At 38.8% G+C, this 72,089-nt stretch overlaps 1 protein-coding gene across 1 annotated transcript; it reads left to right on the top strand.

Moving 5' to 3' along the window:
* Positions 1-29,731: 29,731 nt before the first annotated feature.
* TOPAZ1 (testis and ovary specific TOPAZ 1) lies at positions 29,732-69,395 on the top strand. Its single transcript, XM_074849635.1, has 20 exons — positions 29,732-30,908; positions 32,298-34,770; positions 39,836-39,903; positions 42,285-42,415; positions 44,395-44,456; positions 46,804-46,916; positions 49,175-49,260; positions 49,907-50,044; positions 54,426-54,489; positions 55,516-55,667; positions 55,878-55,970; positions 56,254-56,369; positions 57,827-57,893; positions 58,905-59,076; positions 60,602-60,702; positions 64,092-64,257; positions 65,088-65,252; positions 66,359-66,562; positions 67,638-67,821; positions 69,093-69,395. Exons 1-20 carry the CDS (start codon positions 29,732-29,734, stop codon positions 69,304-69,306), a joined length of 5,946 nt encoding a protein of 1,981 aa, XP_074705736.1. The 3' UTR covers positions 69,307-69,395.
* Positions 69,396-72,089: the final 2,694 nt, after the last annotated feature.

Below are 72,089 nucleotides of genomic sequence, written 5' to 3'. Positions count from 1 at the left end.
CTGATGCTCTACAGCCCAAAACTGAGTCTCAGCCACCTGCACCACCGTTTTGGCTCAGTTTTGATCTTGATGGCTGTGCCTCTTCAAAGACTTCCAGATTAGAGAAGTTAACAAATTCAGTTTGATGCCACATCAGCCCAAAAACTTTGTAGCAAGGAAACAGACCTTGGACCTAATGTTCTTAGCAAGACCGGATGAAGCCCTCCACCATGTGTGGAGGCTCACTGGGCCCATGTTTCTATACACAGACCAACATCAGTCATCTGCAGTATGAATATAGTAATGCAAATATACTGGTGAAGTGATTCAGGAATTAAGGAATAAAAAACCTTGTACCTTCCTCCTGTCTAAAACTGTAGGTTAGGAGAGGAGAAGATAGCTGAGAAGGGTCTCAATGCCTTTGGGAAGCAAAAAAAGTTGTGTTCATTTAAATTACCCTGTGAGGGAGCACAGCAGCCTGGGTGAGTCTCCTGCTACCCCATGGCAGGGTGTTGTTTCAGCATAGAAAAATACCAGCCCAGATGGGAATTTCTGAAACTCTCCATCAAGTCTTTCCTCTTCCCCAGATAACCTGAGCTCTCTTATATGGCCACAACACAGTAATTTCACCTTCATTTAGAACAGAAGATACTGAAATGGAAACTCAGGGCGGGGAGGAAACCCTTCCAGATTGAAATCAAAACAAATCACTTTTTTGCATATTAATAAGGCTCCTGATTGAAAGTGTTCTAGCTGTTCACGGAGGAATATCAACAGTAGATGCTGCTAATTTAAGCCTGGCTAATTAAAAGCAAAAAGAAAAAAATCACTCCCCTAGAAACAGACGCACGCAAGACACACTCACCCAGCGCATTTCATCAAGCTCTGCTTATTATATCTGGGTTTAGGGAAACAACCCCATGGCTTTTTTTCTCTTTTACTGGGTGGGGTTTTCTCACTGCACGTTGACTCCAGCACCCTGCCCTTCTGCAGAGCCAGCAGCAGTGACCAGCAGGACCCACGGGGACTTCTGTGGCTGTGACCTGTTTGGGGCTTCAGCAAGGCATCACCAATGGCACGGGACGTTAGAGGTGGCTGAGCTGGGACTGTCCCTGCAGCAGAGCCTGGAAGGACTGACAACTGCCAGAGTGCCATCGGGAACTTGTCACAGGTGTGCTCTGACCCTTGTCCAGCTCAATGGTAAAAATATTAAACTGTGCCAGCCCCAGAATTGACCCCCTAAGAACAAAACCACATCTCACCAGTTTGGCTACAAGGATATTATGGGATATTGTGGCAAAAACCCTGATAAAATAGGGCAAACAGCATCCACCACCATCCCCCCCTGGCCTCCAAGGCAGTCATCGCACTGCAGCAAGCAACCTGGTCAGGCGTGATCCTGCTTCACCCCCTCCTTACTGATTACAGATCAGTAATTTCATTTGACAATGGCAGACACGAATGATGCAAAAATTCAGGAAAAAAATTAATGCAGGCAAAGTGTAGGAGGAAAGAAGGCCATATCCTTGACTGCAGAGCGCTGGCAGTGTCCAGCGGAAGTCGGGAGAGTGGGTGGCAGCAAGATGCCACTTTCCCCAAGCAGCAGTTTTGAAGCAGAACTACTGTAGGAAAAGCTGCTGATGGGCTCTCAAAACGCCACTGAGAGCTTTGCGTTAACAGCTTGGGGCATACGGCTTGGGCAGGACGGCTGCTTATGTTCACCAGTTCAAAAGGGATGAGGGGAAGAGTTGGATCTGTGACCACCAGTTCTGTGCAGACTGAGGGTACCTGCTGTCAGACAGTGCCCATCCACAGCTGCTCTGCAAGGCAGCAGCCAGCCAGACCCATTTTCTCACTACCCCTTCAGCAAGCATCTCTCTTCTCCCTGCACTGGGTCTGCGCTCTGCAGCCTGAGCAGGAAGGAGAAATGTCTCTGCAAGCCTGCTGTCAATCAGCAAATTCTCACTGAAATGGGAAACAGGGTTTTGTTCTCCTTCTTTTTCTTTTTTTATTTATTTTTTTATTTTATGGCTATTTATTTTGCCTCTTTGAATTTGCATCCCAAGGGCTTCTGTATGACAGAATGTAATAGCATTAGTCACCGTTTTACACATTAGGGAACATAATATTTAGCACTCATAACAATTTCTAGCTTCAAAGTGCCATACAAACATTAAAAATACACTGTATTTTTCTCTGTTTTTTCAGGGATAGCTTGTTCTTGCCTGAAGCTGTACAACTTCTCTTTGTATTATCCCTCATGAGAAATAGGGCTTTTCTGTCACCACCTCTGTCACACCAAAGGATGCCAGTTTTCTGGCCTCTCAGAGCAGCTCTGAACAAAAGGGACTTCCCTGTCTCCCCCTTTTCCCCATTCATCTGCAGCTCCCACACACCTACCATATTCCTGGCTACTGAAGTCCAAGCCCAGCATTAGACAGCACCAGCAGTGGTCAATCAATTCTTCCTTCGGCAGCTTGTCCCATTACCTGTAGGATAAAAACAACAAGATGTTAAATTCCTTTGTTCTTTTCCACTGATGCTTTGCTCATGCTGCCAATAAGGTCGTTCTCTGTGCAGAACTAGAGACATGTGTTGTAACCCAACTCATGGCCCCATGGTTTGAGTTGTGACAATGATCCAGGTGACTTGCAACAGACACGTTTGAACAGTGGAGGTTTACAGAGCTCATGGAGGTAATGGTGAGGCAGCTCTGTGTTGTTCTGGGGATCAAAAGGACCTTGTCTTGTAAATCTGTACCCTGAGAGGAATGCTGAATATGTTTAACAGAGAAGTAACATCTATCATGTGGGAATATCCAACTTGCAATGTATTCTTATAACTTTCACTTGTATATTTGTTAGACCAGAAGAAATACAATTTCTATAATTGGTAACATAACGTTTTACATGCTATGACATATTAGGACTTCTTGGTCACATACAGCAGCATATGAAAAGTGGTTAAGAGTTTAAAATCTGTTCTCTCAACACTAATAATTTTTCCACCTGCAAGAGCTTCAGACTTCAGAGCTTGAAGTGTCCTGCAAAAGAGGACTAAGATAAAAAAGCTTGTCTGTTATTCAATACATTCCTGCATATATTACATTTCCAAAGGGCTCTGCACCTCTGCTGGAAAACATCTGGGATCCCCAAATCAAAAAACACCTCTTAATGTTATGTTTCAAGAAACATTTTTTGATCCTTTGCATAACAGGTCTTAATCCTGCCTTCAATTTTACTGCATTTAGACAACTGAGAAAGAAGGATTAAAAATACTGTCTCAGTTGGAGACATCACACAGGATTTGTATTCATTCCCCAACTGTGATTTGTAGCTCTATGAATTCTCAAGAAATATCTTAGCTTGGCAAGTGTATTCCTGGAAAAGAATGATTCAGGCCGGATGGGATCTCTCTTGGGTCATCTAGCCTATTGCCCAGTAGTCATGGCTATGCTATGACATCAGTTGCATTGAAAGGTCTTCAGTAAAAGAAAAACGAAGAAAAGTCTGTCATGGTATGTATGTCACATGCGCTAGATTTGACAAACAGAAAATCCCAAATCTAAGAACAATGAAGCATATAAATATGCCAATTCAGGAGTCATAACAATCCACAGTTTCCACAAATTGCACACATTTTTCTTCCACCAGCCCCAGCCTTACACGCCTCATGCATTTTAATGCACACTTGCAATGCAAATGAGTTTCGAATAACTCCTGTTTGTCAGCTGAACAAAACCCAAAAGTCTCAACCACAAAAAGTTTCTCCAGACTCAACAGATGATCAGCTGTGCTTCCAACCTCAGCCTCTGCAGAAGAGCCGGTGCCTGAGCTTTGGGGAGGAGAGGGCCGGGACACTGTTCCTCAAGCATGCTGCTTTGGGAGGGGGGAAGAACTCATGACCAGGAGTTAGTTCTCTCAAATTAAATTCCCTGCCTACATGCAATTGCCAGGTAAAAAAAATTCCATGGCCCACTTTAAAAGAGGAATAAAGTGTGCTGCCTCTCAAACCACCACAGAAGCATCCATAGTTTCTCCTACATGTTCAGCTGCAAGCCTGTAGACATCTTAGCTGAACCAGAACCGGGGACCAGTGCTCATATAAACCCACTCGGCCCTGGGCCCTCACCTCATTCCTTAGTGCAGGCAGCCAGCAGCCAGGTCCTTCCCACAGTATTTCAGCTGGTATCTTCTGCCACTCCCTTAATCTTATTTCACAATGTGTGGGAAAAAAAGTCAGGGCTTATGTTTCACCGAGTGCTTCGTACAATCACTCATTTGCAACAGATGTAAGCACGTATGGATTCAGTACAACTTCTTAGCCACACACCAAAAACTCCCCAACCTGATCATGGAGGCACCGAGTTTCATATGTCCATGTGCACATCCCTCCTCTTTTCCTGGTCATCTGCAGGGACAGTGTGTCATTATAACCCTCCTGCATGTCCAGGGCTCAGCTACTGAGCAAAAGCTGCCTGTAACTTGTCACGGTAAGGCTGGTGCCTGCTCTCAAACTCTCTTTTCTCCTGTCACATTTAAGCAGTGTCTTGTCAAATAAATATGTGTATTTGATCACCTGCAAGGAGAGAATAAGGGTATAGGAAGGAAAAGACACCTCTAGGTTAGTTTTCATAGACTACCATAAGTGTGTGTCCGTGTGCACTGGCATAACACACAGCGGCACCAGTCCAGGGTGCAAACCAGATGTATTCTGGGCCTTCACGGGGCTCTGCTTCTGAACCTGCAAAGTTGGAAGCTCTGTTTTGCAGGATGATTGAGCTTACCATCATATTAGATAAAAATGGTTTGGTGCAAATTATGTCCTGTGCTCTCCCTGTTTAAACTGGTTTTTAGCACAACTCCTACTACAGAGCTGCCCTCTAGCCTACTTAGCCAGTGATCTTTGTTCCCGGGCTGGAGGAGATGTGGCAAAGTAAAGTCTCTGTGTGATCTTTAACGTATTTTTTTATTTGCAAGAGGTCAGAAGTGAAATAGGGCAGATAGATACTAAAACAAAAATCTGAGACTTCTCCACTTTGGGGACAAACATTTGCTAAAGACTTATCTGGATGCCTGCACCCACTTGGTACCCAGCATTCTCCATCATTTGCAAATGACGCTTTGAAACATTCCAGTTCTTTTAGGGCAGAGAGATTTCTCTGAAAGGAAAACCAAGTCAGCTGTGATACATTGGTCTGCCTCCTCCCTTACCAGCTCTCTGCAGAAGCTGGATGTTGCACTGATAGGCAGCTTGTGAACTGCAGGCAGAAGTAACAGCCAGTTTTTAAGTAGCATAGGTTGCCAATTTTTGTACGGAAAAAGTGGGTGCATGGAGGCATCTAGAATCTAGTATGAGGTTAAATTGGGGTCCTAACCTTGCCCAGGCTTACAGCAGAATCAGGTAATTCAAGGGTCATTGTCAAGAGGCTTTGCTCCAGGGAGGGGGTGAATCTTCCCCGGTGCTGGCTCCTCTGCATAACACAGCATCAGGTTTGTCCAGATTTACACTGCACCTCTTAAAGAGATGGTAGAAACAGCTCACTTTCTGTTTCTCTGCCCAACCCACAAATCTAAAATAGACTCTGGATAAAGCCATGGCCTCGTGACCCCCTCTTGTGCAGACTGAATTAAAGCTATTGCTGAAGATGTCCTATTAGCTATACGTACTGCGTTTGGACAATGCAAAGAACTGATAAAAAGCACTGAACAGCTTTAGAACTATTAGAAGATGTCACCTCCTTCTCCACCTGAAGAAGTAGGTACTCAACCAGAGCTTGTTCATTCCCTATGACCCAAAAACCAGACGCAGGGCCACTAACTGAGCAAACCAAGCAGGAGAAGTAGGCAGCAAAGAGAATCTGGAGTGACTGAAGATCAGAATCGGGAGAGAGGTCATAAAATAAATAACAAGATAAGGAGCCAGACGTGAAGCAGAGACGTCACGCAGAGCATCAAAATGAGCAATTGCCAGTGGGCAGCACATCCATCACAAAGACATAGTACCTTGGAGGAATCTCACAGGTGACCAGGGAAAGTGGAAAAAAAGCTCTGTGCTGCTACACGACCTGCTCCAGGCAGGGGGTTGTCGCTCCTCCAGCAGAATCCAGGAGTATAGGTGAGCACGAGCAGTCTCAGCCTTTTTCTGGGAGTCAGTTAATTTAATGCTGCTCACAGCATAACTGCAGCAAGAATGCAGAATTTCAAGTGTCAAGCAAGTAAATTTGTATTAAAGTAACTGCAATTATACACAGCCTGCACTCACTCCCACGGGAGGCTGTGGCAGGTTTGTGATGGACTTCACTGGAAGCAGAATTAGGATGATAATCGATACAAGCACAGCCATCATTTTGCATTTTCTTGTAGCTGCCAAAACCTACGATAGTAAAAAGCAAAGGGCTTTTTAGATTACAGAGCAAAGGCCTGCAGAGATTTCAGCTACTCTCTGAATAATGGCATGTGATCAAGTCCTTTTGTGAACAAAAAAAAGAGAATTTCCCCCTACGTGCATGTAATTCCAATGCTGTGATAAGTTATTTGTTTCAGTGCTAGTTAGATCACTGAACAGTATTCAGTGGCACAGAAGGTTTTGGTCAATCAATGCATTTTTCATCTCTCATATAAATACTGGTTTGTGCCTTAACTGTGTTAGCAGCAAATGGATCTCTGGTCTAACAAAGGCAAAACTAATTTTAGCACTGTGAATAACCCACTGTGCTCAAAGATTAACCACTTCCTTCAATTACACACACAACCAGGTAGCTGAAAAAGTCATTCAATATATTATGAGTTTGATTGCTTTTTTTGAAAAAAAACCCCACGTAATAACAGAAAGAACAGCAGTTTGCCCATCCAAATGGTGGGGGGGCCAGAGGGGATTAATGGGAGGCAACCAGTGCTGCGGGTGGGTGCTGAAGGTTGCTCCCTCAGTGCATCTGGAGTTGGTTGGGAAGAGAAAGGCTTGCTGAGCACCACTACCACAGAAAAGGTGAGGGCTGCGAGACTGAAGGTGTGATTACACCGATGAGCAGCCAGTGCAAAATATGATCGTCCCTTCCCCGATAACTGCAGCTTTTTCCACACTTCTGCTCTGAAGATTATGAGGAAAATCCTCATTTGGCTACTGTGCCCGGCTAACCTAAAGAAATAACAAGTTCTCTAAACAGAGTTTATTTTCCAGGCAGATACCCTGACCCACTTCAGGATGAGCCCAGACAATTCCCACAGACTGGGCGCAAGGTGGACTCAGTCACCATCTCCTCCAAGAGCCCACCTGCCCTGGAGCAACCCAATATCCGCAAAAGAAACAGACAGGAGAAAGAGAAGTGCTAAGCACCCACTGTTCTTCCTGGGACACTAACTTTCTATTAACAAGACCTCTAGGTTTCAGAGGGTACCTACAGAAGTGTAGTGCAAATGATTTGCAAGGAGCCAGAAGCTCCCTGTTGCATCCTAAAGCAGAAACTTACAGTTTGCTTTGCTCTCATTTGGGGCCAGTGATGTGACTCTCCAGAAAACTTCAGTGGTTATCACAGAAACACCCAGACAAAAGAGAGACAAGAAAAAGAGGCAGTTCCTGCAGAACAGCCAGACCAAAACGATGCAACTGTCACACGAGTCACTGCTCGAGGAGCTGGGGCCAAGCTTCCCCGCCCTGGCCCTCGGGGTGTGCACTGCCAGGCCACCACTACCTCCTTGAACTCCCTTCTGAGCAGGCTCAGGTAGTGCTGGTGTTTGTGGGGGGAGCAATACACAGGGAATGCTTTGGCTTTCAGGTGCTCCAGGAGGAGCTCAAAGACCTGAAGGAACTTGAAATGAGGTTCTATCCACCGGCAGGACACGTGGAGACCTGGCCCTAGGCAGGGTTAAAATCCATTTTGCACAGTGCTGGAATTAGAAAAATACATATGCACATGCACAAAGTGCCTCTTGTAGAGATCAGCCAAGAGCAGCTGGAGACAGGGAGAGGACAGGGGAAAGATGGTAGGACAGTGGAAGAGAAAAATACTTATCCTAAGCTGCCATGCAGAAACTGTTCAAAAGAAGAGAAGGAAAATAATGATGATGACATGAGACCTTAGGCTGGGGAATTAGTAGATTTTTACCTCTGCTGTATGCTGAAGCTCATGGGATCTGCCAAACTGCTCCCTGCTGCCTGTTGGGCACACAATGATGAGAAATCGGGCAGCGGACCTTCACGGTGGCCGTTCATGGCAATAGGGAGTGGCAGACAGAAAAGGGGGATCCAGCTCCCTGGTTTCTTACTGGTCCCAAGGCAATCACCCTGTCCTCTAATAAGCAAAATCCTTTCACCAAGGGCTGGCAGGATTTCTGTGTTTTTTACAATCTTTGGGTTCCCTATATAGTCTTGGGGAGATCCAGTCTTCTCTTCCCTAAACTAACCTCTTCACTGCAAAGTCCCCTTCTCCACTGGCTGTAGAGTAAACTGTGCCTCTTTCCCCTGCAGCCTGAGTTACAGGGGGTCGCTGCAGCCTCAGTGCCATTCTTGAATTTCTCCTGGGAAGATGGAGATGAACAGCAAGATTTGTTTGTGCTCACTTCTCTGACCTTGTGAGGGTGCAACACTCAGATGCAGGGCTGAGACACTTGTAACTTGTCCCAAAATTTGCTCCTCTACCAAGAAAATGCCAGGGCCTGGGAAGGTGCACTTTTCTTCCTTCCCCACCTGCTTTCACCTGCATGCAGTCAGGAGGAAGGATATATCTGAAAAATGGTTCTACAGTTCTCTTAGTAGCAAGTCCTGCTACTATTCAGCATGATCGCTGGCATTAAAACGGTTTAAATTTTCAGCACTTTCCTCTGTGCACACTCTCTTTTGACAACATGATGTCCTATTGCAGCTATTTTGCAAATCTTTTAGCTATCTGTGAGGGAGATGTGGCAGAAAGATTTGGCTATTGCCCTGTACCCTCAGACAGGGCACAAGGGTAAGGGGGGTCATAGCCGATCTCTGCCTTCCCCCGGTTGTCCTGGGGTCAGCCAGATTTAATGTTTGCATTTTGTTTGATTCATTCACCACACTATCAGTGTAACCCAAGACAACATGGGTGACATTTATTGTGAGCTGGCCCCTTTTTCATTAAGAATTGGCCCAAATCCACACACATTTAATGGTAATTGCTAGGCAGGCGGCACAGAGCAAATACCTTTTATTTCAAATCCAAGACAAGTCAGTGCTGGCTGATAGTTTGTTGGCACTTTCCTACATTAATTAAGTACCTCTCAACTAATATTACACGCAGTCTTTCTGAAAACCTCTAGTGAAAAGTCTATTTGTTAAAAGTGCCAGTTGAAGTCAAAACAACATCCAATATTGCAAATTAGGATTCCAGATTCCAGGATGAGATCTATTAGTCTTTCCCTGTTTAACTAATTAAAAACATGGAGGGACAGAATTTGTTTTGTCATTCTTCTGTCCGTAGGACTCCTTACAGTAGCTAAGAAAACAAAACAAAATTCCCTTCATTTATCTTAAGATATCGGCTGGCTTACCCATCTGTGAGCAAAGAATGTTTTTGCTTAGCTTGCTTAACTAAATGAATCTTGGTTCACTTGCTTGCAGCTGAAGACAAATTAGGCTGATTATATACGAAAGGGCATACAGTACATCTAGGAATTAAACTGTGACTGCGTATTTAGGATGAATGAAATGAATAGGCAGCAACAGCTTTGCATTGCTCTGAACAATCAGCAGTCCCCTTCTCTCACAGTCTTTTTAAAGCATTTTCAAAATAATCCACGGTGTTAATTCTGGTGTGTAAATTGCTGGTTTGCAAGTATGGAAAAAATCCCCGTGCAAACTTTTTCCCCTTTGGTACGGGAAGCGTTACCGAGTTCAGCAGCTCACTGCGATGCTGCCTTTCGTACTCAGCTGAGGAATTCCTGCCACACCACGCTGCCAGGCTGCTCCATGTACAAATCTCAGAGGCAAGCAAGAGCATCACATCCTCCAGCACTTTATTTCCCACATCTCTCTTACTCCATAGGACACCGCAGAACGTATATCGTAGCTGCTGCAAGTGCTTGACAGGTGGTATTTCACATTCACTGCTCTTGGTGGTATGGGGAGTAGACTGAAATACTGAGTTCTTCACGTGTCGATGGTTTTCAGTAATTAGCATATTTCAGCCCAAATCACAAACATCCTCCCTTGAAAAGAATGATAATTGGTGACAAAATTGGTGGCATGCAGTTTCATCAAATGCAAATTTGGGCCAATAAGACAGACACTAGGCTACACTAAGAGAATAAAATGCACCATCATTTTGGTAAGAAAGTAATTCTTGCTAACATTTTGGGCATAATGATTTTTGAGGGGACATTTGTAATTTTAGTTTTTATATGCTAGAAGTGGGGATTTGAAATACACAGACAAAAAAGTCTTACAGGACTGTTCTTGTAGCATACCATTGACCATCCCCTGTACAACTGCTTCTCAGTATGCTCACCAAAGATCAACACATCTCAAACAAACTGGAGCTTTAGGTGTCCAGATCCTCTCTGAAACACAAGTCCTCATTTGTGCTATTCCAGGTACTTGCTGAGATGCAGTAATTCCAGTTTTGTTCTCTCTCCCCTCAGTATGGATGCAAAAGAGAGGTGGAAGACTGCCTCTCTGGTGGTTTGAATCAACACAGGCTTAGGTTGGTGCTAGCCCCTTTGCAGTGCTGGTTTTGCAGCTTCATAACCCAAGCACGGAGTCAGGAAATGTTTGCTCCTGTGATTGATGTCAATAGGGGAAAGAAAAGCAATCCCTCTAGCAACAGAAAACATACATTTGTTGGATAGTGGGTGTTGCCCGTGTACTGAAATCAGATGAAAACTGAAAGGCAAATATTTGTGCCCAGGCAGGACAAACGTCTCTTTTGAAAGCAACAGACAGCTTCTGAGAAAGGTGGTAGAGGCTTGAACTGGCCAGAATCCTGCCAGGGAAATTCCCACGGAGATACCTCTAAACGGTGAACTACACTAAGGTGTTTGGAGCTTGTTGACCAAAGGTTTCTACGTTATGAACACCTTAAGGAAAGATGGTCTTGAGGGACATCTTGACTTGGATTTGCAACTACATGTAACTCCTCATCCATGTGGTATCACATGCAGATACACTGCTACATCTCAGGTGCCCATGGGCGACTGAAAGACAGAAATAGTGAAGTTGTTTTACCCACGATGACACAAGGAGCCCACGTCAAAGCAAACACTGAATCCAGGTCCTCGGAATCTCAGCTCACAATTTCAGCTAAAGCCATCTTTTCTTTCCATCACTCGTTTCCAAAGTCTGATTGTTCTTTCCATCTGCACCTGCTTTCCTGCAGCTTGGTCACCCTCCCTCCCTGTTGAGCCCTGTTTGTACTCTCGTGACCACCCTTCCTAGCGAGCAGTGACTCAATCACTATGGGTGCAATACCTAATGCCTCCAATGCCTGGTGTTTTCTGCATGCCATTTTAGCAGCATGGATAGTCAGGGTAGGCTGACTCTCTGTCTTCTCATTTCAGCTGCTCTAACACATATCCAGGCTATGGAGACGAAATAGAGCACTTTCTAGACCACAGGCACAAGCTTTTTTCTCACTAAAAATACCCAAACTACTGCAGCAACTGCAGACGCAACCACTCTCTGTTGACTGAAACGCAATTCTCATCTCAGTAAGAAACCAGCACAAAAGTTTTCTTTCAAAGACTTTCTGACTGCAAAAACATGGGAAGCAAATATAACAAGTCAACCCCCCAGCCTAAGATAACATAGTCGATACAAAGCAGGATATGGCTTTTGGTCTGAATTGGATGCTGTCTTATTAAATGCTGATAGGTGCTTATGAATATAAGTTAGCAGTTTCCTTTTATCTAATGTTTTTGTTTTCCTTTGATATGACAGGCTCCTGTTTTAGTATATAAACTTGCTTTTGATATATTGACGCACCAAGGATTTATCAATCATGGGGAAAACAAGACAAACGATCATAATATTAGGGATTTTGTAACACAATTGTTGAGCTTTCATGAAACAAGCATCATAGGAAAATTATTAACTACATACAGAAGTGCACATCCAGCTTGCTTTTGAAAAATCGCATTCCAAACACACACACATATTTCTATAACAGCCATATAAATAGATACTCAGTCATATCCTAACTTACAAAACATACACTACTGGCAATCGTAGAGATAAACCCTTGTCTAACACTGAACAGCTTTGTCTCTTCCCTCGCTACAATTCTCTACCATGTTGAAAACAATTTTGCATCTACTGCTGAATCCAGGCTCTGAAATCTGAAGACTGTTATATCACCATGCTGTACAATCACCGAATGCCAGATTAAAATGTACACAGGCACCATATTATTCCATTATCAGGAGAGCACAAATGCATCTCCTCTCAGATATTATTTATGTGGTTTTAAGAAACTGCATTTCTTTCCAGAAAAGACTGTTTGAGAATTTCCATCTTTATAATATAGTAATGTTACAGGTATCTAAAGGAAAAAAACAAGTGCAGCAATTCGTTTTATACATATTTTGTATAGATTAATTAGCTTCTTAAAAATGAGGACAAAGTTACACCCATTAGAGATGCAAACATTTTGTAAAATAACAGTACTTTTCTTGGTGTCACGAAGGATGAAATGTAATTAAAATTTTATATTATTGCTGAAATACATTTAATGTAACAACAAAAAAAATACTCTTAGTAACGTTAATATCTAGCTTGCTTTAACAGCCATCAATAACTGATCCTTACAATGACTTCATGTGGCACAGAAAGCTGCAGTATCCCCAGAAGTCTACATGCAGGGAAATTTTAAAAAGCAGTCACACAGCGAGAGATAAACCAGGATCAGAACAAAAGTAACCCCAGAAGCTCCATTTTTTTTTTAGCCCTAGAGGCATGCCAGTCCTTCTCTCATCTGCAGCATTGACGTTTCCCCACAGAGCCGTGTCAGCGAGAGCTCGGCAGCTCGGGGAGCAGACACTCCTGGGGCTCGGCATGTGTCAGGAAAATTCTTCCTCTTTTCCGCCGGCTGGGCTGCAGTTACTGCACTGGCGGTGCAGCTCGGGGAGCAGAGGAGGGAGATGCACCGCGGGCCCAGGAGGTGGAGAGCACCTGGGAATAACCCAAGCCACATTGGCCTTCTGCCTCACAGGTGTTTGCAGGAGTTTCTGTGGAGAAAATCCGATTTACAGACAAGACAGACAGCGTCCGTTTTCTATAACATGCGAAATCAAGCTACATGGCATACCTGTGAAATTAAACCTGCCTACACATGATGGAATTGCAGTCTCAATTCAGCTGCATCATTTTCCATTGCTACTGTATAAGGAATAGCATTTAAAACCTTACATTAGCCCTTTTAGACATACAGGGCTTCCCCAGACAGATGACTAAACAAATGCCCAGGTAAGAGGTGTAACGAGTATTTTTGAGACTCTCTTTGTCTAGAAAAGACTCCTGTGCAAAGATATAAGTTGTGGCCAGAATTTTTTAGTGATTCACAGAAGGTTAGTTGTTAATAATCCAAGATTTCTCATATAGTGTCTTCCTCTCCACCGGAAAAATCTGAGGGATTTATAAATTAAATATTTTTTAAAAGGTTGAAAACTGTGGAATTGACATCACTGAGATGCACAGACAAGCAGCAGGGAGGGACAGTATCATTAACCAGAAAGAATGGCTGCACCAGCTACTTTCACCATCCTGACCAGTGTATAACTGGGAGGCTTCCCTCAGGGACTAGCTCATGGAAACACCAACAGGTTCCTGGTGCAATGCACAGAAGAACAAAGTCAGAATTTGGCCTTATTTTGACTAAAATGTACCTGCATGATGTGTGTTCAGACATCAGGAGACACCAAACTTTTCCTGAGCCCAGTGTCTGTGTGTCCCTAACACTGAGCAGACACTACGCCGGTGTGTGAGACACAGCCAGCAGTTTGTACAAGCCCACCACAAGGAACAGCGAGCCATCCTGCAATGAGTCAGTACAAAACTTTTCCCTGGATAAAACTGGGTTTCCTCCATTTCGTCTTCCTACTTTTCCTCAGTAGTTTTTGATTTTATGTACACTGACATTTCCCAGTTCTGAGTGAAAGTGGACATAAATGCCAGCTCTCCTCCACAAAAGCAGGAAAGCACAGATCGTTCACAACACTCCTGACCAAATTTGCAGACTCACTCCTTTCCCAAAACATCTAAAATATTTGGTTGCTAATTCCAATCTACGCATCAAACCCTCCAACCAGGATTTCTTGGAAATGACCAAGCTATTTAGGATACCCAGCAACCCTCTTTTCTGGGAGGTTCAAAACCTAGGAAAATAAATGTGTCAAACAAGGATTTTAAAGGAATAATTAAGGTAGCAGGAAACATGAGCCAAAAATGGAGGCTGTGCCTACTATCCTCTACTATTTTCCCTTTCATACTATCAAAAGATCAAGTTGTTAAGCCTGCTGAACTCCAATGGCTGCGAAAACCTGAGCTCAAACAGAAGCTGCTAATGAGAGGCATTTCCTAAAGCTGCTTTAGCAGGTGTTTCCTGCTGAAACGGGGAGGGTCACGAATGTAAATCTCATTTGGAAAGTTTCTAACCCCGGGGATAATATTCAGTGGTGCTGCCACTCTCACTGCCATCTGCACTAGAAAGTGGTTCAGACTGAACTAGATAGCACTTGATCCCACCGAGTGAGCCCAATTGTTTGCATTCTTGCACAAATGCGTGAATGGCAGCCTTCCGGCGAAGCAAATGCTGGGTCTGCTCCCTTCAAAGGCTTTGCCAGTGATCCTTGCCCTGCTGGCTTCATCCTTAATTGGCCTACACGGTGGGGAGCAATTAAAAATAAATGGTAGCTTGCTGCGCTGCTGTAAGGGGAAGTTTTGTGACTCCAGGCATCAGCGCAGCTACCTTAGTCCACTGTGTATGCCATGAGCGGGGAACGGCAAGAGGGAAAGGGGAAAGACCTGGCTCTTCTGAGGAAAAATAATCACATTGTAGCCTGTAATAAATCATCATTAGCCTTACGATTAAAGGTTCGATTGTCTGGGGCAGGAGCACACTTTCCTTGGTGTTTCTGCAGTGTGGGAATGGCATTTCCTATTATGCCTGTAGTCCAGAAATGGGATTTTTCATATCATCTTCACAAGACAGTATGACCCTCCTTCCACACAGTCTCACTGGAGAGAGCAGAATGGCTCTTATCCACATGGAAAAATGAGGTTGCTTCAAATGAAACATCCAATACCAGAAGTTATAAAACTAGTCTTTAATGAAAGACAACTAATCTCGAAGAGAAGCAGTGTCCCATAACTCTGTCATCAGGCTCTCTGAAACTTTAATCATAGGGGAGGAATACTGAACCACTGATTAACTCACCATAGTCGTCTGTATCAAGAAATGAAGTTTCTCAGATAATTTCCTACTACTTATTAATGAAAGTCTGCTATAAGGCTGAACCTAAAATCCAGATCGTTTATGGAATTAAAACTTGAATTAAAAACAGACTTTTGCTACACACCAACACATATTTCCAGGACATTCAGAAGTGGATTAAAGCACAAGAAAAGGAGGAGCTGAGAGTCGCTTGATTTTCCTTTGTTCCCTGAAGATATTTGACACTGAAGGTGGTCAGCTTCACCCAGGAACTAACCAGATAACTCATGTCAGCAAAAGCCATTTTATAAACACCACGTGTATGTCATTTCCTAATGACAGGGTTGCACACCATTTTTTGCATCTTGCTGCTTTACTATAAAGCATTCAATGCTTCCTGTATCAGAAATTTGTGGTACCTTCAGGGATGTCTCTTCATTTCATCATGGAATAAAAAGGGACAAAGTCTGCACTAGAAAATCTCCAGGACATCCTTTTTCTCTTGTTTCTCTTTGTTGATACTAAATTCAAGCTAACAAAAGGCTTAACTCAGATGATATCCTAGACAATCTGTGAGGCAGTTTTTAAGAGCTTACCATCTCTGGAAAAAGCTACCACTCTTTTTAAGCAGATTCAGTGAGTATGGGATAGAGCTAGTGTATGGACACAGACTTCTTGTTGCACTCATTTTTATGCTCAGTGTTTAGAATGAAAATCTAGTCATGCCTCTAAAAATTCTTTCTCTTGTAGCTAATGTGTGATGTTCCAGTGTCTGCAACACACGTTGGGAGTGGGCCAGAAAGGTATACTGGTTATGTACCAGCCCAGTTCAACCCCTATGATTATAGAGAGCTCCACTCCCCCAGGAAATGACCTACAAGAAACAGTAGAGAAAGATTTTTTGCAGTGAATTTCATCTTCAGAGGGGAAACAGGTTATACAAATCAGATCTCTGCATAGAAATATCTTGTGCTGGCAATGTAGCAAACCATCTGAATTGCATTGACAGCACATGATTTACTCAACTGCTGAACTACAACATTTATGTGCCAGCACATACATTTGATATATTATTTTAGAGGCACCTCCAAAATTCACCTTCCCCAAAACCACAAGATTTCAACAGCAGTAGGATGCTGTGGGGGCTGCAGAGACACTTTTCATGTTCTCCCCATAGAGGGCTGGAGAAGACAATGTAATCCACAATTCTTCAACAAAGAAATGTCACTCATTCAAGGCACTCTTAGTGCATTAATTTGTGATACAGTTTCTAAAAAACAAAAGTTTGAAATGATGCAAATCTCTCTAAACCATTTCTGAGCAGAGAAACAGCAAGGGGCCAGTTGCTTAGTGATAATCACAAAGGCAAGGAGGAAAATACTGCAAGCCCTGCTACATCTGCGCAGTCAACGTGATGAAAAGGCCATGGCCTTGCAAAGGAAACGACATTGAGCTGCTTTGTTGTGTTGCTTGTGAAGATTTCTTACATGCTCATTCTAGTTTATTACACTGAACATTGATAATCAGGTCTTTTAACTCCAGCATTAAAAATAACACTAAGGGTTCTAGAATATTGTTACTCTGACCTTTATAATAAGGTCTTTAAAAATCAGGTGGTATTTCAAGCACAGGGTAATCCATAGCATTTTGCATATACCTTGTGTTCCTCCCACATACTTATAATACAGCAATTAAGCACTATGAAATGTGTTTAGATGAGGCATAAAATATGCCAATGATATGAAGGCTGCCCTAAAATGTGTCTGCTCAGATGACTAGACAAATTCTGTGGGAAGAATTTAATATTAAAAAGTTAATATTGCTAGGGCTGGTCTTACCAGCCATGAGGTCACTTTATGGGGTCCCTTCCCCATTTCTCAGGAATGTTGATCCCCTATTAGTCACTCCATGGGCCACAGGCAACTAGTCCTCCATAAGGCAGGAGGACATCAGCAAAATTGTTCCTGACTGCTACCAGTGTCTTCCTTCAAGAAACGCAAGCCAGAATTTAGCAAACACTCATATTTTTTAGTGTCAATTCCTGAGTAACAGCGCTTGCAACTACAAATGCAAAAATGTGATTTTATAAAATTTGCAGTTTTGTTTACCTAACTGCTAACTGCTTTTCACATTTACAAATCACCCCAAAATAGCAGAGTACAAGGTGATCCAAATATTTTTTTCCTTTTTTTATCAAAAGGCTCAATAATTTTTTAATTAAGAATGGAAGAGGAGCACTGCCCTGGCCCATCTAAGAGGACTAATGAAAGGAGGGTGCATATTATTTCTATCCCCAGAAGTATGCTGCATAATTATACAAATTAGTCAAACCTTGAGGCAATACAATACAAAGCCAACAGTGCATATGAACTAAAGATTAACGCAAACATAACAAAATGTCACAAGGGGAAATTCAGATTGCACAGCACCTATGCATACGTGCAAACAGACTGCTTCCACGGTGCACAATGGCACATTCCAGTGTCCTCGGGATCCCTTTCCCTCACTAAACGTTTCATCTCAAGTTGTGTATCACAAAGTGCTGGACAAGAGCTAGTACTGGGACTAGGAGCCGTCCTAGGCTCACCCCTTGTTCATGGCCACTGGTGCAGCACCATCTGCTGGGAACACACACTCTTTGGACAAATCTTTCCAGCGTTTGTCACCACCCATCTTCTTAGACACAAGACGCCCTGAAAATTTCCACCTCTCTGGTTCTTTGCACTTCTTTCCAGCAAAGATGAAGTGATTAATCACTGCGAGTTAATCAGCTTGTTACTTGAGCAATTGGCAGCTCAGAGGACTTGGCAAAAAGCACAGTACGGCCTGCAGAAAGTTTGCATTTTAAGGTCCTATCCAGGAAGTTATTTCAATGCAGTGGCCGCTAACCTCTGCAGGCTAACTTCACAGGAAGGCATTTTCAAGAGACTGGGACAGGCTAGTGATGCCAAAACGAAGCTGGGAACCTGAGGCAGGGCCCTTTGGACTGAGCAATGGTTTTGGGTGTTCAACACTTCTGAGGAGCCTGGTTGCAGACATTCAAAAGTGAGACAGAAAGGCAATGGTTAATTCAGCAGAAGGTGCTACTAGGTGAGCCATCTAAGCTAGTGAGCATAGCACTGACTGTTATTTTGCCGGCATTAAATCTGCAGAAGAATTAGTCACATGTCCACAATCAAAACTAAGCTTCATTATAAAGTAGGACACCAACATCTTTATTAGCTATGAAAAACACCATGCATCCTCCCCATATTAACAGCAGGAGCCAGCTGGAAAAAATTTGGCAGGCTTTTTTTTCCTCTCAGAAATTTTTTTCTGCTCACAAAAACATCCATTGGAAGAGTCTGAACCTTTGATGGAAATCAGAAAGCTTCCACCCTGAAAGGGTACTCCAGGACAGAATTTCTGCAACCTCAGAAGGGCTGGTTAGGGGTACGGGCAACATGCTGAGACAACAGTACTGCTGCTGCTGCGGGAAATGCCTCAATTTGTCCTTCCTCAGAGATCTCCTCACCCCATCCTGTTGTGTGGCATAGGCAGGGCCAGAAAGACATTACCAAAAAATGTCCAAACTTTTTGCTTGCAGAAGGAAATACTCTATTCAGTGATACTCCTGAGGGTTTTGCTGGTTTGGGGTGGGTTTTTTTGGTAAAACCTTAATTCTTGGATCTCCTTTAGGAGCAAAACAAAACCTTCAGGAGCTAAGGGTCCCTTAGCAAGATGTAGGTGAGAATGAGCTGAACTAAATGATATTATCTTAAGGTATAAACTTTAGAGTAAAAGATATAGGAAAGATGCCCAGGGACCCCTGACAGAGTTGTAGGGATTATTTGCTATCAACTAACCAGTTGTGCATGCCATAAAAGTGGTCCAAGATGACAAAATATATCCGAGATTTAGAGACCTGATGCACTTAGGAGAGCCAATTCATCTAGTTTGTTAAAGAAACTCTTTTCCACTCGTATTGGTAATCCCAGTGGACTGAGCTAGCACAGGCAAATCTGGTTGTGTGTTCAGACTTTCAGCGAGAACTTTTTATTCACTGAGAATATCATCATAGATTAACGGTCAAGAAAGGGCCATCCATTATGTTTTTCAAATAAATGCTTCCTGTTTACAGTTATTAACGTATCAAAATATTACTAGGTTTTCATCACTATCTGTCTACAGCTTTGCAAATTGACTATGCTGCTGTGTCATTTGCCCCATGATGGTATTTGCAAACAGAGCAGCCATTCACTCCTGAAAAATCCAATCTCTACTGCCCACAACCTATATTTCTCCTAAAACATTTTACGATTCTGGAAAACAATTTCTATCATGAGAATTTCATAAAATAGCAGGGAAAATTGAGAGTATAAATCTATATAAATACCTAACTGTAACAACCTCTGGCACTTTAATTCAACATAGTTTAGTTTCCTCCTCATAAAAATGCTTTCATTTCACAAAAGGTACATTTTAACATAAAAATTACTATAGTTTGAATAATCTGAATGACATTCCTGATTAATTCTTTTTTCTGATCACTTTTAGTAACAAAAAATGAACAGGAGGGAAGGTCACTGTGACCAACAGTGTTCTCCGAATCCAGCTGGAGACTGCTAGCAGTAGCTATTTACAGTTTTAGTAGACAAATCCACAAGCCCCAAATATTTTTCAAGTGCTAAATCAATTAGTCAATATTTAAAGGCCATATATGATGAAATTCTTCATTCAGTCGCCCCTGCAAACGTTATTGCTGTTATCTCACATGTACAGGGCACAGCAGCAACTTGCAGGATCCACTACCTGGTGCCTCACTCTGAGTCAAAGACACCCAGAACAATGGTCCTTGACCCAAAGGCCTGCAGTTTAAATGGCAAGTCTCCCCAAAAGGATGACATAAATAAGGGGTTATATGAGAGGGCATAATAAAAATAGGTTGTGCATTCTAGTGGATACTATTGCAGTGCATATAGTTCCTTTTCAGAACAGTATCTCTGAATCTTCACCCAACTAATGAGGTGTGCTGTTTTAGTTTGCTTTTATTTCATGTAGGCCATGTACTAATTCATATCATACAGCTTGAAGCCTTCATGCTTGATGGAGTGGCAAGCAGAGGAGGAAAAACAAATGGCAGTCTCCTCAGAGAGCATGCCAGTATTTCTCTCTCCAAAGTCTGCTGCTTCTCCTTTTCCTTCTTCTCCCAAAATGCAGATGTTTGACGTGCATGAAGTCTGGCCATGGTGGCAGAGCACAAACTCCAGCTCATGGGGCCAACACATGCTGGTCGAGGAAGTGAGCTGTCACTCTGAAAGAGAACAACAGATACAAAACCCAAGGTGATGGTTCAAGCATACCAGTTCTGACATGGAGGGATCTGTTGTATGAACACTAGTTTTCATTCACCCTGGGGTATGCCCTTAGCATCTACTCACACATAAAAGAGGAAGACATAGGTGTCAGGTAAACTGCTGGCCTGCCATTGATTTCAAAGAGCTTTCAGGCCATTTTCAAATCCTTACATCACTTTATTGAGAGAAAAACATGGTCAAATGCCAGGAACGTGGGCAGTCATTCAAAATGAAGGGTCAGCTAAAACCGGCTAAGGCTTCAAAGCCCGAGGCCAGTGCTCCACAGAAATCAGAGCAGAGCTTCCTAATAGCCCCCAGGCTAGCACCAGAGGGCTGTGCCTGCCAGAAACAGGTGCCGGAGGGTCCTGCCTCATTTTTACATTTTAGCAACACTTGTGTTGGGTTTTGTCCTGCTAATAATATCCAGTTGAATCCAACTGAAATTACAGTCTCTGCCTAGCACATTCACTGCTCAGGACTACTGGGGACAAAAGGGCATACTGGAGTGCGAGGGTGTTTTACTAAGAGATCCAGCAGCGAGTTGCATGGGACCATTTCATTGCTATTTCTCTGGAGTTAAGCAATACCAAAAAAACACATCGCAGAGCTCTATGCAACCCCAGGCGCAGCCTCTCGGCAGTGCGGTACATCCAACTGCAACAACAAATTCCAAAGCGAATGTAAGGACTCCACACATTTACAATAACCTCCTTCCCATCTCGCTCCACAGAAAAGATTTATTTAGGCAAAGAGGAGGATGAGGGTATCAGAAAACAGATCTCTGAAAAAGCAGCATTAAAACCAAATGCTGTTCATAGTGCCTGACTTTTTTAATGAGGAAGCGATTTGTTAATTCATTTTTCTGTTTTAATAAATACAGCCTATAAAGTAAGGGAACATACTGTATTCACACAAGTCTGTAACTACACCAAAGGAAAGATGTTAGTTAAAAATATCCAAACAGATTACTGATTAGAAATAATTATTTGTCTTTGGTTACATCTTTTAATTTCCTCAGTGGCCAGGAACAACAAGATAACACCCTGCAGGAAGACCACAGTGTAGATTTATGTGACAAACCACTACCTGAAGATGAAATGTAAGTGTTATGGGATGGTAGGTACCAAGTGTATCCTGCACCACAGCATTTGCTTAGCCCTGATCACCTGAATCCCTGAAAGCATCATTCTTAGCCCACATAAAGCAACTGACTGATTTCACTTGTCTGTTTTCAGACTGCTGAGCATGCAAAACGAATACAAATTATTACCTGGCTCTTTTCAAGGTTCAAAACAGAATAGAAAACTCAAACATAGGCTGCAAAGATAACTAACTATTTGCATATTTACAAGAGTAACTTATGTACTTTTAATGTAAGTAGAGATATCATTTGTCTACATTTATTTATAGTTCTATTACACAACATAAACTATATGTAAAAACGATTTTTCTGTAAATTTATAGTGGACCAAGGTAGAGGGTCATTTATTGGAACACTCCTGAAAAATCATTCAGATGCATCACATATGGAAATATATTAATCCACATATGGATCAATACTGCTTTGCAGCTATGAGTCTCTGTGCCTCAACTTCAGGAAACCCTCAACAACATTTAGGGCCTTCTGGTCATGATGCTCTGCTAGCAAGTGTAGTTCCCATGGAAGCTCTCTCCCCTCCAGCAAGTCTTCTCATAAACAAGATGTCCCCTAACAGCATGTCCTGCTTGAAACCCTGCTCAAGGGCTTATAATCAGTAGCACTGTAAGCAGCAAGACAAGACCTCTGACATCTCTCTTTTCTGTGGATTCTCTGATGTTTAATAAAGGGTGAGCCTTTCTTTCCATGGATGACTTCTCATCTACGTGAATGTCCATCTTCATGAAATATGCAGGAGCTTAATAGCTCTTCAGTCTCTATCCCATCACATTCAGATTTAGACAAAATTGCCCAATGTTTGATACTTAGAGGCCAGGATACTGACCTCAGGAGACTGACATAAGCAGACACACAAACAGCGAGTGCAACACCATCATTACAGCCAAGAAGGAAATAGACTGCCTTGCTGTTCTGGCTTGTCTGTTGAACAGTGACAACAACAGTGTTATTAACTGTGAATTATCACTTATTGGCAGCCCTATTACAGGTGAGTAAGGTGTTGAAAGAGAGGCTCCCGAGGTACAAGGAAGGTACATCTGCATACATACAGTAACATCAGAGAAGACCTACTCTTCTTGATTCCTGTACCCTATGCCATGCGAATGTGTAACCTCACTTCTCACTTGATCTTCAAAATATGATTAATGCAAAGCACTCCAATTGTCATGTTCAGCAACATGCCAAATACACAGTGACACTACAGTTTTAATTATTGTCATGAACAAAAGTCTTTAAACCATCCACATACTGTCTCTGCTCAGAAAGTCTTCATGAAACTAGCACTTGAGATGGCTCATTCAGCCGTCCTCCACTGACTGGCCTGGGCACCAGGAATATAATCACTCACTTCAGGATTCTACCAATGTAATACTAGTAGTAATATTATGCAGAAAACCTACAGTGGAGTCATGGCTCATAATAGGGTTTCAGAGCTGTTGTCAGTATTATATCATTAAAAGAGTTTTTCTTTATTTAGCCAAAGGAATTGCTCTAGAAAGTGGCTAGGCTGAAGGGTGGTCCAGCAAATAATTCCTCCTTTAACAGTGAAACATCTAATTTCTTCAGTAATTACATATTTGTCTGCACCTGACAGGTACAGAGACTTGCTGTCTGTGACTCCAGAAATAACACTTTCTGTAATTACTTATGTGCTCAGTCTGACCCACCAGATGACAGCCAAGCAGAATAGTGGACAGTCTTGCAGTTAACACAGTATGGAACCTGGGCCATCATAAACATCAACAATCCTCTTGATGATTGCAAAAATATTTATCTAGGTGAAGAGATGAAAAAGAAATTATCCGTCCCCAAATGCTGGTTAAGCAGCAGAGCATACAGGCAAGGAGCATTTAGATTTTAAATGAACCTGTCTTCTCATACACAGAATACAAATAGCTGAGATACCACTTAGAGGTTATGACCCAGCCACTCAGCTCATCAAAGTGTGAAGATATGCAAGTGAAGTCGATATTAAGCGAAGAATTTATGCCGGATGCAACTCCCTGATGAACAGGTGCCTTGCTTTGACTTAGCGTCAATGAATTTTACTCAAACCCTCACTACAGCACCTAGTATGTGCTTGGTCTATCTGAAGATCATTTTCTGTTGTTTCCAAATAGGGTAATTAATTACATATGAGGAAGTAAGAAGATGAATGCAAAAGCAGGTAAATCTCTAGTCTCCTCTTGTCTTTCCTACACAGCAATTCATTGCACACATGAACCAATAATGTCAACTTTCATGTAACTCTTCCCATAGATTACCCTGGATATGCCAGTGGGAAAATGTTCAGTGGTAAAGTCAACATATGTTTTAAAACGGTTGTATGCTGCTTTGGTTAGGGGAAGCTTTAAAGTCACTCCACTGCTCAATACAGTTAGCATGGCTGAAACAGTTATGGTTCATCAACTGTAAAAGGTACTTTCATTGCTAGAGAGTAATACTGTCTGGAAAAAAAAAAAAAAAGAGGTAAGCAGCAGCCATTTCCTAAGTCTGCAGCTCTAAAAAAACCTCACATTCAAGTTCTGAAAACATACAGTAACTGCAAATACACTCCTCAGGTTCAAAACTACATATACAAACCATATATTGGGGGATGTGGAGTGATCTGATGCTTATGGACGAATCACCTAAGGAAGATAAGACACAGCAAGTTATTCTGAGGCTCCACACTTTGTATGTCAGCCACTCTGACACTATTAAGCAGACAGAGATATAATGCCTTAACAGATGACCATAGCACAAGGAATTGAACCTAGGAGCCAGTCACTGCTCAATGACCAACAGCAAGATTAATTAGGATTCAGATTTGGATTCTAGTTTGCGATTGATCACTGTCACCATCCGAAGTTCAAGGCTCTCTTTAGTTTTCCTAGGAGTACTGCTGAAGATGATATCCTCCACTGTTTCTTCAGTCACTTTGAACCACAGACAAGTTTCCCATTACTGCATTTTGTCTTCACCACTCCTTTTGTTTTTAAGGGCAATTTTCTGAAGCAATTTGCCAATTTTTTTGTCTGATTTCTGTCTAGCACTGTTTTCCCTGTTTATCTACTGTTTTATTACATTCTGTCTATACCTTACGCCACCCCTACCATTTCTAATCCTATGCCTTTTCTAGCTCTGATTTACTCAACTTCCATTTCCTGTTTTCCTTTCTTTTTTAATTTGCTCATTTAGAAATCATATTTCATAATCCTTTTTGGCAGCAAGATGCAGGTGTCATGTACTTGCTGGTGTGCAGATGCCTTCCTCATAAGTCCAACATCTTTTTCATCCAGTCACTAAAAGAAGTTGATTCTAAAGTCAGATTTAGTGGTAGGTACATGGTTATGTACTATCTAGTTAAAGCAAAGATATGCTTTACTTAGAGAACTTTAAAATAAATTGAGACTGAAGGTATACTCTCCTGTTTGATTAGTCAATCATCTACTGCATCCGTACTTTTTGAATCTCCAATTCCAGCTAGCTAGTTAGTCTATTTCTTAAACTCCTAGCAGTGGAAGTTTAAAAAAGAGCCATAAATGAAAAGGAATAAAACAATATGAGCCTAACACAGGAATTTCCCCGTGGAACCTTAAAACTGATTAGTGCCACTTTCTGTAAGGTTCAGATCAGATGTGATCATCTGGAAAGTCGGTCTTCCAGAATAAATGTCAAGCAGCATGATTACCAAAATAAAGGCAAATGGTAGAGATGACTTTCAAGCTCTGCAAAGCTCAGTGTGAGAGGTCCATATCCCTCCTATGATTATCCTTTGACAGAAACTGAAGGAGCACAAAATGTGCCAGAGGGAAACACTGATTCCACACAATCAATAATTTTGATTTTCATGCTGTCACAATTCAGTAGTAAATTAGGAATCAGAGGATCTACCAAGAAATGCCAGATGGTTCATTATGAAATACACCAGCTGTCCTTTTTCCTCTAACGTCTCATTTAAACTGGTGGAAAATTAAGTTACTTTAATCCACCCTGTACAGCCCTATAATAAAAACAGGCACCAAAATAAAGGTTGAAATATCCAGCTACTCACTGGATTCACCTAGTCTACTATCACAATGCCATGTAGTGTAATTACTCAGCTACTTCACAAAACAGATCACCTATTTCCACTGCTCACAATACCGTACTGGCCCTTGTCTAACAGAGTTCATAGTGTCAGGGCAGACGAGCAGACAAACAGCTGTAAGCATAAACTGGATCAACCACCTATACAGCTGAGCTACCAAGGACACGAGTTGAATGCATACACTGTACCTCAAGCCTAACAAGGGCAGTTAGCACAATTCTCATTAGATGTCATGTCAAAGGTGCATTAAGTGCCTGGGAATGGAAGGCAAAAGCAGTTGTAGAGGGATATACATGAATGGCTTGAGACAAAACTCCTTAGTTCAACAGATTAGCGATACACCTATTTCCAATACACCCATGTATTTGAACGGAAGGCAAGGGGTAAAGAAGTTACTTAAAAATCGTATCTGTGTTTACTATATTTGGGTGCTACCTTTGCAAAACCAATAGCTCAGAACTGTTAATAAATAAATCCTTGGGGTTGTAAAAGGATATTTTCTTAGACATACTGGACTAAAGCTCTTCCCTGTTGCATTTTAGTTGTATTACTTAAGGGATTAATTTGGTGCATTTTAAGAATGTAACAGACTAAGTGTATTCTTCAGAGCTTAGTCTCAGTTATTACTGCACAGCCAAACTCTTTCCACTGAGGTTTGCTAGAGATAACAAATCTATCCCACAGCCAAGCATGAAGATGTAAGCAGTGCAAAAAGAAGTGGTCCGGGGGGACATTTTTCACATTGCCTCACAAAAAACCCAATTAATTTTCAAGTTAATTCTTTTCATTTCCCTAGCTAAAAAAGAAGACTTAATTCCTGTTGCTAGGTGAGTGCATTAGCAAAGTCTAAAATACAGCCCAGTGAAAAATGTGTATGATTTGCTCACCTACATATCTGGTTTAAGTGTTTATAAATGTCAATCCTTCAAAACTTTTGGAAGGTTACTGAAATGTATCATTGATAGATCTGCAGCAACAATTTCCCCACACTAGTAATGCAAAGTACATTAGTTGGGGGGCTAAGTGCACATGCTTACTCCTCTGAGAGAAGAAAGCAATAATAATTTCATAGGTTTTACATAAATGTAGTCACACAAGTTCCTTTTTCCCTCCTAGAAACTGCCAGACATCCCTGAGTGTACTGGTTATTCTGGAAAAAAATGTTTTCAGGCACCAAGATTCCCTTTTTACTTTCAGACACTCGGTACCTCATATTTCTATTACTGTGTTTAAGTGTCTAGGATGAACAAGAAACCAGTGAAACAAAACGATCAGCAAAAGTTGAATTAGTTCTAAAATTTGGATATGGCATTGAGATACAGGACTTACAAAACTCAAAAGAAACAAGCATTTATCTTTATTTCCAAACAAGATATAATTTTAAAATAAAGTTTAAACATTTCCTTCTAGTATTACTAATTCAAATGTTGTTGGAATGTGAAAATAACTGATTTTTCTCCCCTTAAGCTGTTTATAATTTTTAAAAGTTATTTCCACTTCAATAACCTACAGTTTTAACACTTGACAGGATTTCTTTCAATAATATATCTATGTATTAAAATTCTTCTTTCAAGCATTTTTAAAAGATGGTTAAATTGATCCACTTTGCAAGACAATGTTTATACTACCTCTTTTAGCAGTAAACTGAATGTAATCTGTTTTTTAACATAATCCACAGCTGCTTCAGAATGTGCTTTCTGAGGTTCTAGCCCTTTTTCCAAAGGACTTTCATGAAAAATGTCTCTAATATTCATTTCAAGTGCATTTTTTATTTATTTCATAAAAATCTGGTCTGAGTAGATTTCTCATCATTTTAAATAACTAAATACTAAAATCTTAAAAATTATACTGGAGAGCAGTAAGATCATTCATACGCCACTCTTGCAGATTTCCTTTACTACTGCTTTTCAGCCCATTTTCTTCTTTCTTGTCTTGCTATCAAACTTAAAAGACTATGTTACACACTGGAGAAGGTTATATTTGAACTGGAGAAGGTTAAATTTTGCCAGAGCTGAATGTTTTATGTAACACTAGCCTTGCAGAACACTGACAATGACAAATGCTGTGCAGTTAACTCCCTTTTATTGGGTCCTTTCTCTCACAAGGACCTGAATCAGAATACTGAGCCAGGGGAGAAACTGCCTAGGAAATTTGTATTTTCTGCTTTGATTAGCTTTAGTTAGCCACTCACTGACTTTTCTGTTGTACTTCAGCACATCTGAGCAACCTAAGAAGATGATAAGCAAAAGAAAGTTAATGGCTTCCCAACCTGCCCGTTCTTCCCTCATCTGTGGAGAGCTTCTGCCGAAAATCCAGTGTTCTCTGTCTTGATTTGGACAGCGATGTATTATCTCTACCTATAGATGGAGAAACAGATATAAAGTAAATAACATGAGCTGAAGTCACATAGTGAGCTAACATCAGTTGGTAAAATGTGTCTTTACTCTTCAACAACTCTTTTACATCCACAGTACTGCACTTCTAGAAAGTAGTGACACAAAAAGCTGTATTTCTCTGCACAGGTCTCAAACTAGGACACATGAAATGTGAACACCACCAAGCACTAAGGGTGAAATGAATTTGAATTAAAGCACCTCAAACCTCGGAAACCACCTGTGAACAGAAAGAGATCACTTGTAGGACACAGTCATTTATCAATCACAATGTGATTTTGCTGATCACATTGTTGGAATTAAAGTATCACCTTACTAGGTTTAATCATTTATGATTTTCTTAGCAACTTGACATTTAGATTCACTCTTTGTACAACATTGTTTTTGTAAGGTAATTTCTGTATGTTCACATTGTTGTGCAGTGGAGGTTCAGAAGTTCTGGTGTCCTCCATTTGTGTTGAAACTATCACATCTGAAGTCCAAACACTGACTTTGGCTGTTTTCTGACCATATAGTCTAACTATCTGAGCTTTTTTTATTTCCTAACTCTGGTCCTGAGAAACTGTGTTATTTCAAATATAGAGTTTACGCAAGCTATGGTTATAGAAATAAGCGTATCGCCCCTCAATTTTGGAGAGCTTCTGAAGTGCTGTGGCCAAAGGAGGTACTGCTGCTTCACTGAGGTGGATCAAACACCTGAAGAAACTGGCGAGCTGGACAGTCTGGGTTTTTTTTCTGCCTGACTCAGCTCAGGGCGAGTTGAACATTTACCGCGATTTGTCGCTTCGCAAGGTTTGGCAGTTCCACATAAGGCCCCACTACTTTGGGCCGTCCCCAGCCTGCCGCTGCGGCCGCGGCCGCCGGACCCTCCCTCACGCCGCCGCCCTCAACCACCGCCGGCCCTGCGCCTGCGCCGCCCGCGCCGCCATTACCCCCCACGGCGGGCGCCCGCCTTCCCCTACGAGCGGTGCGTTGCGGGGAGGCGGCGCTGGCGAGGCTTACACGAGGCGTCGAGGGGACGGATCGGTGGACGACAGATAGGGCGAGGGGAGAGGGAGGGAGGGAGGGAGGGAGGGAGGGAGGGAGGGTGGCGCAGGGGGCCTTGGGCGGCCGTTGTGCCCGCGGGAGGTGGTGGGCAGCGTGGCATAGGCGGCGCGGCCCTTGAGGCGGGGAAGGTGTGGGGCTGCTTCCTCCTCCCCTCGCCGTGCTGAGGGGCTGCTCCGGGCTCGGGGCGGTGGTGGTGGACTCGGTGGTGGCCTGGGCTTTCCCTCGGTCAGGCTGTGCTCCCCCGGGGTGACCCCTAGGCGGTAGCCAGGGGGAGGCTGTGTCCGCCGTGGGTGCCGGGCTAGCTGGGGTGCTGTTAAAGGCGCACTGGTGCGTGGGGTTTGTTGCTGTCTCTAAGCTGTTACGATGCCCCAGTTAAGGTCAGGGAAAGTGGTAACTGTGAGAGGGGTGAAGCCACCTGACAGGATGGTGACCAGGCCGAGCTGTCAGAGGGTGGGTGTAGGACTTGAGCCAGGAAAAAAGTTGGTAGTCGAGCAGAATCCTCACCTGGCACCAAAGAGAAAACCTGAGCAGCCCTTATCAGCCTGTCTGCAACCTGCCGTGCTCTCCAGTGTTTCCTGTGAGCAATTTGCTTCTCTTGTGACCATGCAGAAGAGGCAAGGTGAGAGTAGCCTGAGACTCCCAGGTAAAAAAAACAAGGGGATACTACACAGGAGGGCTGCCAGAAGCAACAAGCGTGTAGCTCTGCCAGTTTCAGACACTGCTGTGGGTGAAGATTGGCAGGCAGGGACTGTGGCTGCAGCAATGTGCAGGGAAGAAACTGTAAGGAGAGGGATGGGACAAGGTCAACAGCTATTTTTCTCAGGAGCTACTTTACAAAATAAATTCTCAACAGGGATTGAAAGGAAAGAACATAGCTCAGGAGGACTGAATCTCTCAGGTTTCCCGGAGAGTTCAGGGAGCTCAGGAAGAAAAGGCAAATATTCCTTTATGGAAATAAAATTACAAATCCCATCGTCAGAGGAGGAAATTGAGAGCAGAGAGAGACATGCCATTTCCTATTTGCCAAAACCAGAGGTGCTGCAAGCCAGAGAGGGCATGTGTAGTACTGAAATGAAAAGCACTGATTCCATAATGATACTGAAGATGCAAATCCCAGATCTTAAGAAGAATTTGGGGACTCGGGAATCCTTGTCTGAACCAGAACTTCAGGAAGAGGTAGATACGCCAGAGGAGTTGGATGGATGTTCTTTCATTGGGTCAGGAAAGCCAGGGACACAAGAGAAAGGAAAGAGGTGCTTGAGCAAGATAGATGGGACATCTCTGATGAAACCAGATCTCCAAGGTGCCAGAGAGAGGTGTAGATCTGATTTACTGGAACTGAATACACAGCATCCAGAGTCCAAGAAAGGAGCTGTGAGTCTGAGGAAGAGGGATAGAAATGCACTGGTGTCACAGTGCCTGCAGGGTCTAAGTGGCCAAGAACAATCAACAACCAGAGGAAATACACACAAGCGTTGTATGGAAGAACAGCAGCAGAGCTCAAGCCCTCAGAAAGCAGCAGACAGCCTGGGGGAAAGTAGTAAGTACTTGTGCCCCATTGTAGAAGTACAGATACAGAATTTGGGTTCCCAGAACCAGGGGCTGGTGCTGCAGTAAGACCCTATTAAAAAGTGAAAAAACAGGAGATAAGAGCTAGTGTCAGCTTTACAGTACTGTGAATACCAGACTTAGAAGAAAACAGATTTTTAGAAAGAGGAAAGGGTTTTCTTGAAGGAGAAGCGTGATTCTTTGGCTTAAAGGATAAAAGCAGTTCTTTGGCCCGAAGGAGAAGAGACTTATGTATGCTTTTGGGGGTGGGGGGAGGAAGGGGTATTGGCAGCAACAGACCCCGAGTAAGGAATTTTGTAATATTTTTTTTTCCCTCAAAAGCAGTCAGTTCATTTATGAGTAGAAGATCAGGTGCAAGCAGGAGAGGAGGCAGTAGTTTCAGCAAAGCCAAAATAAAAGGTAGTCAAGCCTTCATTCATCTGTATATTATTTGATTATTTTTTAAGATGTATCATGTCTTGTTTTAGTGCTCGCCCTTATAGGATGCTGGTTTTTGTTTTCAGAACTTTTTGCTTTTTAGTTGCTATTCTCTGCAAAATCCTAAAAGATGTAGAAACAAAGATTGCATTTTGCTGTTTTAAGAGAGCATTGTATCAGACTGGAACAATTTTGAAAGAGGAGTTTTAAAAGCCTTATTTTTTGCAGGACAATTGCCTAAAAGACATTTCACTTTCAAAGTGGGTACATTCAAATTACAAATATTTGCTGTAAGTTACTATTAATAAAGATTTTATCTAGAAACTGAGGTATTAAAATTGTATCTTTGAAAACTAAAATCTACTAAAGCCAATATTCTACTCGAACATTCTTGAGGCCATTCTCCAGATGAAATTTTCAGATGTACATTTTTTTATGTAATCTGTACCTGCTTTGAAATAAAAAGTATTACTTTATAAAAATCCAAGTCCTGCAGTTTTCCTGGATCTTCGTGAAGTCTGGTGCATTCGGTTGGACTATATATCTGAAACAAATTATATTCTCATGAACAAGCTTTCCTATTACAGAGAATCTACTGTGTAAAAAAAGATACTAAGGCTGAGTGTGCAAACAGCATCTGCATTTCCTTGACAGACTTGCTCTAATTTGGTTTCCACCTATGTTTTAAATACACAACTTCTAATGTCCTTATGCCACCTTAAGGTTCTGTTCATCTTCGCATTTGTTTCTGAAGATAAAACATCATCTGTTACTGTAAATCTGCTAATAGTGGTAAAACTTTAGAGAAATGTTTTAGCCTTATACAGTGTCATGTTCTTTAGTAGCCTTGAATGTTTTCTGTTCTCTTTATAAAATATTCCATTAGGGTAGTCTTTTTTTCCTTAGTGTATTCTTTAATGGCACTTCTTTGTTTTTTAATCAGCAAAGGAAAAATGGAAAGCAATTGAGGAAGACACCGGTACACCAGCAGTGAAGAAGCTTAAGACAAATCAAAACATATCAGAAGATTCCAAGGAAAAGGAACCTTACTACTCTGAATCTCCTACAGTTGCTACTTTAGGTGGGACTCAAAGCAAGAGCTTTCTAGGCCATTCTGTAACAAAAAAGTCTGGTGTGCAGTATAAGAAAAGGAAACCCAGAAAGGACCAAATCAGGTGCTTGCATAGTTTTAGTGTGACTACAGCTGAAAAAGTGAGAAATGTATCTGAAAAATGTGATGCTGAACGTTGCAGAAATGCCCTAACCCATAGTAACGGCTTGCTCTGTGCAGCAGACAAGAATCCATTTGTGAGATTAGAGGCCTGTAGTTACATCAATACATTTGTGAAGTCTTCAGCTAGTGGAGCTACCAACAGTTATAAATTAAGTGGATTCTTCCATGTAGCCCGGGATAAGAGAAAGCATGTTTTTCCTGATGGTACTGTAGAACAGAGTGATATGAATTGCAGCACTAGTGGAATGCAAAATGAGGGATTACCCATAAAAGGTGACTTACTGTTTAATAAAGAAGAAACTCAGAACAGAGAAGGGTGTTTCTCATGCTGTCAGAGTGAAAACAGTAAGTGTTCAAGGGGAAAAAAGTGGAATATTGGTAGAAAACCTGGAAAAAATATTAAAATCACTGAGAAATCAGCAGTGAAGAATATTTTCACAGACGTGGCTAATGAATGCAGTGAGTGTGAGTTACAAACAGAAGCAGCAGTTGCCGTGTCAAGCTCCTTTACAGTTTTAGGGCTAAATCATAAAGGAACTACTCTGTCAGTTTCATGTGACCATACATCAAATCTGCATATAGGAAAAAGTACTCATGAAGCACAAAATATATCAGACCGGAGAAAGAATTGTACCAAATTACTTGCATTTGAAAATGGCTGTAAGAAGACATCTGAGCTCTCTGTAATAGCAAAAGGAGAAAATTCAAACAGCGTGGCACATCATTCTGCTTCCTCAGGTAACCTGAGAGTGCTAGCTCCAGTCCATGACGTTTTTAATTGTCACAAAAGCAAGACAGATAAAAAATTGAACGAAGTTAATAAGAAATTGCAGCGGCTTACCTGTCAAAGAACAGTACCTATGACTGGTAAAAAGGTTTGGCCCGTTGAATCTTGTGCCAGGACTTCTGAATGGTTTGGTAAAAATCATGAGTCCATCTCAGAAGGAAAAAGACTTTTGAGGGCTGTCTTTGAGGAATCCTCTGATAAAAGCAGTGTTAAAGCTGTAGGAAGCAGTGCTGTGATTGGGAATTTGGGACTGTTGGATTTGCATATGCCATCAGCAGAAATTAACAAAGAGTCTACACATAAAATAATGGATCTAAATACTGAATGTCTGACTTCGCTTGCAACACCAGAATCCTCTTCCATGGATATTTATGAGACTTCGAGAATGAGCAATGGAAATGCAGAATCACCAGTTCATATGGATAGAAATGCCATGGCTTTTAACCAGGATGATGTGCAAGAGGTTAAAGCAACCTTGAATTTTACGACAAAACAAAAAGATAAAAATAAAGGAGCTGTAACAAAAAGAAACCTGTCTGTGACAGCCCAGAATGGTACATCTACAGGTAACACAAACAGGATAAACTTGAGCCATAAAGCATCAGTAGTGAACAAGACATTTTCTGACTTAAAGCTAATGAAAACACTAAACACTGAAAACCTGACAGAATTCAAAATTCCTTTACGCAGAAACAAAGCTGAATCCAGGAAATTGGAATCTGTCCATTCATTTGAAACAAAAACCTGTAGTCCTCTAGAGCTTCTTGACAGCACTAGTGTTTCAAGAAGTCAGACTTCTGTTCAGAAGTCAGAAGAGACTTTTTTGGTAAATTCTGAGCAGCAGCCTCTTCCTGGTACGAGTGATGCTACATCTACAGCTCTCATGAAGAAAAAAGTGAGAGACATCAACAGTAATCGGCATGATGGCTCTGAAAACCTCTCAAATGAGATGTCTGCACTCCCTGAACATTCTTCTTTATATCCACATCCTTTTCTTGACAGACAACTAGAGTCATCAGTGCCTGATTTCTGTGGTACTGAATGTGTACTAAAATCTAATTTTCCTGATCATTCTTGGAATGCTGTTGACCACCCTGTTGCATTAGAAAGAAACGATGATAGCAAATCAAGAGGGATTGCAAATCAATCTGCAAATCAAAATTTTGCAGATACTCTTGAAGCTTATGAAGAAGATGTTCTTATCATTGATGTGATTCAGGATGACCCTGACCTTTTTGGAACCAATAATGAAGAAGAGCTTGCACTTGCAGACTCTGAAAATTGTCCTGGGAAGGCATCCTGTGCTAGCATCTGCATTAAAGATGAAAAGCAGGTTCTTAAGTCTGAGAGTGCTGTTATCTCAGAAAGTAGAGATTCAGTAGATGATAATTTTAGGTATGCATATTATTCTTTTTATTACAGTAATCCTAAGTACTTTGTTCTCATATCAGTGTACTTTGGTTGTAGTGGTCAGGCTTCCTTTCAGAATTACACCAATTTCTGTGTTGATTTTAAGTGTCAAAATTTGATTGAGGTATGACAGTATTCTGAATGCAAACTAATTATTTTTCATGAGAACTAGGATAAACTCTGAATCAAAGGAAAACATAGTGTAAAGAATTAGTTTAGACCAAGTGAAGTGAAATATGAAAGTATGAAAGCTAATTAAGAGTAGTATTCTTAATAAATAACATTTTAAAATATCAAACTTGATTTGAGATAGCAGATATGCCTTTGAGGGTAGTTTTTTAGTTGTGAAGTGGTATGATACTTAGAAATATTTTCCACTTTCTAGGTGTGGCATATTCTTTTGCTGGATCTGTATGAGTAAATGGTTGTCTCTACAGTAGTATTTCATTTTGCCATTCTCCTTCCCTGCTTTTCTCCTGTCCCCCAGAGATGTGAATAGTTTTCAAATCTGTAATTTGACTAACAATTTATAGATGTTCATGATTGTGCATCTTCATTCAGCAAGTTCCTGGTGTAAATTATTAGGCTTTAAGTGTTTTTCTGGGTTCTGAGATGATAATAAAAGTCACTGAAGGGGGAAGAGAAGTTTAAAGTAGAAACAAACTTTTGTAAAAGAGGTAGCAGTCCTTTGTGGGGTAGATGAACTTACCAACTGTCTAGTCTGTTTCCTCTCCAAGCTTTGATACTTGTGTTTTATAAATGAGTTTTGAGATTAAATTTTTCATGTTATGAAGAAAAGCATAAAGCTTAGATAGACATAGTATAAGATTTTTCTTGGAAGATTAGTTTTTTTATTGGGAGGGGTGTTTTAATTTTCTTCCTCTGCTCTTTCTGGGTGGCTTTGTTATCCTTATTTTAAATAATATTTTAATTATTTTCAACTTTGTACCATCTTATAACTGCATTCATTTTTTTTTACTTTTTGCTCTCCTTATCCTTTCCCATCAGTAAACCTGTATGCAGAAGAGGGAAGGAATCTTCTTTGAGCTGCTGAACAGTTTTTTAGGCATGAGAATATAAAACTTTCAGATGTTAATAGAATAAAACTTCTGCCAAATCAAGCCTTTGAAGAACAGGGCAAGTCTTTAGTAGGGGCATCCAACTTCTTAAGAAGCAGCTAGGCTGTATCGTAGTAAATTTATTAGAATGAGTGTTCATTTTGTGTGCAGTGCATATTATATACACTGTATAACAGAATGAGTATTCGCTGTATATTACCCCAGGGTAATAGTGGCTGTTCCAAGATGGTTTCCAACTGACTGTCCAGACAGCTGTTGCACAGAATGAAAGACCAGAAGTTCTGACCCATTTACACTCATATATTGGTTATGGTAGTAAAGTTTGCTATCTATATAAATACTAACTGAAAGTTTTACTGGATCTTTCAAGTACTTTGTAGGAAGGACAAATACTCCCTTTAATTAGTAATGACATTGAATTAGAGTAACATTATCACAACCATTAGATGAAAACCAAACTTGTTTGAAGTCATATTTCAACTTTTTTCCTGGTACCTGCTGAATTTGCTTGCCATCAGCCAAGGAAAGTGAAAATGCATGGTTCTTATTTCTTAGAATTTCCCCTTAATTTGCTAAAGAAGCAGGCAAAATTGTCTGGTTTTGCTTTTTACCTTCCATAATTTGATGCAGAGATCATTAGATGGTGACTAATCATAGTTGGTAAGAGTCAGGAACATATTAGTGAACTGAATATGAGAATATTAAAATAAGGCAATAGATCTTACCACAGTTTTATCAGGTAGATTATGATACCACCAGATAATACCAGATAATGGCCAGTTCATACTGTTGGTTTTTATTTTGTTAGTATTTGCCAGATATAACTGGGACTTCAACTTTGTTTGGCCAACCAAAAAAAGTGATTATGCTGGTATAATTATGCTCACATCATACTACATATTTTAAAACTAAATACTACTTCTGTTAAAGTCCTTTTTTTTTTCTTTAGAGATATTCTAGAGTACTGTCTCTGTTTTCCTCAGTTTTGCTTCGTTGCAATATTAGTTTGTAGCGCCACTTCAATCTGTCAACATAGAATAGCGAGTTAGAACTGCGCTATTGTAAACCATCTCTTAACATCTGTAAATATTAGTTTATATGCATGTTTTGTTTAACATTTGGTTAATGTTAGCCGTTGCACCCTAGATGAATGCAGTCTAGGTGAGTGTAGGTAGAAGAGCAGTGCGGGCACTTAACGGCTGCGCATGGTGGGTGCTGCTGAATGTTTTCTTTCACTGTATCAATACTTAGCTTTTTTTATGATTTCCCTTCAGAATGATAATAGCAGACAGATGATGATAGAAAGAATCTGGATCTTTGCTAAAACTGTTTCAGTGCATGTATGCGTGGGGATGGACTTCAGTATGTTACTTCTTGTGTACTGGTATTTTAGTCTGGCATTGGTACAGAGCAGCAAGAACTGTATTTCTGCTAGCAGCAAGTTATTCTGAAAGTATAGCTGGGTTGTTAAAAAGCTTTTTAAAATGCACTGAGTGTTACTTATGAGCTTAATAGAATTTAAATTGTAGTTGTAAAAGAAACAATTGGTGCTTTAATTTGTGGTGTTCTTCCAACTACAAAAATCTGAGATCTAGCAGCTTGTCAAAATGACAGTTGCTATAATGAACTAATACTTTTTATTGAAGTTTCATTGTGAAACCAAAGCACTGAAACTGTTTGAAGGATGTACCAGGTTGATTCAGTAACCTGCAAGCGTTCAGTGGCAACTATTAGCCATTGTAGACGTGTAACTATTAGTATGGATCCATTTTATTTGAGTTTTGAATTTAAGCACGAAGATGTGTTTAGCCAATGACACTTCTCATCTTTGACCGACTGTGACCTTAAAAGCCGGAGAGGTATTTCTAGTTATGAAAATTCAAGGATAATAATTTTTGGCTTCCGTATTTCAGATGTGTCCTTCAAAAGCAGAACATACTGGTCACAACAGTAATTGAGGTCCAAAATTCAAATAAGGCTCGTTTCTTTTACTAAGCAAATTAACAAAGCACCCACAACCAAAGAGGCACCTAAGGTTGTTGCACATCTCTGGCTTAAAGTTTTCTAACTACTGTAATTGTGCTTGTGCGTGTGCGGAACGGAAGTCTCTGAACAAGTAGTTTTAAGTAGGACAAGCAAGTCCTGTCTCTTAATCCAGGAAGAATCAGAAAAGGCTCTGTGTGATGTCCTGAGTGGTTTGATTCAGTTAGCATGCTCTGACCGTGAGGATAAGTAGGATTGGTTATTCCTCTGGTAGTTGCATTTTAAGAAGAGTGGAGTGAGTGCTGGTCACTCCCAGGCAGTAGTTGCCAGTCATCAGGAAAGGATTCAGGACCTGCAGTCTGAATGGGGAAACTCAGTGAAACTCAGTTTTCTCATATACCTCTGTGCCATTTTCTATTGTTTACCCCTAAGTGACTCCCAACAATCAATCAGCAGAGGTATTTCTTACCTCTTATGTAGGGATTCTAGATATTTCACTCTAAGTGGCATCCAGTATGCCTTTTCATCCCAACAGAATTAGTAAATTCAACGGATACCTTTGGAAGTGCACCAGCAGCCATTCTTAGGAGACTTCTGCATTTTACTGTTTTCCTTTTGAATAAAAAGCCTAAACTTGAATCCATTTTTCATATGCAAAATAGCAAACTCAACACCGTGGTTTGTGTGATTTGTGCTGTAAAGAGAGATTTGTTTAAACTTAGCAGCAGCATGCAAGAGCATCCCACATTCTGACATGGTCTAGTCTGTCTCCATTTCTAGATTGCTAAAATGTGTTGACTACTTCTGGTTTTGTCACTGCTCCTAGATTTGTCAGGCTGGTGAGCAAATGCCAAGTACTTTAAGAAATGTAGTTTTTTCTATGTGTTTTAGCAACCTTCTTTACAAGAACTTATAAAGTGCTTCTTTAACTATTTCACACTACACAATTAGCAGAATCTAGTAAAGATTTGGAAGTGGCTTTTGACCTGCACATGAAGATTTCAGTTTCTTCATGATGTTAAATATTTTCAGTTATAAGCAATGTTTATGAAGATGACAGCTTCCTGGAACTGTCTGCACTGCAATTTTACAAAAAAAAGTCAATTGTTGCGAAATCTCTCAAACCCTGCGTTTCACCTAAAATGTGGGGGAGAGAGGAAATAAGCCTACAGAGAGCCTGCCTCTAATAAAAATCCCTCTCGTCTCTGCAAACTTGGTGTAACTTGTTAAACTCTGCTTCTTAATGTATCTCGTGTATATACATAGATACCTGTGCCTGAATGTATAGTTTCAAGTTATGAATACTGGGGAACTTTTTCATTTCCACTAGGTTGTTGCAAACTTTCATTGTTCCATTTTACTAGGCAACTTGCTGTCACTATACTTGATGTCATTTACCAGGTACGAGCTTCCAAAATCTGTGATGACGGCATTGTTTTATATATTTGATATATAATATTTTAATATGTATTTTTACCTTCTGAGCTTTTCTAAGGAGAAATACTTACTTTTTTCTCAACTTATCTTTAAAATAGGTGAAGTAAGTATCTTTCTATGAACAAATGTTTTTGTTAATCTCTTCGAGATTCTTTGTTATGCAAATTGTCTTGAATATAAAATTACTATAAATCACATTTTGTAGAAACTGATGAATTGGCTCATTAGCACAGTTATTTCCATAATTTGCTATACAGAGATTTCCCTTCACAGTATTTTAGGCAAGGGTGAAATGAGATAATGAGCTTTTACTGACAAATTTTGGGATTTGAAATGTTTGGGGATTAGTTAACGTGTTTAGGTGTATATCTATAGGAATGGACGTAAGAAAACCAAAAGAGAGAGTTAAGAACAGTCTTACAACAGAGTGTTGTGCATAAGGATTCTGTCCATAGCTAAAATTATTACTGAAAACTTTAATTTTACGTAAGTAGATTAATTCTGCTTTTGTGCAAGATGGAAATCTTAAATACACTTTTTGTTCAAAACAGACACGTTACCATACAAGAATCTGAAACGTCCAATGATACTGAAAATTCCTGTGATTGGGTGCTAAAAGGTAAGAGTCTTTGGAGATTTTTTTGAATGTGTAATCAAGAGAAGAAAGTAACCACAAAGGTGTTCAGTGGCAAATGCTAGGCTTTCTACTTTCCACATAAAATGAGAACTTGTCAGTTCAGTAATATCTTTTTATTGTAACAGCGACTTGTTTCCTAATGCATATAAAATGGATGTCTTTTGAAATGGTACAAACCTGAGCCTTGCAGGGAACATCTCTTCTCTGTAGTACTTATCTATTGGTTAGTACTGGGGGGTTTTTTGGGCCTTTGGTTGTGGGTTTTTTTGACACCTCTCTGATCCTTTGGGTAAGGAATTCTGTTAGTTGATGACATGCTAGTAAGACACTTGAGTACTATGGCACTGCTGTGGACTCTGACTCATAATCTCATTTGGTTGTTCTCTTGTGTTCATCAGCAGACAGAATTTTATAATAGTTTTTTTCCCAAGTTGTATTTTGTTTTTTGTGGATGCTATGCCCATTCCTCTGAAACTGTTTTGGTTTTAAGGATGCTTTTTTTTAGAGAAGGATACTTTAGACTTAATGGGTTTTTTTCCTATTTTAAGCAGAACAGTCCAACTAGGCAGCATCTAAATGTGATTTGTTTTGTTTTCTATAGCTTGCATACAGACCTACTATGCAAGGTATGTCTGATGTGGAAGTTTCTCTTAGATAGGTTGAAGGAACAGGATTTTGCCTTTGAACAGAAGCCCATTACTGACACACTGGAGAAGGCACAGAGTGCTGAGACTGGTTTTGAAGGTTCTTGGTGTTTCCCTTTCTGGTGTCAGTTTGTCAGCTTGCTGTTAATCTGGCACTGCCATTATGTATTGATTTTGCTGCAGGCTTGAAAAGTGTCTGTGACAGTATCTCTTGTGCTGTTTTTTCATATTAATGTGTTATGTTTGTGTAGGAAGAGTGAGTGGTTTGGGCAGATGTACCTTGCTGGAGAAAAAGGAGTGAATAGTGACTATTTGGGCAAGAGAGAGTTTCGGGCTTCAGTGATTAGGAGGCAAAATAAAAGGTAATGAGAGTTTAAGAGCTCAGACACTGAAAAATAGGCACAAGTTCACTGAGGAGGAGTAGAGAGGAGGTACACGGTTAGGCCTCTGGTGATGTAAAGAGCCAGAGGGGCCTGTGCCATGGCATCTGCAGTAGTGAGGTGATTGAACCAAACCTGGGAGCAAGTCCTGTACTATTTAGTGACTTCTGCATTTTCTTAGACTGTTTGTTATTTGACTTCATGTTCTACCAAAGTTTGAGGCTAAAAGTCTTTTTGTGGTGCTTGAAATAAAGAAAAAGGTTTAAGTAGGTCCTTCTTCCAGATCTGAGAAAACTTAAGATCACATCACACTCTTAGATTAATATGCATACAGTAACTTATGTTTGATGCATGTCTTCTTAAAAAGACCTGTACAGAACAAAAGAAAGGTTCCTGGTTTTGGTAATTACTGACAATTTGTGTATTTATTGAGAAATATATATTACTGCTTTGGTGTCTTGTGTTAAATAGTGAGGCCATGGCTGCTCCTCTCAGTGGCTTCACAATCTAAAAAGGGCAACACATACTACAGTTAAGGTATTCTGGATGATATCAATGCTCTTCATATTTGAAGTGGAAATCTTATGTACATTGTCTTTAAGCAGATGTGTCTTGTACTGATAATCATACAGAGACCAGTGAATATAAGATAAAAGCCTTTCCAATAATAATCTGACTCTTTCTTCCTGGATCTGAAGCACGCAGTGCAGTTGAAATTCATTCATGTGATCTAATGAAATAGTGACTTTCTTTTCTATGCAGAGCTCTTCTATGGTACATAAACAGCTGCTTCAGAAAACTGCAGTCAGGTGTACTGCTCATTTCTGCAAACAGTGCTGAAATTTCCTGACACCGAATTCTCATTGAGTTTACTGTATTACAGGAATTCTGAGTTTCTCAGAGCTATCTATATTTAGTTCAGGGTTGCATCATGTCATTACGATTAACTTACCCCTTCTCCAGCAAAGATTAAGTCTTTATTTGCTTAGCAAATTACCATACATATCTTTGGCTGTGTTTTAATAACAAAGCTTAAGTGAATTTATTTCTAGAATATTTAATTCAATATTCTATAAATAAACCTGTTGTACTGTTCTACAGGGACTATTACAGAACATACAGCTTGGATAGAATTTTAATTGCAGATTCAGTTTAATATTTATTTGAAATGGTTCATGCTTTAGAGGTGAAATAATTTTACATATAAATTTCACATTTAGGAAGTCCTAGGAGTTCTTAAATGTCATTAGAATTAAGGCTTTGTAATATTTAGGAAATAAAAGCTTTGTTGTCTTGTAGCATGGGAAATACATAAAGTAATGTGTTTATACATTTTCAGCTAAAGATATTAAAACCCACAACTCCTCCAGAGGAAGCAGTCCTTTGGGAGGTGTTATTGAGGACTCTCTTGAAGATGAGCAACTGAGAGAACTAGATGAACTTTTCAGCAGTTCTGACATGGGTGAAAAGGTACTGAGAAATCATGCTTTCTGTCACTAAGTGGTTTAAGAAGTTATAGTCCATGTAATTGGATAATTTTCATGCTGTTTTATCAACAAAATTTTTAATTTCCTGTAATAAAAAGAATATTAGTGTTTCATAGATTACTGTGCTATTGACAATGTAAGTTTTGCTTGACAGAACTTTATTTACCTTGTCACTAATAATTCATCTTCAAATTTGAAATGAAACAAGATACCGTTATATCAGTTGTTACAGTAATTCTGTATTACCAGTTTTATGAAAATTACTGTTCCAGTGAACACCTAAGAGTACTACTGTGCATATGTAACATCATTACATAACATGCCTAGTTTTAAAAGTTGGCGTTAAATGCTTCTCACCACACAGTCTCAGAAGGATGGGGTGCTGTTGGAAAGCTGGGGAGCTGCACAGCCATCATGCATCTGAGGAGGATTGTTCTGTGGCTCATTACTTGGGCAGAAGGGCTATTACATTAACATACTGGCTTCCTGGCAGTTCAGAGGGAATTAAGCCATTTTCTTGCTCGCTGACTTTATCTGACCTTTCTATTCTCTCTGTCCTCCTTCCTCTAGATAATAAGTCTAGGTCTTTTAAGACTTGCTGAAGTTTTATACTATCTACTTTGATAATGGATTGGAATTTACATCTTACTGCCACTCAGACATAGCTGCTCATAGCATTTACTGTTTTCCACTACTTCCGGAGTGGATAATGGTTTTAACTGGATAAGTTAAACTGTAAAATTCACATGGCTAAAAACTGGCAAGTTTTTAAGGTAATCAAACAGTAGGGAATCAGTTTTCCTGGCAAAATCATTATTTAAAAGCAGAATAGAAACACTTCCTTCAGCAAATCGAATTGGAGCTGCTAGCATCAGTTTCACAAAGTGAATGGTGCTGTTTTGTTCCCTGACCTCTTAAAGAAGGTAAAAGGATCTGTCAAATAGTATAGGTTACTGGAGGTGTAGTACTTGTTGCAATATTGCCAGGTTAATCCCAGTTGGGCTAATTCATAGTGTTGTGGCTTTATAAAATCAGTGTCATAATGTTTGCTTTTCTGTGCTGTGTTGGACAACAGTAAAGATATACAACTGATCTCACCCAAACCTCAAATTTAACCAAACTTAAGCCACAAAATACATGCTACAGCACTAAACCTATTCCTGTATGTGGATGGAAAATGAGCTATGCAGACCTGGGGAGGGAGTGGAATGGCAGAACACTTGTTGCAAACATTCTACTGTTAGGGGCAATTTGGGTTTTGTTTTTTTGATGGCTTTTCCAACTAATAATGCTGTGAGAAGGACAAAAACTAACAATGGAGAAAACCCTAAAAATATTTGGCTAACTGGTAAAGTGGAGTTGAGAAATCCAGTGAGAGCATGTCCATCTCCAATTCTTTAGCTATCATAAATTTGTGATATAACGTGAAGTTCAAGTTACTTGATGAATAATGGACAAAACAAAGCCAGGGTTCCATGACTTTGTTCTGTATCAGTCCTTTCAGATTCTCACCCCAAAATATGTTAGGTGCTGTCTTTTTTCTCCATAACTTTGGGAATTTTTTACTTACACACCATGGTGCACAGCTGAGCAAAATCCTTTGATTTCTCCTCAATACAGCTTTAAATTTTCATTAAACTTGATGGAATGTCTTTTGTGGATTTCTATATATCTGTCAGGCACAGTTAAAATTGGGCAGTGGGCCTAAAAATTGCTGGCATTATTGGTGGGAGCAAAGAGAAGACAAGTCACTTTTTTTCCAATTACAAATCACTGTTTTAAAGATCACGGAGTATAATGGCAGTGTGTCCATTTAAAAAGATGGTGTAAGAGTAACCCTACAGTCCAAATGACAGTTTTTATCGTCAAGACTATATATTACACCTTCCAACGATCACTAAGCATTTTGAGTCTTAGTAGTTCTTAGCTGTATCTGAAAGTATGTTTTAAATATCTTCACAGTTCAGGTTTGCAGATGGAGTGCCTAATGTTAAACAAGAAAAAAAGGGTGAAGCTGGAAAAAGGTATATATACTGTGTCCTTCATGCAATCTGTGATGTTGCCCAGTTACTGTACAAATGAAAGTGAATTAAAATGCTGATGGTGTTTCAATAAAATATCAATTTTTCTGTTATTGTGTCTATGTGATGAAGAAAATAAATATGTCACTGTACAAAGTACAAGACAAGTATAGTCATAGCCTGACAGGACAACAGAGGTTATTTTGTCCTCTAGCTGGTGACAAAATATATCCACTTCATGCCAGTCTCTCACCATGGCATGAAGTGGATATATTTATGCTTTACTCAGTGTGAGTGTAGCATAAGATATGTTTCAAACCACAATGGCACTTACCAGAATTTAAAAAAAAAAAAAAAACAAAACCAAAAAAACCCACAGAAATCAGTGAAACTTTCAGCTTTCTTTTCTGCCTCTTGGGATTTTCTAAACTGATGAAAGAATTGAAAGATCTCATTCAAATTCAGGCTGTCAAATATTTGAACAGCAGTAGAAAAAGGCGCTTAAAAACATGGCATGTGGAGTTAAGCACATGCTTTACTGTTCTGCTAGCTTCAAGCTTTGCTTACAGTGTTTATTGTGCATACAACTTGAAGTGTCAGACTGAAAAACTTCCATTCAACATCAGCCCAAAAAGGAATCAGAAAAAGACTTTCTATAAAAAGTACACGTAATTGATGGAATATGTAAGTAATTAGAAGAGAAATAACAGATATTTCAGATGCATTTTCACAATAATCAAGAAACCTTAGCTGGCACAGAAGAGGGTATTGCTTTTTTCTGGCACCAGTTACATTCCTGTGGCAAACTTGAAGTGTATCAGAAGTCCATTAAATGGAGAGTATTGCGTCTTTTCAGTAATCCACTAGAGCTCCAAGCTCCTCCTCCTGATAAAATACCCATTTAAATTTACTTTAGTAGCATAAATAGTTCTTTATGCTATGGAATAAATAGATTATGCTGGATGGAGTATATTTGTGCAAGTGATACTGCATTACTTCACTTCCTTAGTTGAAATGCAGCACACTTTGCAGTTAGAGAAGAGGCATTTATTCCTTTATTTGGAGTCAAACTATTTTCTCTAGTTTTACTCAAAAATGTTACAATTGCAAAGTTTCATCTGGAAGAAAACAGTTACTGTTCTTATTTAGCAAATCTAGTGATGCTGTTAGTTAAAAAAAAAAATTGATTGTAGAGCTGTATAGTTTACAGTTACTGGCAAACCTGTGTGTAATTTCATGTCTAGATTAAAAAGAGAGCTGAGATTGTTATCCTGAAGGTAAACTGCTATGAAAATCCTGTTGTGTCCAATCTGAGGCTGGCATCACGAGGAAGCATAAAAAAAACCTGACATGATAACTTGAAAATTCTGAGTAACCTAGATCTGCAGATTTTTTTCCTCTGGAGACCAATACAATACACTGACTAGAATAAAAATAAAGATTGATATTGAAGAATTTGGATTTATTAGGTAGAATTGATTCTTCTCTGCCGTAGCATTTTTATCTCAAACTGTATTAAAAACAGCCTGCAATTTAGGAAAGATTTGAATTATCCTGGTTATGAGTAGCTAGAATGTGCCCCTCGTAGGAGATAGCAAATCTGTTTCTGTCTCCAAACAGCAAGCAGGCTGAAATGTCCTTTATTCTGAACCTAGATTCTTAATTGAAGGGGGGAGGGGAGGAAGATCTCATGAAAGGGATTCTTTTTTCTGTGGCTTTATTTACAAATAAGAAAGAGATGACCAAGTATTTTGCTAGCAATATTTATAGATTATTTTGGAAAACTTCACATTTTAGTAGTTTAATTTTCTGGAACATATATATTTGGGAATAGTTAAAGGCAGAACAGCCTTTAATTGGAGTTCCCTTTGAAATCACCTAAGTCTTCTGAGTAGAGTCAGTTATTAGGAAAGAAAACAGTTGGTTCTTCAAATGTAATTTCAAAAGCTTTGTGGATTACTCCTTCAATAACAGACTACTGAAAAGTAGATGCTTTTTCAGAGGAAACAGAAATCATCTCAGTCTTCCTGTCAGCATAGAGGAAAAAAAACAGAAGTGTTTCATGGGTGCCTTTTCTAATTATTTATTGAGTTTCATAGAGTTACACTTTAGGACAGAATAATCTCAGCTAAAATCATAATCAGATTGGACCAGGCAATGAGAGTAATGAAAATAAAGTTGTTGGGACTGCTACCTATTTAAATTTACAGCAAGTTTTTAAGTGTTGTATAATTTGTTGAAGAAATTCTCGTCTTTTATATGCTGAATCCCCCTTTCTAGGTGTTTAGTGTATGGGAGAAGCATCTGTTTAATTTGGTTAAACAAACTTTTGTTTTTTAATAATCAACAGTGACTGTAAATACGAAGATCTTGTGAAGTGTGAGTTGCTATCAGGATTGCCATTGCATGCCCCGGAAGTGAATGTCCTCAGTGAAGCTACAGTGATGAAACCCCAGACAAATGGTATCATATGCTGTATTGGTGAACCCTCCAGAATTTATTTTTACGTGTGTTTTATTTACCTATAAAACCTTAAAGAATTTTTTCAATCCCTGAAGGCATAAGCTGGAATTTGGTTTAGTGCATACATAGAATCAAAAATGCAAGCTGTCATATGATAGGTTAGTGAGGTTTGTTGGGTTGGGTTTTTCAGCAGAATCCTATTTGGTAGAGTCAAACAGCAATCGTTCTATCCTGGCATTTATCATTCTCGGATACTTTAATGGTACAGCTGTGCCTGCATTCTTAGAATTTTGACACACTGTGTTTGAGACATGTTATTGGCAAGTAACTTGTTTTTCTTTATTTGTGGTCAGAGGACATGACTGCAGATTTTCTTGGTTGGTTGTTACGTGTTGGCAAAACTTGTCTAAGGGCCATGTTGCCAAAAGTCAGAACTTTGTTGTTTATGCCTGTTCAAATGTTTATGAGGCATTCACTAGACTGGACCAAGGAAGTGATCTCAATTTAATCAGCACTTTTGACCTGGTATATTTCACACCTGGAACAGGTACCTCTTAAGTGTCTCTGCTGCCAGAGAACTCATAATATAATGGAACTGTAGTCAACGTTTCCTTCTCTTTTTCTCTGCACATAACATCTCTGACATTTAGCTTTACATAAATGCATAGTTTTATTTGACATACAAGATGGAGAATAACAGAAATTGATTACTTACGGATAAGTATTGCATTCCGTTTCTTTGCAACAGCTGTTTTGGGAATGAATGTTTTTAGAATTATTGGTTAATACGGATATTTATAAACATGGATTTACTGAATTGAGATCAGTGGCAGAGGTTCTTGCTTAGTTTCAAATTATACTGCCAGTCTGAGCTTGTAGAATAATTTTATCATGTCATTTAACAATATTTTCAGGAAATGCAAGAAACAAAGATGCTGTAAAAAGCAACTGTGAAATATATCTCTGGATTACAGTAGTTTGAAATTGCTCATGTCTTCAGCCTTAGAAGTGTATACGCCTTCTGAAGAGTTATTCTAAATCTTCCTTAAAATCATTTGAAATGGTTGCCAAAGCAAGAGTTACTGTGCCAGAAGAGGGCAAATAAGGTTTTTTTCCCCCAGACCTGTGCAGGCAGGATTGGATATTTCACTTTAGTGCCTGCTACCCTACAAATTTGACAAACAGTCAGCAGGGAGAGTACAGTTGAAAGGACCTGGTCAGAAGCTGTATGCTGTGGGGACAGCAAGAATCTAGAGGAAAGACTTCTGAGTATAAGTTCCCAGTGGCATTTTTCTGCAGCTAGTGGTTGACCATTTTCTCAGTCTTTTTCCTGTCACTAAATTTATCCAATACTGAATTTACCAAATTGCCCACTGTCACTGCACAAAATTATGCTGCTGTGACAGTATGTAACATTTAGATATTTAATTGCTCTATGTTAAATTTCTCCTTCCTATCCTGTAATAGTCCTGTCTGTTTAGAAAGACATGCAAATTAAGAACCATGTACCTAGTGCAAGTCTGCAGTAGAACATGCCTCATTATTGGATGCTCTTTAGTAACTATAGTTTGTCAGAAACAGCTAAGCACCCTGCCTTTTGAATACCCAGCTCTTTCAAGAGGCCAGATGGGAACCCTAGAAAGCAAGGCATTCAGAAGCTCTTATTTCTCTTTAGATATGCAGTTGAAAATTTGAACTTTTATCTTGCATTAACATTATTCATTTTTCGGAGAAAGAAATCTGTTATCAATAATAATTAAAGTTCTAAACCCAAGTTTCATGGTTAAGAAACCAGTAACTTACATTGGGCTTAAGATTGTTAATGCACTGCTTAAAACATGGAGTATGAAAGGTTTTATTTCAATTCTAAAAAAATAGTTTAAATTTATGGCTAGTGTGTGGGAATGCAAAGATTACTGATAAAGTGTGTGGGGGGGGTTCCTTTTGAAATTAAAATTTCTGGATATTTTTATTCCATTTCTTATCTCTGTAAGTTAGATTAGAAACCTTGGATAAAGTAATGAAGTTTTTGATTTAAATGTGCTTACTCTTGAAGTTTGTGTGAAGTCTCAGTTTTAGGATAATTGAGAAAACTAACTCAAATTACTGGCTTTAGATTGTATTAAACAAATTTTCATTAATCATTGCTGTGACTTGAAGGAACTATAAATATAAAGGAAAATAAGATAAATGAGAGTGGTTTCAGTATGATTTATTGTATTACACGATCCATTTATTGTCCTCATCCTAATCTTTAGATCACATATTTTCAAGAAAAAGTCCTTTACTGCCATTGCAAAAGTATGGAAATTTTGAGCCATGGAAGATGGGAAAAAATGCAGTTGTGAGTTGATAAATCCTTAATGATTTTTGATCCTTGGGCACTAATTTTGTTACGGATATTCAGACAATTCCATATATCTAGTCAGAAATTATGAATGTTTATGTTTCTACTCCTGAGATGTTATCACTGAGTAAATAGAATTTCTAAGAACAAAATCAATTATGAGGGGACAGCTATTCATAGTGGAACTTTGTTGATTTCTCTTTCCATCTTAAGCAAAATCAAATGCTTTTTACTTCATTGTTTTTGTAGAACTGAAAAGCAGACAACGTTTCACCTGTTTAAGACAGACTGCATTATCCATTATATTGGGCACTGAAAAAGGGTAAAAGAAATTGATGCCCTAGAATTATCAGACTGTTATTCAGAGCCATGCAGGAGCTTGTCACCTTCAAGAAAGATTTTTGTTGTGTTAGACACTTAACACGACGTGACAAGGGAGAGAACTTGGTCTGCTTTGAAATGCTGCAAATACAGTATAGAGATGAGGGTTGTTTTAAAGGTTTAATTGTAGATAATTTTTTTTTTTTTTGCTTTTGTTTATAATTTGTAGGATTTTGAAATTCTCAAAAAAAAGAGTGTGTTTGCTTTGAAAAAGTACTGTATTTTGGGTTTTTCTGCTTGTTTTAATTTTGTTTTATTTTAGGCTTCTCATTCAGTCCAGCGGATCCTTGAGATGATTGAACTGCCTCGTAAATATTGCAGATTTTATTTCATGACTTTGCGTGGGTGTGGAAGAGCAAAATGTTGGTTTTTGCATGTTCCTGAACAAGGGGATGAAAAGGTAAAGAGACTTATTGAGGAAAGGAACAGACTGCATGAACACCTTTTAAATGCAAAATGACATCTCCTTCATTCATTTATGTATGGAAAGGGAGTAAATTTCAGAGATTGATGGATCAAAAAAATGTTCAGAAATTCTTCTCAAGGTCTTTTACAGTTCTGTTTTTAAAAAATGATAGAATTTGGAACTAGTGGTCTTTTTAAGAGAACAGATGTCAGCAAAAGAGCAAGAATTAGGCTGTACGAATATAGAGTAGTAGAATGGGGAGATTCTGAGACATTTCTATCGCAAGCATTGGAGACCTGTAAGCAAACCCAGGCTTTGTATGTATTCTTAAAGTCAAGAAAGCTATTTATGGTATACTACTTTCTGCAAGTTTTGTGCAACAGGGGCATGTTTGTTAAAAGATGCTGTAATCTGCTTAAGTGGAGCAACAGTTCTCATCATTGCTTGCAAGCAAAAATACTTTTCCAGTGGTGGGCAAAGTAGATGTGTTTTCAAACCATTTAACAAAGAAATTATGAGTCTGTAATACTTCTAAGAACTGTGCAAGGCAAGCTAATTGTGCTGTCATGTAATAAGATTTTGGAATTGGCTGTATGAAACCAAGAATTAGGTGATTCTGTAAGTCACTTGGAAGCAAACAAAAACATTAATGCAACTAAAGACAAATGCCTAAACTTGTCCTCATTGGGTCTTACAAGATTTATTTCTTATCTACCATTTTTCTGGTATGAATACAATTTTATCTTTGGTGTCAGTAAGTAAGAAATTACAGAATCAAAATGTAAAAAATAACTTGTGGTGAACCTGTTAGACATAAATACTAAAAAAAAGGCTAGCATCTAATGGAGCTTATCCATTTCCCTGATACCTTAAATATACTGTGTCAGAATTCTTAAAATACATCAGTGTAATTTGGTTTTATTTTTCTTAATGCTTTTTCTTTTCCTTTTTGTCTCAAAAAATAGCTGGTTTGGGTTTTTTTCTAATTGCTTTGTAACCCCTTTGAAAATTCATGACAGCTTAAAGATACCAAGATCATTTGAGGGTAATTTTGTATGGGACATTTTCCCATTTCCTCAATTGTGAAATATCTTTGGCAGGCTGTAGTGAATATCAGTAATTTTCAACTAGTTTGTATGAATTATAGTGGTTTGTAGTGCTTTATTATATACAGACACATTAAAGAATTAAATTACTTGCCTAAAACTATTAAAAACCCCTCCATTTGGTTTTACTTGTGGTGTAGCACTCCAGCACACTTACTGTTCTGCCCACCAAACCTGGCTGAACTTTCTTGGTAGTCTGGAAGTTTACATTGGGTTTTGTTTGTTTGTGTATTTCTTTATTTTTTTAGAACTGTCCATTTAAAAATTATAATAGGCCAAGCACCTCATGGTGGCACCAAAGTACGTAAATGGAAGACAGATAAAGCAGCAACAAAGTCATCTAGTCAAATAGATCTTTAGGAACTGTTATGGAGACTGGTAGTTCGCTTGCTTAGTACGGTGTTTTCAGTGATGATTGTTGCCAGAATTTTTGAAGAGAACTACCTTTACCCATAATGGATATTCCTTTCTTTTCATTAAGTAACTGGTTGATGCTTTAACGCATAACTTACGAGGATTTAATACTCTTCACAGTTGTGGTTGATCACACAACTGTGATCAATTTTTAATTGATTTAATTCATAGAAACAACATATGTTTTGAAAATCAGCATATTCTTGAGCTCAGAAAGTTCTACAAGTACCAGTTGTTGGGTTTTTTTTTAAAGATACCTTTAATTTCAAACAGTGAAATCTCTTTTATGTTAGGCAAACAAAACTATTAAGACTGTGGTTTAAATACTCCCCAAAGTATCTAAAGGGGGGCATCTTAACAATGTGTAAGTGTATAAGTATCTGATGGGGAGGGAGTAAAGATGAAGCCGGACTCTCCTCAGTGATGCGCAGTGAAAGGACAATAAACAGTGGGCATAAATTGAAATTACAGGCAATTCAGTTTGGCTTGAATGATACTTCAGACTGTAGCATAGAAAATAACTGCACAGTTAAATAAGTGGTTTGAAAACGCCTTTATGCAAACTGTATTTCTCTGTCTGATTTTTTTAGCTTTATGCACCTTACTCATTAACTTTTTTGGAGTTGTATCCACTAAAGAAATGTTTACTTTTTGTGATTTCTTACTCTCTTTTTCCCTGATCCTATGAACCGCTAACTGGAAACAAACAGGATAGGAAGATTTCTGTCCTCATTAATGTCATCTTGCAACTTCAGGGCCTTGGGTGTATGCATCTGTTGTGTGGGGTTTTTTTAATCTGGCTTCCCAAAGAAATGAGACTTAAAGTTGCACTGTTCTTTTATTAGTCTCTAACTGCCTTTAAATAATTTTTGAACCTGTTGCTCACTTTCAGCCACATTTAATACAGAGTGTGTGTCCCAAAGATGCCACAGGGTTTATAAACAGAATCTCTTGTAAAAGGGATCCTGGTTTTGATACCACTGAGTGAAGGGTTGCAGCATGGGGTTTTCCCACTTATTATATGTCAAAGTGAACACTGACTGAGAGATGCTGAAGGATTTCATAAATTCTGGTGCTTGTTCCTCTGATTAAGCACTTCTGTGTTACTGTAGTAGAACTGTGTTTTACTGGACAGTCAGTTGCTTGTGTAAGATACACAGCCCTCTGTTATGTTTTTTATTAAATTGTCATGTTAAATGAGTTGTGGAATCAACTGAGAGGTGACAGAAAGATGGGAATTGTCTCCTTCGTGTACCTTCATTCGAAATCTGTTACGATTCACTCTAAATTTAGAGATTTTTACATGGTCTGTAGGTTCGGTTACACCTTTTAAAATTGAAACAACTAAATCAACTGAAACCTCCTTGAAGCTGCGAATGAATAACACATTTAGGGGTTTTTTAATGAATGTAATGTAATGTGTCCTATGATTAAATATTCCTACATCTGGATTTTCCAAGCAATTTCACTAATACTTGGAACAATCAGAGCTCCAGATGCAATCTTGGCTTTTTTTGGGAGTCAGTCCAAAGAAGGAGGAAAACAGATTCCAAAAGAAAGCAAACTAATTTACATACTGTGAGCATGTGCTAAAGTTTGTTTTGGAAATGCCCTCAGACACCTGGGATTGTAGATTTGGATTAAATGAGTTCACCCATTGCCAAGTGACACTGCATATATATTAATGATCAACGATTCTACATGATTAGACTTATATCTTAAGACTATAGTTCAACAACATTATGACGCCATTTGAAAAAAAACGCAAGCTTTATTTATATGCAACATATTTACATGTACAGTTTTTGTGTTCTTTGACTTGATGATCTGAACAGGTTAATGGTTTTTAAAAGAAAAAAGATGTCTTGGCCACAGGCCAGTATCTTCTGCTTTGATGGTAATTTATTTGCTGTGTAACAAACTCCATGAGTGGATCCTGTCTAATTTTGAAGTTGCATGTAAAAATAAACCCAACTCAATTCTATAATAACATGACTAATAATTTAGGGCATTTTCCATCTCTTGATTTTTCATTATTTCACAAAATAGTATTAAATATGACCCATTTACATTGTTGTGTAGAAAGACTGTTAAGTGTTTCAGAAGTGACAAAGGGCATCTGAAAGGGTGGGTGGTTTTTTCCCTAACTTGGAATTCTAAAATTTAATCTCAGTAGTCTTTATTTCTTCATCTGCAGAGATGGAACAAAGTGTGTAAGTATCACAAAGTTGACAGCTTAAGATGTTAAGACAAGAATGTTCCAATACCAAATAACATTAAAATATCTAGGTGTGGATTTTTTTTTTAAATCAAACAGGTCTGGGGTGAAATGGCTCATTAAATCAAGTTAGTTCTGAGTTCTTTCTTCTATGTCCTTATGAGTGATTCTTTGTGACGATGAGTGTTACCAACTGCATTTCTAGATGATTTTTCAACTGCTTAGTTGGTACATTCATGTAATTTTTGTTTATCATGATTTCACTTTCACCTTTTTGCTTCCCTTTCTCTGTTTGTTTACAGTCTGCCATATTTACACAAACTCTGAAGTAACTGGGTTTTCACATTCTTTTTTTTGTTTGCTGTGAGTATATACACATGCATGCAATTGTGGTCCCAGCAGCTCCTTTCCCAAATGTTTAATCTACATCATTTTTCGATTTGATTTGCCGCCCTTTTGACAATGCCTTTGTCTACAGACCCAGTTACCTTCTTATACCATTTTGTCAGTATGTATGGGTTAAATAGAAGCAATGTAAAGCTCGTTTCCTGATCGAACTCATGTTTGTGGGTAGTTCTTTTGTTTGGAATAAACTGAGGTAACATTGTACTATGGACTTTTTTTCTTCTTTTTCTAGATTTGCATGGCAATACTTAGGACATACATTAGTATCAAAGAATTAGTTCTTCTAAAGCGTTCAGGTATGATACAGTGAATAAGAAGTTCTAATTTCAAAGGAATACATCCAGTCCATGTGTGTTCATGTTCCAATTTCCCACTGAAGCTAGGTATTTAAATACGCAGTTATCTCGGGCGGTTTTTATAAATCTTACTTCCACGGAAAATGAACTTAGCCTGAATGGAACTAGACTTGACAGTAGAAATGAGTAGCTGGGACAGGCAGGATATTTAACAGAACCAAAATTTTGTTAAGGCGCTTTTGAACATCCTGGCCAAACTTCACAAATCCAAAACCTTTAGAATTAAGCTCTTGACATGAAGTGCTGTTACAGCACTCAAACAGCTTTAGTTTAATCCTTTCACATTACCATATACGCAAACAATTATGGTTAACACATTTTAGGGACTGTAGTTGATTCAGATCCATCTGAGCTTTTGAGTTCAGTCAGAAAGGGCTGAATTTTACTCTGGACAGTTATTCCTGTTGCACCTGTCCTGAGCAGTCTTAAGTTTTTGAAAGCTTATTAGAGTGTAGCACAATATAAATGTGGAATGCAGTTGCACCCTGTGCAGTAATGTTTCCTGTGCTGAAATACTGATCATTGTAATGCAGATAAGACTGGGTACCAGCAGGCTACAGTATGTGTCTGTCAAGGCTAGCACTGGAACAGATTGTAAGACCATCCACCATGGTAACACTGCACTTCCTGGAGCTTCATATCTGGAAAGGCCTTACTACCTTGATGCACTTACCAAATCTAACCAGGTTTTGTGCAGTTTTCTTGTGCTGCACCAAATCAACTAAGATTTCTTGAAACCTACAGGGCTTATGGTGCTCAGCTCCATGGCATGAGATATTTCAGAATAGTCAGTCTGGGTCTAGTAAGGTTCACACTGTATTCAGACTAGATCCTTTCACACATTTTTTTCCATATCCCTGTCCCATAATATCCTGTATAATTAAGAGTTGTTACACTGCGTTTAAAATTTAAGGAAATAACAGCCTCGGTTACCCCAAAGTGAAATTAATTTAATTGCTTTTTCAGTCCAAATATTTGTGAAATATTACAGAGAGGTTACTCCTGGTGTGGATTTTGCTTCTCAAGTGCTGAATGATCTTCTCATTTCTTTGCTCAAGAACTTCTTGTTGAAGGAAGTATTTCAGATACTGAATGTAACTGTACAAATCAATACACTGGTAGGTGATTGTAATATTTTTTAAATATTGGATCCATAGTTTCTTAGTTTTTTGATTACTATGCCATTTGTAGTAATAAGTTTGGTTTTACTCTGGTACTCAAATCTTGGGTGAAAAGAAAGAGCAATTCAAAAGTTCCTATTACAGAAATTGTAAGCTTCCTAACTGGACAGAGTTGCAAAACTGATTGTGCTTTTTTGTCTAAATTAGCCAGCTGTAGATGTTCTTCTGAAAGTTTTTGAGCATGTGGCTTCTTTGAATATAAGAGACGCTGTGCCTACGTTAATCAGTACCTTTTGTAAGGTATGAGTTTGACTGTAATACTGCTATTTGTTGGAATTTGTGAAATACCTTGCCTGTTTTAAAACTCAAACATACCTCTTTAATATTATTCAGTGCTATTTTTTAAAAGTTATACTGTGATTAGCTGAATTTGTGATACAGGTTTCCATTTATCCCTTACTTTTTGACTGAGATTCACTGTAACGTGTTTTTCCCACTGTTGTTTGTCACTTGCCTCTGGAAATACGTGAATGATGACAATTTTTTGTATGCTTACTTTTCTTCCCCCTGTTTGATACTACAGCTCATTGATGCTGGTATGTCCCTCAAGTTTGAACATTTTGACTATATTATTAAGTTCCTTCACCAATTGCAAGTTTCCCATCAGGAAATAAATACTGTTTTGAACATAAAATCCAGGTATGTCTTTAAGGAGCTATTTTATAATTATATCTGTCTAGTACCTTCTTTGGGTTCTATTTTTATAAATTGATGTAAAAACTTTAAAAGGCAATTAGGAAATGCAAACTGAGTGTTTTGGATGAAAATACTCTCATATCACGTCTAATTGTATTTTAAAGTGCTATCAATCTACTGTGCTTAAAAGATCAAGGATTGTTAAGTCAAAACTTAGATTCTGACCGCAGTAATGATCAGTTTTTCCATATTGATCATCATTGTACGATCTGTTTCCAAGTTTATGTAACTGTAGTCAAATTAGAAACATCACGATTTAATGTATAGTTTAGGCCTCCATAAGCAAACAGTACTTCTACAATAAACAACTCTTCTAGGCAATAAGAGGATTAGTTATAATCTGAAATAGTTTTCTACTTTTGTTTACTGTGCAATGGCATAAACACTTGCGCCAACACAACTAGGGAGGAGGGTCATTTTTTTAAGTAATGCTGGATTATACTGGGCAAAATGTGAAATCACAGCCCAAATCTATTCCAAAACTGCGTTGATGTCTCCCTATCACTTGCACAAGGTTGTGATCCTTTTTTTTTATCATCTGCATCATATACATGCACAAAAGTTGAGAAACTAAATTTGCGATTCATAAAACAACCTTTGATTCTTAGAGGAAACCAAATATGCAGCATCTACTGTGTGAAAACAAGCCATCACTGTTTCAAGTGAAAGCACTGTAGAAATTATGTGCTGCTTTTCATGCTTTTCCCATATTGTACCTTTCAGCCATGGATCTCAGTGTTTTACCAGTGCAACTTACCGCACATGTTGGAGGTAATTTTTATCACTTTTCAGATCAGGAATCTGATTCACAGAGGAATGACCCCTTCCAGGGTGCCTCAGTATGTATGTATTTTCAGCACAAACATTCTGTATCTATGAAGACTAAGCAGCTCTGCTACTTCAACTACATGTATTAGCTCATTCATGTATCTCAACATGATAGCATCGCACTGGGTAGATGTATCCATTGTTTCAGTGGCAGCATCAGAATAAAGTATTATGCTCCAGGATATTTGAAGCTGAATAGCACTTTTTTTCATGTAATTAACTTTTTTTCTTACTTTTATGTCAGAAACACATGCAACACAGTTCTGCATTTACTTAATGGATTGCAAGTCTTGTTCATATCTTTTCAGTTACACTTGTACTCAGACAAGGGAATATTTTCTGTGAAAATAGCTCTGCTCAATTATTTGCTTGGTACAGGTACTGACTTCTCTTGACATAACTGTAAATGTCTGTTTTCAGTGTTGAGTTTGAATAGTGTGTAGTAAATAGGATCAAAAATCACATCAGCTTTTAGTTCATATATGATAGTTTGTTGTACACTTTCTGCTAGTACATAGTTCAGTTCAATAGGATGTGTTAAAATTAAGTATTAATATTTTTTCTTCTGGAAGATTTCAGGAAAGCCATCTTGAAAAGAACTGGCTTTTTAACTTCAGCTTGGTAGTAGCTGAAATTCAGGTACAGTATGTGCATTTTTCAAGCCTGTTGGAATACTTAACCATGACTACTTTTAAACCTACAAGAAATAGCAATTTCTACATCATTTAAAATTAATGGGCTTTATTATTAAGTATATTGAGATTATGATAAAATATTTTTATGCAGAGCCATGTTTGGGAAGGATGTGCAGGGGAAAACTATCTTTGGCTTTTCTGTGATGTCAGTATTTTAATTTATATACTTGTAGCTTTTATCTTGGTTTTGCATCTAATTCAAAGATTTTAAAACTTCAAGCAATTATTTCCTATGCCTTACATTTGTTGTGCTTGTAATTGGTAGTGGTACATCATTCCTCACCAAAAAAATAATTTAATGTATTATTTAGCAGATAGAATTCAAGGCATAATTGTAAAAGGCTATAATTGGCAACACTAAGAAGGTATTTTAAAGAATAAGAAAATATTATAAAAAATTCTTTAATTGGACATTTGCATCTTTCATATTCAAGGACAGATTACTTATTATGCACAATTATCATATAGTTTATATATTATCACATGCTGCACAGATCCTGAGACCAAAATTTAAGAAGGGAAGAACCAGGACTGAATATTTACTCCTTTAATGCCAAAGTCATCAAGTGATCTGGCAAGCAAAAAACTAATTCATACAGAAAATAACCATCAATTCGGCATGCATCATAAAAAAAAAAAAAAAAGGGCAAAATACTGGATGAATGCCAGTTATTAAATAGGATGAATAAGTTATGAACTTCCCCAATTGGGGTCATGACATAAATGGAAAAAGACTTTTAATTTCTTGAGGGACAAAAGTGATTACAGCAGTCCATGCAAGTTAGGCAACATGTTACTGTGGCATATTGAACATGGACATTCTTGGCAGTAGTGTTTCATCTGCATCTTTTTTCTGCTTTAAGTCTCTCCCAGGTGTTTCTCAAATTTCAATATATTTTCTGTTTGGTGTTCTGGAAGCAGGTTGGCTTATATTTATCCCTTGCCTTTTTTGCAGCATTGCAAGGAAAAAAGTGATTGGACTAAGCTGGGAGCTTTGTACGTTAATGCAAGAACTGGATGTGAATCTTCTGATCTTCAGAAATTGTCTTTATGTATTGCTGAAATACTAACCAGAGATTCTGAGAACGACAGACCAGAAGTTCCTTTTTGTGATTTTGCTGATGCAGGTAAAATTAAGATGCAAGAAATGCTTTTTGTTCATCCCCGTTCTTTGTAGAGTTTTTAAAAGAGGTAAAAAAACAAATTTGTATACTGTTTTCTGAGTATTAGTTAATTTTATATGTTACAATATTCAGAATTTCTTGAGGTGCAAATACAGTTGGCTAAAATGCTCGATAGAAGCCATTTTCTAGTAGAAGTAAAATCCACAGTGCTTACACTTAAAAGCCAAAGAAACTTCTGAAAGAAGAATATATGAGGTTTGTGAAATCAAGAAAAGAAACCAAAATTGGTGGTCTTTTAATAAGAATGTCCTATTCTCAGGACAAAGGCAAATGTATTTAAATATTGTCATATGAAGTGTCACACTCTTAATAGCATAAATAAACTTCAGAACTATAAATACAAATATATATATTTGTGTATTTCAAAACACACTGAACATGGTTAAATCATGTATATCATGTTTTTCGGTTGGGTTTTTTTTTTAGTAATTTGGATTTTCAGAATTATTTCATTCTCTAAAGAACGAAGAATTTCTGCAAGGGCTGGGTCCATGAAACACCTAGTTTTTTAATAGTTCTGGCAGGTTTTCTTACCCCTTTCCTCCCTATGCCCCTTCATTTACGTATCTGTATCATTCTTCCTAATAAGGTTGCAGAAAACTGAGGCTCAGTGAGGTGTCAGTGGGATAGTAAAACATTTTATAATGGATGACTCAGATCTTTTTCAACCTGTATTAACTACGAAGACATGATGAATATTTATTCTAGATATGTGACATGACCTTTCTGACCACAGATTTTCGTATTATAAAACAGCTATTGCAATTTCTAGTTGTAACACAGAAGATTTTGATGGGGCTTGGAACTTTGTCTTCCCTAGAGCAGTAGTCTCCAAACTGATAGGGGCCTCTATCAGTAAAAAATTTTTGAGCACTCACCTCCTATTTATTTATTTATAAATTATATACATGTACTATTGCACTAATATATTAAGTACATTATAAAATGTACAGAGAAACAGAAATTAAAAAGATGAGATAAAGATGAAATAAACACTAGTTTTTAAAATATTTTGTTTTATTTATTTCTTAATGGTACAAAAAAAAATATTTTCTTCCAAATGGTGAGTTGTGCTGACACCACTTTGGAGACCACTGCTCTAGAATACCAACAGTACTTCCAAAGTGGTTGTATAATATGGTTGGAAAAACTTGTAATTACTCAGTTCTGTAATTGCCAGCAGTTCTTCATGGTGCCAGAAAATGCAAAGCCTACTTTACAAACAATGATGTTACTAAATTATGCCATTATATGACTAAGCATCTTATGGATGAATTAGACTACTATGAAATAGTGTCTGAATAAACTACAGTTATTTACCCTACTTCGGGTGTTAAGACTTGGAAAGTTTCTACTTTTAATGGCAAATATTTCAGAAAGTGTATTTAATACTTTCACAATGACTGTTTTTCAAGTGTGTACTGCATTTACATGTAAAATTTAAAAAAAATTTTTTTTTTCTTTCCAGTAATAAAAAATTCACAACATAATGAAGCAGATAGAATTTTCATTGGAAGGACTGGGATAAGTGTAATGTGTTCTTATCACAAAGTACTGAAGTGGATAAAGGTATACTGGACTATAGGAACCTGACTGGAAGAAAAAGAATGAGTCATTTCTTTTCTAGATGTTAAACTGTGTTTCTCTAGTTGAATGGCTGGATGTGCTACCTGCCTCCGCACCATTTTAGTACTTCTTAATTGTCCAGCTGGATCAAAGCATTTTATTGTGCCTTTCTGAGCAGTAATCTGCTATGGAGCTCATCATAACTTTGTCTTGCAACCTAGAAACTTGATTTGTTCAGGTTCAGCTTTTGACTTTTCTGAGCTAAGGATGAATATGGATTAGGAGACAGTTCTTCCTGAGATATTGGGGCAAGGGGCTGGTGGGATTGTTTCCCAGAATGTCACTTTCTTCTGTCTGGCAATACTGCTGTATTTTGAGACCTCCCAACTCAAGCAATATTTAGAGAAGTTTGAGTGGGCCCTTTCCTGCACTGATGCTTCTGAACCTGACCTCAAATGGAATGGATAAGGCCAGGAAGACAGGAGAGAAGTATAGCAAGGCTGCTACTGCACTTGGTGAACTGCTTATTCCCCAGAACGTCACTAGAAGTGCTTTTCTTCCATTGAATTTAGGGTTGTAAGATCTGCGAATCTTGCAAAAGCTCGGACCTCACAAAGAAGGGACCTTTACAATCCTTTCTTTGCTGTCAAATATTACAGAGGGCCAGAGTTAAGAGACTAGACCTTTCACTGGATGTTTTACATTCTTTAGGCCTCATACGGTATTGATCATAAATTCACTACAGCAAGATCCGTTTTAACGTTAAATTCGTCTTTTTTTTTTTCCTGGAAGAAAGCAGTGTATACCAAGCTGGATCTCCTATACAATGCAACATGACCAGTGACAGCATAAGAAATAATATAAACCACCAATGATTTTGGAGTGTATTTTGGTCAGTGATCATATTCTGAACTTAACTTTGTATCAATTGCCCTGATCTTTACAACTAGTGATTATGCTGTATGGGGATTTTCCTCATCCCATACAAGGTGATTTATAGCATGTATTTTTGTGAACAAAAGCAAACGCTCTCCTTGTCCCCTTTTGTCTCTTGGGTTTTTTTGTGAATTATCGTTGAGGAACCCTTTCTAGTTTGCATCGCTATTGTCTCTAGGTGATGACCCTCAGGAATTTTGTTATGCAAAACCAGTGCACTGCTCAGTCTGCTTCCAGGGTCAACCCAAGTCCCAGCAGATATTTGATAAGAGGTGCTTAGTCTAGAGGCAATACATTCATTTTAAGGAATCATTAATTTTGCAGCATCAGCTTGCTGAGTTGAATGATCTTTAGCAGGTCCCTATCAAGCTGCAGCACAGTGTGGTACTGTTGAGGAGTAAAGGGAAGGAGAGATGGTCTTTGCATTAGCATTTTTGTAGTACTGCACTAGAACTTTTTTAAACATTTTTTGTTCCACAAAACTCAGCCATTAGAACAGTGAAGATATTCCTGGCCATAGAATAGGTAGTCTAAATTTGTGGCATTGAGCAGTGGTCAGTGCTCACATACACATCACAGAGCTTAGTTTGGCTTGGATTTTGATTGTCTTCTTCAGCAGAGACAGCATGTATTCAGTGTTTGTAGGGAAATGCCTTCAGACATTGTAGCAGTTTTGCAGATCCATCTTAAGGGAGATCCTGATATTTGGGTTGCAGGACCTCTGATATTCCAAGGAGGTTCATCTTCATGTCCTGATTTCAGAGGTGCAAGGTGTCAAAAGCATGTGTAGTGTTTCTCTTGTATAACAGGAATTACTGCAAGTAGACAGTTCTTACGATGCTATGATTTTTTTTCATGTCTAGAGCAAAAGATCATTGCTTCTTTGAGACATGTTGTGTTGGGTGTCAAACCACTTCTCAACAGACTGCTCACCAAGATCCTCACCCATAGCCTTGTACACAACCTGTGTTGGCCATATGGGAGGGTGAATGAGGCTGTGCTCTGAATGATTTTTATCAGAACTGGCAGATGCCAAATTGATCCCTGCTTCAGGGATGAACTAGAACTGTCATTCCTACCTCTCTCCAACCAGTTTCACTCCATTATATGTATTGGATAAGTCCCTAATACTGTGGTTGTGGGCTAGTATCTGCTTGATCCTGTGTCTTGTTTCTTCCAAAAAGTGGTCCAGAAAATAAGGCAGTGATGGATTTGTTCTTCCTGCTGTGCCCAAAGTAATTTTGGCTTTAGGACGTGCCTTATGCCGTTTTATGAATATGTTGGACTGCCTAAAGCTCTAGATGTGCTTTTCAGATCACTTTCCCTTCATGACCTCTTTATCACATGGTTTTCATGCTTGGTGGCTCTCAGGGGTAAAGTATGTATGCTCCTTGGTCCTGAAGAGAATATTCTTTGCAAGAGCTAAGGAAAGTTCATAAAACGGATGTACTTTTCAAATGCAAATCTGATACATGTGAATAGGTCTTCTATGGAGGCAGCTCTTCAACTAGGTCTTCCATGGAGACAGCTCTTCAAGCAACACTAGACTACTTTCTCGATATTTACTTGTAGAGAATCCTGCAACATTAATGCTCCTTTGGCAATTATTTAATCCACTTCCTGTTTTAACTATTTTGTATCTTGAAAGACTTTGCTGTGGCTTGGTTTTACCCAGCTACTTATTACTTCAGAAGATTGGACAGAGGTTCTTGTCCAATTAAGGATCTCATTCCACAACTGCATTTTACTTGGGTGCCCTTCCTTTATAGATCATTTGTGCTTAAAGCTGCATGCTTTCCAGAAAGACCTACTTCTTAGTGACCCTTCCTTCTGCTAGAAGGATGGAATAGATGCAGATCTTCCTTAATTTTGTATGTTGTCTCTGGTTTGCACTTAAATTTCAAGTTTCTATTGTCAGAATTTCACCTGAGTCTTTCTGGTACGTGTTTTTTCCCTTCAACCACATAAACCTGAATGGGTTCTTTACACCTTAAATGTTAACTGCAATGACATAGTTAGTATTCTTTTATCTGTTGTGCTGAGATAAACCATTGTAGATACCTGTAGGCCTTCAAAAGTCTCCAGTTTTGAGCATATGCCAGTCCACGGTATGTATGTGCATATGCATAAAATATTTTCAAAAAATTAGCTTCTTAATTAGTAAGTTTCATTTTCTGTCAACTTCTCTGTTCTCCTAAACCTCCCTTTCCTTCTACCTCCGCAACCCTTGTTCTGCCACCACAACGCGTGCACACACACGACCACGATTTTTAACTTAGTATTCATTAGAAATTTTACTATACTTTCTTTTTTTTTCCTGATTCAGTTTGGATAACTAAACTGACGCCTATAAATCTGTATCACCAAAGTAAATCCACTGTATTTTGTGTAAATATACTCTGTGTTCACTGATACCATTGCTTTCTCTGACCCTCCCCCTTTCCCTTTTATGCTAGGGAAGGAAGGTTTTGGATAAATTGCATCAGCTACAGATACATTTTACAGTCTTGAAAGGATTTACAGGTGCAGAGAGGTTAGCATCAAGATGTCAAATTGTTAATAAAGCTGCAGAAATTTTTCTTAAAACTGGAAGATTGGATGGAGCGACACGGGTATTGAGAGGTAAGCTTGTCTTACAAAAAACTGAGTTTTGACTTAAATTTGAACAGTCCCCTTCTATAACAGATTTCAGATAAAAGGTACAAGCTGGTCTGTGTTATTAAATAAAGTTAATACTGGAACAAAAAAAATGTGATACATCTTACTGGTTAGTATTCTTCTTGATATGTATTAAGAAATATTATGACTAATACCAAATTTTTTTCAGAAAAGTTTTCACAGTAGTCTGCCATCAGCACCATTCTACTCAAAAGCCTACCATAACAAGGAAAGGGTGCAACTTGGAAAGTGACTCTGCCCCATGTATATTTCCTTTGAGCCAGGTGACATTCAGTGTCAAAAAATTTTCAGGCTTGGGTCAATGTGGTGTTTCTTTACCCCTCACAGTATCCACATTTAGTAAAATAGGTTTAGAATAGCACCATATTTCTGCAATTAAATAACACATAATTACTGGCTTTCTGAAATTCTGATCTGCTGAAAAAAGAAACTCAAAAGTGTAAACAAGAATAGAAGGTGTTCTGTAAAGTAATACTGAGGATCTAAAATTTGCTATTCAATTTTATATAAGTACATAGATACATACATATTTATGTACATACTTATATATGTGACAGTCCATTTTACTACTGTGATATTTAATAAAAGTGGTTCTTTACAACTGAGAAGTACTGGTGACAAGGAACAAATTAATAACAACTAGAACTGCATTTTCTGAGAAATTCTGAAATTTGTTTTCTGCTGCAGTTTACAGTATATTTCTAATGGCCAAAAGTCTCAGTGTTGAGCAGTTTCAGTTCATAGAAGTAACACTGCACTGTTGTTTGCCACAGAGTCAGAGTGGACCACAAATGCACCATTGTGGCCCTGTGATAAAATGGACATCCTCAATCGACATAATCTGTTATGTAAACTAGTGCACAAATACTTGAGGAAGAGTTTATACAGGCAGGCATTTGAAGTTCTGCAGAACTTACCAGGTTTTCAAAATCATTCTGGTAAGTAAAGAAAAAGGTAGTGTGTTAAGAGCTAAAAATTTAATGGATGATTCTGTACTGTTCTGTTTGTTTCCCAGCTAAAATTTGTTGAAGAAGTAAGATCATTTTAGACAAGCCCATTTTTTTTCCAAAGAGCATAGTGTCAGTTAAAATATGTATTGTAATGTCAGTTAAAATATGTATTGTGCTCTGCAGCTCTTGCTGCACATGCACGCACACACATGCATGTACACTCACACACACATGCACGGAGTTTATACACCTGTCCTCTTTTTCCAGTTGGCTCAGTTACATAGGGCAACAGGAAAGACCCACTACATTTTTAAGGATCATACACAGTCTGTACCATAGGCTAAAATAGGGATATCACTGGGGTGATTAATTTTATCTTAACCTCAGATGAATGCATTGTTTTTTTTCTGTAAGTGAGCCAGCTAACCTAGCTTCTTTTACATACCATGTTAAAAACCAAGTGCTCTTTTGGGCTCAATTTCTTTGGCAAATTTTTGATGGGTACTTGATGTGTAGTTACTTAGGCTGCACTGAGGAAAACCTCTGCTGACTGCTGTGTGTAGGTCTCAGTCCTGTTGCCAGTGTGTACTTTTAGGTAGGTTAGGAGGGCTGAGTTGGAAGACTCTCTACTTAGAGAATCCTAAAAGGATCTAGTCCTTTGAGGCATGAGGTGGATACAAGGCTACTCAGTCCTGCCAAGAAGGGGACAGTTGAGAGGAAGGGACAGTTCAGAGTAAGAGTAGAAGCAGAACTTGAAGTACCAAGGTGATTTTATTCATGCACATTTTAAGTCTGAGAGATCAGGTGAAGATTGCATTTATAGGCTTGGGCAGGTGAATGTGTGTTTATCTGATCCTGATGTTTTTGGCAGCAAATTACTGCTTGGACCTTAACACTTCTCTTTCACAACGTAAATGAACTAACATTATGAAAAGACTTTTGGTGAATAAAGCATTATCACAAGTTATCTCAACTTTGTTCCATTTTGCTGATAGAATCAAGAGTCCTGATTTAGGTACTGATTGAGAAGCAATTCTTCAATTAGATTTGTATTTTACTTAATTCAGTAGTTAATATTCTTAATTTCATTTCAGATACTGTAGCTGTTTCTCAGTACAGCTGCCTTTTTAACAAGCTGTTAAATGCCTGTTTTGAGAGCAAGAACCTTGGAGTCTCATCTTCTGCAGTAGACTTCATGCTTTCAAAAAACATAGCTATTGATTTTTTTTTACTTAGAGGATTAATCACAGCTTTGGGAAGAAGTTCCTTGTGGTCTAAAGCTAGGACCTATTACAAAAGTAAGTTGGTTCTTAAACAATATCTTTCCCTTATGTTCTTTGGATAACATGCTTATAACAGCTCAGTATGTTGGGGAGAAACAGGTAAGAGTACTTTGTAAGATGAAAACAGTGCTTTCTGTGTCACACTCGGGAATTTATTTGTAACCAAATGTTTCTTGGGAAATAGTGACAGTTGAAAATACAAATGAGTGTGTACTACCTGGCATGAAATGAATGTAATTCTGATGAAATTAATTTTTTATGTTCAGTTTCAGATTTTCAAAAATGTGAACCCTGAAATGGTTTAAAAGTGCATCATCTTCACTTTCTCATCTAGGCAAATTAGATTTCTTTATACTTCTGTTTAGAGCTGTGGTGGTAAAATTATTAATATTTAAGATTTCAGAGGTCTAGCTAAGAAGTTTATCCTAACTAAAAGAAAATTCCTTTCAACTAAAAGCTAACAGTCTGTGAGTGTTTTCAGCTCCCCACTTTTGAGCTAAGATAACACTGGGTGTGTTGCCCTGATAGGGTCTACCAAGAGCCATCTCTCCATATTGTCACATTATTTACTGTGTGATCCGTCTTGGAATTGTGGCGGTTAGCAAGCTTACGGAGTCCATCCCTCCCATCCTGGAAATTATTTGTTTTCCTGACCTCTTTTTTTTTTTTTTTTTTTTTAATGAAATGCTGTATAGGTTGGGTCTCTGAGATCACTTGGCAAAAGACAGAGGAGCAAAGGGGGAGATGCTTTTCAAATGTCCTCTCACTGTGGTCAGTTAATAGAGCTGCTGGTCTGACCTGTCCTAAATTGTACTTGCATTATTACGCACTTGGAGTCCCTGGACTTCTGACAGGTTTTTAATCATTGCTGATAATATTCATTGATAAAAATAACATTTTACAACAGTGAATATTATGAGTGAGTACTGTCTGTTGTTTTCAAATCAGGCCATCTCACAGGTGAAATAGTAAAATCCATTAAGAGTTTGGGGTTGTTTTCTTTCCACATTCTTAGCCACGTACTGAAGAAAACAGATCTGTGTTCAGTATTTGTAATCCTAATTCCTTACGTTTCTGCATTTACTCTCAGGTGCTTTATCATGGGGTTGCTACCCACCAGTGCAGGGAAATTTATATCAGAAACTTTTGACGATTCCATCTTATCTGTCTGAGGTTGAGATGCTGTTGGCCATTGAAATATTTCTTGTTTCAAATGCCTGTGATATTCAAAGTCCAATCGCTACTCATCAGACTCTTCAAATAATACTGAAAAGGTTTGTTGTCAGATATGTACCATTTTGATTGTACTTATCTGTGTGATCATGTAATTAATGAGAGATCTTACTTTCCATTGGCTGGGAAAGAGAATGTTTGGTTTAAACTTGTTTTTAGTCTGGTTATAGAACAGTAAATGTTTGGGCATTTTTTGCTATTATTTTTACATGTATAGCAGAAAAGTAATTGTTCCAGAGTGACATTGGTCTATGTTCCATAATTGAATGTGCCTACTGCACTAAGAGTGTACTGTATTTTCAAAACCAGGATAGCTTGATATTTTGGTGTGTAGATTCTTGTGTTGGGGTTAAGCAGTGGAGCAGAAGGGCAGAGTCAAAACGTTACTCCTTTCAAAAAGCAACTCTAACATTTCTTGGCTGTTTTTTAAAAAGTACATGAAGCTATTTTACTTGATTCTCTTTATAGGGGATATCTCAATATTAAATTTGTTATGGGTTTTTTCCTTTTTCTGTGAGTCTTAATACCTTCAGATAAAAATGTGTTTTCTTGCTTTTTCCTTTTGTCCATAAGCTACCAACCACTGTCACTAGGTTATCCCTATAATTTATTTTTCAAGACCCCATTTTCTCTGAGATTGACTGGCTCAGCATCAAAATGTGGAACTTCATAGAAAAGCTACATTAACAAGCTGTTAAGAAGGATGAACAGGGGCATCTCAAACTTGAGTACTCTGTCTTCCTTCCCAAGGAATACATCTCTTAGTTTTGTTCTTTTGATAAATGAGAAGGTTTTTATCTCATTTTCATGTGTATGCTATTGTACCTTTGCTTGTTTGCTTAAAGAGTAAGTTCTGCACTTGCAAAAATGTAGGCATGTCACTTAGGCACATCCTTTTCCCAAAAGTGATTACATGCCAAAAATGAGTAATCTTTTTGGATTCAAGCATGTACCTGAATTCTTGGTACATCCAATTCATAAAATGGTTTACATTTCTTTACTGAATTTTCCAGCCCAGAGTTAAACATTTCTTCATGAAACATGCTGTGACTATTGCAGACCTACTTTGCAGTGGCATTAAATTCTATTACTTTTCATTACCATAAAATATGTTTAAAATATACTTTTTCTAAGTTCTTAATTGTTCAGAACAGTTGCCTAAATTTGTCTAGAAATTAATCTGTTATAAGTGATGCAAACACAGCGCATTATTTTAACGTTTCTGTAATCTTGTTGCTACTATAAAGCATCAAACAAGTGACACAGGGCCTGTATGGTACCTAATTTTGTATTTGTGGAAACTCACTTACAGATGTGAAGATCAGACAGTTCAGAATAACAGTGACTATCAAGCGGCAGTGGAGAGACTGATCCTGGCTGCTCGTGTATCTGATCCAAAGCTTTTTCTTAAGCATATGACAATGAATATTAATATGGAAGAAGTTTACAGCTTGGAGCATACATCTGCTCTAAAATGGCTTCAGGAGAATATGAAATGGGCTGGGAAGGTCTGGCTGTTTCAGTAATCATTAAATAGTAAAGATTTTTGGGTTTTAATGGTTAAAGCAGTCATTGTTGAAAATAATACAGATTAATAAAGGCAGTTCCCACTGTGTTCAGACTGTGCCTTACTGATTTACAGCAAGGCTTCAAACTCAAGTTGTGTTTCTAAAATACTTATATTGATGATAATGCAGATAGCACAGAAACAGTAATTTTTTCCCTAACTGTATAGATTGTCACACTGACTTACATAAATGTTTTGTAATGGCATCATTAGATGAGGAGGAAGCTGCAGCCTCAGAACCTACATTCTCCTTTTTTATGGAGAATCTAGCACTAACTGTTACTCTTTTCCCAGCAGGTGATCGTATATAAGTGCATTGATTGAGTTTAAGTGCTGTTCTTGAGTGAGACTTTTTTCACATTACTTCCTAGTCTGTAGAAGTAATACATGTTTCCTTTTGTCTTCCTCACAGTATCTTGTGAGGATATTGTCCCATCTGTGTGCCCCTTAGATCTTAATTTTCTTACTCCAAAAACTGAGTAAAAAGCACTGGGAATAACTTAACTTCAAAATCACTTGAGACATGCCAGACTTAGGATACCTTCCTTTGCATAACTGAGAGAGTCTACACAAGTTGCTCACAGCTGAAGGTTTAGTTGTGCCTTGATAATAACTTGTATATGGCTTCACATTTGTATATATGCATACTTCCACTGATAAGGAAAACTTAGTTTCTCCCTTGATTGTGTTCTTAGAAGGAAGGTTTTGCCCATTTTTTAGTTTCTGCCAACTGCATGGTGAGATGGAGGCTTGTAGCAAGCTGGTTCTAGCATTCCTGGTTCTTCAGGAATTCTTTTTTCCACCTGCAAATCCTGAATCAGATTCGGAGCGTGAATTATGTAAGCCACACTTCATATACTGATCTGCAGCCTGAGTAAGAAGAACCAGACATTTTTTATTGGAAAACTGTTGTGACAAATCAGTGGGACCTCTGTCAAAGTTGATACTTGCCTGAGCTCCCCACTTCTGTAGTGTTAGTTTAGATCTCCAGTACAAACCTTCACAAACATGCCACTAATACATCTCTCTTGGTCCTGCTGTCCATCCCCTTTAGAGGTTTTTTGTGATGAAAATTTCTGCTCTCTTGGGTATAGAAGTTCATGGGTTTTTAAGGCTGTTCTGTCGTAAGTGAGATCAAGATGGTGGCATAAGCCCTCAATGTTTGAAAAATCTTTCCCTCCTTTGGGGCAGCATGAGTCTGTTCCCAGTTCCAGCAGTGTTACTGCAGGTGTCCCTTGCGCCTCTGAATCATGAAAGCCATCAGGATCTTAGCACTGGATGGTTGTGAAGGGTCTTGGAGGGATGTCCATGTTTTTTTGTTTGGGGGCGTAGACACTCTAGTCTTGAGGTTCATGCCATTAATCTGTTATTAATCTGATTGACAGTTGTTAGATTCCTGATCCTCTTCAGAGTCGGGTCCTGACCCTTTTTGATACCACTTTTCATCCAGTCTGTCTGGGAGTTGCTGCTGGAAGAGAAAGGATTGAATATGATGACCGCCAAGATCACTGCCTTCCTCCTGTGCCACCTGTACAGAAAAATGAAAGAATAGAGGCTCTTGTGTTTTCATAGGGTATCGTTCTTCAGTAGGTATCTCATGTGCTTTCCTTTTAAAAAATGGTAGATTCAGTACTAACAATCAGATGGCATTTCTTTAAAAGCCCCTTACCTCAGAATTCTTGAAGAACAGTTGGCACTAGTTCAAACAAACTTTGGGTTCCACCACTTGGTATTCACCAGGATGGCTCTGCTATTTGTAAGGTTGTTCACCTGGTCAAATCCAGTAGCATTCTGCTGCTTCGTTTCCCATTAGCTGAAAGACTGGATAAGAAGTGATCAGGTTTCAGATGAGGGATCTAAACTGTTGTTCTTCCAGCCACCCCAGCATTAGTGGGCAAGAGCAATTTTGGAAGGTTTCAACAAAGTAAAACTGGCAGTGAGAAAGTAAGTCATTTTTGCTAATTACTTTTTGTAAGATCCTTTGTAGCTTAATCTCCCTTGGAATTAGACAGAGGCTATCTGAACCTCAGCTAAATCCCACATTTCTGTAAGCAGTACCAGATGTGGCTAATACTGTTTGAGAGATGCGGAAGGACAGAATTCTCTTAGTAATCTGTATGACTTCAAAGCTTGGGGTGTTCTAGAGACAGCATTGTTTTTTCCATTATAAGCAACCTTGAATTTTCACTTGGATCATCCCCAGAAAAAAATTCCAAATGTAGCTTTGTTTTTCAGACAGAGGTTAATCATTGACCTTCTAGCTTAAGTTGGAACTGTGTAAAATTTGTGCAATGTTTTGGCTCCATCTCCTGAGTATCATCCTCGGCTGACAGGATGCAATCTCAGTCATGTTTTATATTAACAAGCAAACCAAGCTCCCCATATCATTGCTCAGAAGTTTTGCTACAACTGGTGCATCTGGTGTTCTGTCAATACAGTGTTTCTCCCTATCACCATAGGGGTAGGCAATTTAAACAACCGTTTAGTTGTTAAGTCTGGTATTTCACATTTTTGTACTGTCTGGGTCCACTTGAAACACCGTACAAATCTGGTCATTTTCATGTGTATCAAAATACCAGGAAGGTTTCTTGAGCAACATTCTCAGTACTATTTTGGTGACAGAAATTCCATGTGCTAGACAAGACAAAACTCCAGTGTGGGATGGAAACAAGCCTGGAAAGATAAAAAAATGTTCCAAACAATAAAGTTAAGTACAACAGAGGCAATGCAGTTCTGCAGTGC

Source organism: Strix aluco, chromosome 1, assembly GCF_031877795.1.
Source record: "Strix aluco isolate bStrAlu1 chromosome 1, bStrAlu1.hap1, whole genome shotgun sequence".
Classification (NCBI taxonomy): Eukaryota; Metazoa; Chordata; class Aves; order Strigiformes; family Strigidae; genus Strix; species Strix aluco.
The sequence above is the reverse complement of the archived record's forward strand: the minus strand, read 5'-3'. Positions and strand labels throughout refer to the sequence as shown.

What these genes read in the sequence shown, in the direction of transcription:
- TOPAZ1 (XM_074849635.1), top strand. Translation starts at nt 29,732, where the DNA reads ATGCCCCAGTTAAGGTCAGGGAAAGTGGTAACTGTGAGAGGGGTGAAG. An exon ending in AAGGGTGAAGCTGGAAAAAG is followed by an intron (nt 44,457 to 46,803) that starts GTATATATACTG and finishes AATAATCAACAG; the next exon opens with TGACTGTAAATACGAAGATC. An exon ending in CTGAACAAGGGGATGAAAAG is followed by an intron (nt 50,045 to 54,425) that starts GTAAAGAGACTT and finishes TTCTTTTTCTAG; the next exon opens with ATTTGCATGGCAATACTTAG.